Source organism: Ciconia boyciana, chromosome 9 (assembly GCF_034638445.1).
Source record: "Ciconia boyciana chromosome 9, ASM3463844v1, whole genome shotgun sequence".
NCBI lineage: Eukaryota > Metazoa > Chordata > Aves > Ciconiiformes > Ciconiidae > Ciconia > Ciconia boyciana.
The window spans coordinates 3353764-3414646 of record NC_132942.1 but is presented as its reverse complement, the minus strand read 5'-3'; the positions used below and the strand labels follow the sequence as shown (position 1 = coordinate 3414646).

Sequence of the window (60883 nt, the reverse complement as noted above, 5' to 3'; positions counted from 1 at the left end):
CAGACTGCCTTTAGAGCAGACCAAGATTTGATGTTACTCATATCTTCCAGTACCTGTCAGAGTTCAAACAGGAAACCTGGTTTTTCCTCTCATGTCAACAACTTTTTTTTTTTTCTTCTTTTTTTTTTTTTTCTGAACAGGCGTTCGGCAGCAGGCTCGCGCTCAAGCGGTGGAAGTCCTGTATTTCTTCAGGACAAACAAGTACTTGCTCTGGTACGTCATTGCTGACATTAACAAGAGCTGAATATGTGGTTTTCGGTGATCCTGTGGGTGCTTCTATAGAAACGGACATATTGGCTTTGAACAATCACACAAAAAAGGAATTCATTCATACAGGATATAGGTAACGCGCAGCCGAGGGCTTGCCGCAAATAGTGCTTTGCTTGGGAAAGGTCAGAAAAAAACTGGGTACTCTTTCTCCTGGTACCGCTGTATTTTGTGCTTACACAGTAACACTTTTCAAAGCTTCAACCTGTTTGTCATTTACATGATATCCTGCTTGCCAGTGCCCCAGTGATGTCATGTGAGAAGTTTTAAACAGAATAAATGTTCTTATTTACTGATGAGGAAGTTTCATCTGAGCATCTCAACTATTAATTAATTAACATGTCCCCAAAAAGTATGAAAAAAGCCTCATGTGCAGGTCAGAGATTTGGCTGGGGCCACTCATGTATGTTTTGGCATTGCTGGGAATAGAAATTGGAAATTACAGCTGACATACCTCTCCCTTAAGCGGTACTCATTACTTATCTTTCATAATGCTGATCGATAAATGTGGTCAAACCTGAAACTCTCAGCACTTTCCAGTCCAGGTTTGGAAATGCTTTAGTAACATTTAACTTCACCTCCCTATGAATGTGGGAAGTGGAAGCTTATAACGGAGAATAATTCTTGACAACGACTAATGTTTGTGACAGAAAACACTGACTATCAAGGAACGGGCTAGTTCTGAGGATCATTTTCCCCTGTTTGATTTATGCTTGACAGATGCAAAAACCATCTCAAATACAGCTGCTGCGTTAAGAAAAGAACACACAGGCATTTCCATGACTTTCATCTTGCTTTGTATTTATGTCATTATAAAACATGTTTTTGTGGCATGCATAACCAAGGGGCAGAACATCTGGTAAAGTCTCGTTACAGCAAAATGTCCATAAAGTTAAATATGATGGTTGTCATCATCTTTTTTTTTTTTTTTTTAACAACAACAAACAGCTGGATAATATTATGACTAGTAATAATACTTACTGTGAGCGATACACGCTGAAACGTTGGTCGTAGACTCAGAAGATGGAGAGGCAGAGCGAGCTCATGGAATTTCTTGGTCGTAACCTGGGGCAGACGAGCGTGCGACGCTGGGTACTTCTGAGCTGCCCTGCAGAACGCCAGGTAAAATGGCCCTTGTGAACCACCAGCCACCCTCGAAATCACACAGGCCATTCCAGTAATATCCTTCATTTGCTCTTTATTTCTACATTTCCAGTAGGGTTTCTGCCCAAATGATGAAGTTATTTTGATTCCATTGCATTTTTTTCCAGTAGCCATTTCAGGAGCCAAGCACTTTATTGAAAACCTGATGTATAATGGCTCCCAGAAAATGGCACTGTTGTGCTGTTCGTGTAATGTGGTGCCGGTGTTCAGCGTGCTCCCATTGATCAGCTGCAGACCTGAAAAGACCTTCACCTCTTGCTCCCTCCACCCATCTCTGCCTTAAATGCTTGCAGACAAGTGGCAAGAAGAAAGGAATTATTTGTATTCAGTAAAAGAAATCTTTCCTTTCTAATATTCTTTCTAACTCTTACTATTCCATGAAACTTAGTGAAAAAAAATATTCCAGGTATGGACTACATATAAGCTTGATTCAGAAAAGAAACACGTAGGTAGGGTACATGGCTAAAGTCAAGTACATGTTGTAACATCCTGCTGAATAAATAAGTACCTGTGGTTCAAATCAGCAGCTCGTATCAGAAATGAGTATTAAAGCATTTTCAAGCTCTTAATTATTTGCCTTTTGCTTTTCAAAATATCTGTATGTGTCCACTTGGTTGACGCCCCACGTTATCCATAGGATCTTCACCTACTGATGGCGATTCCCGGGGGCTGAGCCTGACTCTGAGGATGATGGTGCATGAACATGGGTTCTGCAGATGCGGCTGGCTGGGCTTCCCTCGCTGCAGGGTGACGTTCACAGGGTGGCAAGTGATGGGCTGGCCCTGGGAGCCGGCCAGCGTCATCTGGGTACTGATTAAATGGATCAGTTCTTGGTGCTCGCATTCCCCAAAGGCAACTAAATGCTCCAAGTGCACCGCCACGTTCAGAGGTATCTTCATGAAAGTGCTGCTGATCCCTGCTTCGTCAGGGGTGTGATAAGCTGCAATTAGGTAAATATAAGTAATTACAGTCAACTACTGTTTTAGGGCAAACTGAGCTTTACCCAGTAATTGTCGGTATTACTGTTACCAGTATGTATACAGGGGCATGTATTTTTATGGTTATAAAAAGTTACTAGTAATTGAATGACAGGTTATTGCTATGAGCCCGTCTATCAGGGAGAAAACAGATAATTTTTTCACTTCTTCATGGGTTCTGTTAGAAATAGGACAACTGATCACTCCATAAAATTGAGAAAACAAATGGGTTAACCTTGCTGGAGAGTAGCACGTGCATTAGGAGCATATGCTTATGTAACCCAGCATCCACAGCAGTGGTGATGAACATATGCATTCGGATTTATGGAGGGTTTAAAATTGATTGAACAGGCCTATGGAGAATGTAACATCATGCCCCAAAGAGCGGTGCAGCTTGCTGACCCCCTGTGATGTGCAGTGGGTGTGCTCCGAGCTTTGACCACCATCAAATTCAGCTCCCACCAGCACAGCCAAGCTCGGGGAATTCAGTTATTATAAAAACTGACTGTTTGTAACTACGCTTCATGCTTTTACCGGGGTCATTGCAAGTTTAAATTGCCAGGGCCCAGCCTAACAGCCTGCCTGGGTGGTGGTCCTACAGGTGAGTCCTGGGGGGTCTGGCACCGGTGGTTCTCCCAGCTACGCTTCCCCTTAGCACAGCCAGAGCCGCGGCAGCGTCAGCCGTACCCAGATGCTGCGTTTGTCGGAGAAGGAGCTAACCTGGTGCCACGAACTTGTTTATATTGGCTGTTAGATGGCAATTCTTTTGGACTCTGGGCTGGATTTTATCTGTCTGAAATGGCAAACTCTATACCAATATCCTTCCGTCTAGTAAAAAATGCCTGTAGTATTTTACAGAAGCAAAGAGACCAGCTGCTTGAATTAAATCAAGTGTTTTCCAGATTCTGCTCAAGAGCGATGGTGAAGCCTTTGCTTGATTTCTCAGACTCCACAGGGCGACGAAAGGCGATTTGCTGGGGACCCCTAAGCCCTCGAGGGAGCTCAGAGAGGGACCGGGGCTGGCGCACACGTGGCAGCACGTGGGTTCCCTCGGGAGGGAGTGCTGTTAAGCTCCTCTGTGGCTTCCACCTACGGTGACTCTGGTGCTATCTGCTCCCTTACACGTTTGGGTTTTTCATTTTGCAGGTGGCAGACCCCGGCTTTTGAGGTAACATGGGGTGCATGCACTCAAAGCAGCACGGGAAAGGACTCGCCTCTGCGATGCACTGGTGACTGCCTGCTTTACACTGGCTCAGCAGGGCAGAGAGGGATACAGGTGGGAAATCACAGCTGGGTCGGCTGCATTGGGATGTACTTTTGGGAGGCTGCAGAGCTGCTTCGGGTCTTCAAGGCCATAACCTCAGTCTAAGATGTCGGCATGGCATGTGGTGGGGGAGAAGATGGCTCTGCTTTCCTTTCCTGCTCCCACACGTTCATCTGTGAAGCTCCAGCCACACCTGGACAGGCTGTCTGCAATGTGCAAGGATTTCACTGGAGAAAAACGAGCATCCCTTGCTGCTGTGCCAAATCCTATTTTGGCTAATATCGACCACAGCAGTCACATGCCGCACAATCATCACTCAGGCCAGTGGCAGTCTGCTGAAAAACAAAGGGTTCCTTAATAGTCGAGATAGGAAGATAAGGCACTGCCGTGCTATTTAAAGCAGAGTATGCCTGAATAAAGTTACTCCAATTTTGGAGCAGGGTGTTTGCCTGGAAAGCCGGTATTTACATTCCACCCCAGGGACTGAAGCGTCCTTGCACACTTTCATGTATCTCCTTTCTTCGAAGTCATATGCCTTACCTACAGCTTCATTACTGCCTACAATTACAACGTACAGCTCCCATCAATCGTTTTGTAGCCTTTTTTGATAAAGCATGGTGGCACGGAGAGAGGCGTATACAAGCTAAGTCTGTACCTCATTACTCCACTCAAATAAAATGTTGTGCGCTTCGGGACAGCCCCGTGAGTTAGGAAAATGGTGTGTTTTACAGACGGGGAGTTGAGACAAAGAGCGGGTGAGCGCCTTGCCCGGGATCCCACGGGATGTTGGCAGCAGGGAGTTGTATTTCTGTCTAGTGCCCTAACCACTGAACCATCCTGTCTCCTGCTTTCGGGCGAGAGAGTCTGAAAAACGCCATTGATTAGAAAGTGCTGGCGAAGAAAGGTAGGAGCGACTAGACTGTACTGGGAGACATGCAAAAATAAACAGGAGACAATAAACAGTGTGATGTAAATTAGCTTTGTAAAACTTCTTTCTGCTTTAATAATCTAAGATGCTGTTTAGAACACACAGGCAAGGAGATGTCTGATTTTTAAAAAACAAGATATGATTTTAGCCAGGTAAAAATCCCTTTAATTAGTCTGAAATTTCTGCTTATGTTTTATAACAACATATTTCCATGTGCATGCCAGAAAGTTGGGGAAACATGGAAACCATTGACAGTTTTGCAGTGTTCACTGTGGGATACAGCAGATTATTTCAACGAAACCTAGATAAATTCTCTGCTTGTAGAAAACCTTTGTTTGGTGGTCCTTTTCCTTTGCTTTGTCATCTTCCACTGCACATCTGTTTTGGGATGGAATAAATGAACCCGTGCTTGAGGATCAGGTTGTTTATATGATGCAATATTTAAATGAATTTTGTTTTTCGTAAGTCTGGAAAAATAATTGTCATCTTCGTGGCACGGGTTGCAATAACGAAGACCTCCTGTTATCGCGGGCGAGCTTGGGCTGCTATGGAAAACAGTTTTCTCCAAAACAGGGATGCGTTTGCACTCAGTTGAACTGATGCGGGGACAAGGCTTCTCCTGAGGCTGCTCAGCACCAAGGTGGTCCTGAAGGGAATTTTGGAGTCTACCACGATGCAAGCGATGGGGATCATTCATTGGAAGAAAATCGTAAGACCTCTTCGTTCATGCACGTCCCTGGGAGATGCACGCAAATGGGCGATGGGGAGGTGCTGGGCCCTCTCCTGCCCTGCTGAAGGTGTGGGGCATGGAGCAGCTCTGCCCCTGCCGTGGGGCCGGGTTCGGGGCGAGCACGTACTGGGGAAGGGAACGATCTTTCGTATTTTCCATTTAACTAACCACAGGCAGTTTGTTTTTAAGCACATCGGTTATTGCGCTGTGGTAGGAATAGGCTGCATCGCCACATACCTCCCATCGCCACTTCCCCGTCTGACGCCTCGACACGCCGTGGGGCTCTGGGGCCGGGAGCTCAGCCCTGGCCGGGGAACCATCTTGTGCCTGGCTCGGTGCAGGGCTGGGCTGAGGAGCTGCAGATGCTGAGAGCGCCTGCTTGCTCTTCCTGAAACCCTCCCTTTAATCTTGAAAGACTGAAGGTATTTTCCCCAAATCTCTGGTTGCCTCCATGAGGTGGCTGCTTGGCCCCAAGCTTGGCTGATGCTCCTGGGGACACCAGCCCCCTTCTACCCCCAGCTTCTCCAAGAAGGGCGACGCAGCGCTGGCCCCGAGCACTAATTACCCATCTGTAAATTGGTATGATATTTTCCCCGTCAGGTTTTTAAAGCTGCTGTGAGGTTTGGCGGCGATAGTTGGCAAGCTTGGGTGCCACCTCTAGCAGTCGGACAATTCGTTGAGGTCTATGAGCTGCAGAAGCAGCGCAGTGAGAACGGGGGGTGATTTGGAGAACTCTGCCCAGGAAACCACGGTTTGGCATCCATGCCGCTCGCCCTGCCGCCCGACTCCCAGCCTGACGGCCCCGCGGCGTGCCCCGGGCTGGCACCAAATGGGGAACACAAAAGAAATGTTATAGCAGAGAAACACCCGCCTGCCCCCGCTGAGGCCCCGTGATGGGAGCACAATTTTCAAAAGCAATTTTCTTTTCTTTCTGAATTTCTTTGCTGCCTTTGTTTCCAAGGTGGGAGCGGGTGGTTGCGTACACGAGTGGACTTTTCGCCTCCGTTTTTCACAAAAATGCCTGTACAGCCAGGAAAAAAATGGAGCAACACTTTGAGGAGGGATTTGTTTTATTTGCACCTTCTAACACGACATTTTTTCCATAGCCACGCTGTCTGCTGCCGGGCCTGTGGTTCCACCAGAGGAAGCCCTAGCCGCCAAGGACACCCTTCGCCTCAGGGGTCCCTGGAGCACCCTCCATCCCTGCGCGGGGACCCATCCGTGTCAGATGTCCCCGCACCAGCTGCTCCCCTGGGAGAGCTCTGGGCCTCCCGGCTAAGACCAGGGAGGGAACCCCAGTGCTAAAGAGGGATATTGGCAGCGCCTGCTCTCAGGGGTTATATGGTTTTGGAAAAGGTGAAACCTTGACTTTCCAGTCACTTACTGGCCTGGGTAAGAGGAGAGCTGTGCAAATAAATGCAATGTATAATAAAAATGAAAACTGTCAGAATTGGGTATTTCACACTCGCTGTAAAACCGAAACCTGATTTTTTTTTTTTTTTTTTTGGGGGGGGGGTGGTGGTGAAAAAATTCACTGGCTTTTTTTTTTTCCATTTAGAAATGAGTTATTTTCAAATAAAGAGATGAGGCTTTGTTTAGAAATGAGTAAAATTTGTCCTATCTTTAAGCAAAGGGGATTTGCAATGGGAATATCTCGGTTTGCGCAGTGACATGCGTGTGCGTGTTCCTATGTGAGAACTCCGCTTGAGAAAACAGAAAACCGAAGCTGGGCAATGGTGTTTGCAGCATCACCCAAAAAGGGCTGGTGAAGATGCTCTGCAGGTACACAGCTGTTTGCAAAGTCAGAGGAGAAATCCTTTTCTTCCTACACACTCGTAAATTGTGTTTTTGTAAATGTTTTTTCTTTGGGAAATTGGGCAGCAGAAATACTCCGTCGCTACAGGAACGCCAGCCACGCGTCCTTGGCATCCCATTCTGCTATTAGTAAATGAGCGTGGTTTACATTAGTGGTCTGAATGATCTGATTTGCTCGTGATTTGCACTGACGTTAGGCTTGACAACGGCTCGCCTACATTTGCTCTCGTGTATGTGGCTGCAGAGCCCCGGCCTGCAGTGCCTGCACAGCCTGATCGATGGGGCTGCTGCTCTGGGAGGGAAGAGAATGTTTCTGCTGGCTTAAGGAGAAGCTAAACAAAGCCCAAAGTCAGATATTAATTACACGTTAATAGTCTTATTTTTGGGAATTACCCACAGGTTTTTTTAATCTTTCCATCTTTGAAAGAATATTATCTTTCCCATACTTCTGCAAATGTCGTCGCTGTTTCTGCAAGCTCTCTGTCTTTTCCAGACGTTCCCCTCTTTCCATCACGGCCGCGACTTTATTTCACAGAAGAAAAAAAAGTGAATTTGCTGTCTGCTCTGCCGTAATTATGGTGATCACTTTAGCTTTGCTCGGTGTTGCACTGCAGCAAGCTGAGAGCTAGCACAAGTCTAATAAACAGCAGGTCACAACATGCATATGGATTTTTTAAGAATCTGGGTATTGTAGGTTTTTTTCAAGTTGGGCTCCTTCTCATGTTTTAGCTGGTGTTTTGGATGAGAGCGCTACAGTAACAAGATAACCTGCCAAATGTAAGTGAGCCTTTAATTTTATTTGATCAGAGATGACAAAGATTATGAAATGCCAGGAAAAAGTTTCTCCTCTGTTACCCATTTATTGAAAAACTTGCGTTTTCTCGAATGCATCATTTAGGGGATTAATACAAAATGAAAGACAAATCCAGTATCTTACAATGTGTCACACTTGTAGAAGAAACAGGTAAGTGAACCTGCTCATTCTCACACAACTCTGACTTCAAGAAAGTGGCTAAGGAGCCTTTCGCAGGCATAAAACATCCCTTAACACAAGCGTTTGCACAGGAAGCAAACCAAGGTACCCAGTTACAATCCAGTTTCTGCTTACCGGCACTGGTGCTTATGGATGTTATGGATTATCTGTCACCACCCATTTTTACTGAATTCAGCATTATTTAATGCACTGCCAGAATGCTGCTGAAACGTTGCTTTGAATGTGCTGGCAACCAATAGCTTGAAACAGAAACGTGGGTTGCAAAAGCAGCACAAGGGCAGTATCCAGGCAGGTCAACAGCGACAGCTCTTAGACATGGGCTCCTCCCGTGCTGGGGACAAGGGGCAGAGCAGTTGAAGCTGCCCCACGGGAGGTTATCAGCTCCATTTGGGAATGACGGGAGAATCCCACAGCCCAGATTATGCTCGATCTCAGCATGCGGGTACCAGAGGTGCAGGGGAGCAGGCACAGGGAAATGAAGATAAATGGAGTTTATCTACTTCTGATGTGGGCCATCCAGAAACAGCTCATTTCAGACGTACACCAAGCAAGTGTATTCCCTCACTTTTCTATTTATCGCTAAACCACCGCCTCCTGGTGCTCTTGACCATAACACTGCCTAAATTAATTCTCATGCTTTACAAACAAGAAGTGCTAACTATTTCCAAATGATGTTTTCAGTTCACAGTGGCCTTGTACTGGAAATGGGGTTCTCGCCTGGGTAGTTTAATTTCTGTGGGCACTGTCACCATCTAGTGGCATCTCGCTATTGGTTTGCAATAGGGGTTTGCCCCATGATCACTCATTTCTCCCACTTTTCAGTGCTGGCTTTGTCAATTCTCAAGTTAAAAGCCTGCAGGTGTGATGGCAGCTTTATCCGGCAGATTTTCCCTCTGCCCCTGCTAGGGACCAGCTCTGCCTGGTTGAAGGAGGAGGATTTCCATGGTAAGGTGTCTTTGGAAGACTGGAGGGTTGTGTTTAAAGGTGTTGGAGCGCAGGAGGAAAAGCTTGTGGGAGAGTTTTCTGCTCTTGAACGCTCAGGCTATTGCAAAGTGGGAATGCAGAGAGTTATGACCAGCCAAAATAATCTCTGGCAATAACACAGTGGGGATGGGGGTGTGTGTGTTAATCATACAGCCACGATTATGTTATTTAGTGGTTTGCTTCAGTTCACGAAGGAAAGGTACAGTGAAGACACCCCCTGCTTACTGCTCAGGTCTCTGTGCCATCCCCTCCGGCGTGAAACATTCACGTCTCATGATCAAAGCCCAGCTCTCACTTTCCTGTCTAATGCTCAAAAATTTGAGATGAGCAATGCTGTGTGTTTATCCTGGATTTCTCCCCCCTTTGCCGTATCCTTGACAGCCCCTAGTTGGCTTTCTGCAATGTCCCAGGGGTGGGCGATGCGTTCCCGGCTGCTCCTGTGCAAGAGCCGGAGGGTGACACCGCTTGCCATGTGACGGTGCCTCGATTTTACAGGGGTCGTTTCCACACAGGAAAGCAAGCAATGGTGACCCATAAATCAAAGCAGTAATTTCCCCTTGCCAAGGCTGAGAAGGGACAATAAGCAGGACGAGGGCTGTGGCACTCTGCCTGGTATTGTGGGTTTCTCAGAAATGATTTTCAGCCCTATAAATCCCACTCGCTTTACATAATAATGCAACTTTTAGGCGTTTCTTCCCCATGTGCAGCTTTGGTTTGAATTTTCTTTGGTTGTGAGTCACTGGTGGCCCACAGCGCGTGCATTAACAAGGAATATGGCAATCGGCTCTGTTGCAAAAGCAAAGCCTCATCTGGTCGATCCAGCTCGCTCTGCTTTTCCCACAGACACTGTGCAAAGCCCCAGGGAACCCAGCTGCTTGCAAGGTGCTCTCTTGCTCGCATAAGAGAGGAAGGAGTCATAAAAGTAGCGAGGAAAAAGGCAAAATTGGACTCTCCAATATGGTCTGTGTAGCTGGCAGCCTCCGCTCCCGCAGGACCCCCCGCAGCCAGCCCTGCTCTGCACCGGCTCTGGCTGCGCACCCTTGGGTGCGTAGCTGGGTGTAGGAGAGACCTTCAGAAAATGGAAAGGCACAGGGGTTTAACTCCGTAACTTCTCCTACTGCCAGCCTCTGTGCATGCAGCCGAAGGACTGAAAGGTCTCAGCTCCGGGAAGGCAAAAGGCGATGTGGGCAGGTCACCTCCTCGGGGAGAGCCTCGTCCCCGCACGAAATGCCATCAGGGACCCGTGTGCTGCCCTGGTCCGGCTTAAAACAGCCTTGCAACCTCAAATAATGCCCCTGCTCGTGTCTCATCCATAACACTGAAAACTTCATGTGGTTTTTCAGTTTTCTATTTTTAAATTTAAAAGATACCTTCCCCTATCCATCTGCCTCGCCAGTTAGCAAGTGCCCTGTGAGCAGGGGAGAGAGCAAACAAGGAGCTATTCTAAGAAAAATGAAGGTAACCACATCTGAAAAAACAAGAGTATAACCCTCACAAAGAACACACAGAAAATGAAAATGACTGCTTTTAGACCAATTAAGCTAACTGTTGGGGGTTTTCTTGTGTTTTCTTGAATTTTCTTTATTTATAGTTATTCCTGGCCGGAGCTTGGAGCTAATGAAGCATAGTGAAATGGCGAACAGAGAACTTCCTTGAGATACCTACTAGCTCCTTCTATGATAATTTGATACAAACTACTGAAAGACTTGTATGAGTTCTGGTCAAAATTCGAATTAAGTTATAAGAGCTAAGCTATTACAAATTTAATGCTATATGGTATATGTGACTTACAGGACGGACAGCTGGAACCTGTGATTTATTTATTTAATTTTTTTATTAAATGTGATTATTGTCGCATACATCTCTCCGTGGAGCAGCCATACATTTCTGGCATTAGCATATTTTTAATGGTGGGGAGAAAAGGAAAGAAATTAATGAAATTGTTACTGAGGAAGGTGAACGATTCTGGAAAGATCTTTCATACGGGAGCGTCGAGTTTGTCTTGAGAATGGCCCAAAGCACGGAACGGCCGTTCTTTTCCCCAGGGTATATGTAGAGTTTCTCTTCAGCCAGAGTGGGATATATGCAAATAAAAGGAAATTTTTGGCCTCAGCTAACTTTACATTGTGCTGTCAACACTGAGGCTTTGCAGCGTGTTCGTGGAGTTACGACCCCGTGGAAATCGGTGGTAAAGCCCTCGGCTTCACCGGGGTCGCCTCCTGTCTCCCTTCCTCCCCCGGGAAAGGTGCCGTGCCTCAGCGCGGGGAGGGGACGGGACCTCTGCTCGGGCAGCGAGTGCACCTGGGCCTTGAAAATGGAGGAGGGCCTTTTTTATTACCTTGCCATGGTATTTGGGAGGAATGTGCATCTTAACAGCATTGATAGCACATTCCTATTTATTCACCTCAGCTTCAAAGGAAGACCTCACCGTTTGCTTTCCCTTTATTGACTTTATTGACTTTCAAAAAAGAAAGCGACTGTATTCAGGAAACCTACTTTTGGGGTATTGCCAACTGAAATATTTAGCAAGCTCAGGCCTGATTAAGAGGCAGCAAAGGGAGGTCAGTTTATCTACAGGCACGGTCCTCAGCACTGTGGGTATGGGGGCACGGAAGGGGAAATCATGCTCACCAAGCAGTCGAGGAGTATTAATCCTCAATCGCAGTTTTGTTCCTGTAAGGTCCAAATCTACCTACAGGTTGCCTTAAATACCTACATAGCTCCTAATCAGCTAAAATCAGATACCTACTGCTTGCACCGTTCCTCACCGAAAGCCAAGTGCCAACGAGGGTTGGTGGGGCTCTCCGGACCTGGCAGGAGAGGTTCCTTTAGTCTGCTCACACAGCAGAGGATGCTAAAAGCCAAAATGTAGTTAACATATTGGTATTTGACCAGGATGCTGTGGTCAACTCTTGTGACAGGTCATGAGGTCTCCACTGACCACAGGAACTTGGTTTTGCCTCTCATGGCAGGTATGGTAAACCTTCAGTTAATGTCTCTGTATAATGCGTCAGGCTTTGATCTCGCTCTGTAGCAATCCTTTATGCCCAGCATAATAAACCATGTCTAGTGCATGGGGAAAAATCCACTTACCTTTTCTGCTGACTTTGCCCAAAAGATGAATTGGACACCTACTCTGATACTTGCTTCCAAGTTTGTGATTCTTCTCGCTGGTGTGTTTTGAATTCATCTACAGAGAAACAATGACTTAAATTTCGCCTTCCCTCCCCATGAGAAAAGCAAAGCGAAGGGGGTATAATATTTTACACAGGTGTTCTCTAGAATCTGTTTTTATATCTTTTGTGAAAGGAAGTCTGGGGCTTTGGCTTGGTTTCAGCTGACATCTTATTACCGCAGAGCCGTGGTACATCTTCTGGAGAGCTGGAGCACAAAGGGCTCGGTTAGGACTTGCACAAATGGGTAATGGACTTAAATCCATTAAATGCAAGTTCTGACAGCGCGGGTCAAACTCGTATGTGTCAGTCTTTGGGTTCCTCCTTTCTCATTCTCCTAATTGGGCTTATTTTCTCTTTAAAAATAATTGGCAGAACTTTATGACGAGAAAACAAAAATAAGGTGACTGCTGCTGAGATCTGCGAAGGCAAAATGTTTTCATGTGCTTTGGAGTTCACGTAGCAAACTTTTCTGTCAAAAGATGCGCTGAGAGATGCATTTTGTCGTGGCCTGCTTTTGGCTGGCGGTTGGGAGTGCAGGGGGCTGCTTTCTGTGACTGGGTGACAGAAATCTGACTTTTAAGTTTGGATCATGTAAAACAATGCGTGTAGTGATGATCCCTGTGGATCAGTCAGCACCAAGCAAAAAAAAAAACCAACAAAAAAAACCCAAACAAACCAAACCACAAAGGGTGGAAAACCCAATCCACTCTCCCCACTGATCTCTGAAAACTCAAAAATAAGGAAAATCAGTGAAAACATCTTCCTTGTCGTATTTTAAAGAGCTTTCTTGCCACAGCTCTTGTGAAAGGAAAAAAAAAAAAAGACTCCATCATCCCCCAACACTGGAGACAGGATTTTCACACCAGCCAAATCCCTGCTCATCAATTAAGCTGCAGTCCAGCTTTTTGCCAAATGTTTGTTTAAAAATAATCTGCATGGACTTGATCTCTTTTAAAGATGACTTCCCAGCAATTTACTGGGAAATTAAAAAAGAGAGGAGGGAGGAAAGAAAGTGGGCTGCTCGGACTGCAGCAAGCCTGGATGGGATCACCACCTGGGCTGCTGCAAGACCGGGCACAGATTCGTGGCTCTTGGTCCTGCGCTGGGGCAGGGCTCGGGCATGTCCGTGCCGGACAGCCAAGCGTGGTAGCTGTCTCCTGGCTCTTGTTCTTGCTCCAAGGAAGGAGCAAGCTGTGCTGCAGCCATGTGTGGTCCAGCGCGTGGTCCAGCGTGCCCTGTGGCGTGGTGCCATGGCCAGCAGATGCGGGTCCCTGGCTTGCAGACCCGCTGCCTGCTCTCCTCTCTGTCTCCGGGAGGAGGCATTCACCATTAGGCAGGAGCCTAATTCAGGTCCTATCGATTTTCTGCAAGGTGTTCCTTATTCCACGCCGTCCACTAAATCAGTTCTGTGAATGATTTATTTCTGTGCGCTTCTGAGCAATTTATGGTTGTCTTTGGATTGTAAATCCACGTTGTTTCCCACTGGATGCATATGTTGCATGACGCGCTTCTTCTCCCTCTTTAGGAGTAGGTATTTCTAGGTTTCAGCATCTGGTATAAAGTTCAGTGTGATGAGCTGAAAATGTGCATTTCGCTCTTATCCTGAAATATGGGATTACAATTTGCTGTCTTGGTGACTATTCCCAGTTGTGAGCTTATACATTTAGGCTTGGCATTTCATGGGGACTTAATGGAGTGAGCTCCCCATGATGGAAATATTCCTCTTACGCATCCCTTCTAGAATGAGTCCAAGGGATAAGGCTGAGTAATTCCTTGAGGGTCTTCTAAAAACTCCAGCCAAAATATTTGGATTAAGCCAGCACAAATGGCTGTGAAACTGATGGAAGGGAATTAGGTTAGAGATGGAAATAGCAATTCACAGTTTGGAGGAAGAGGGGAAAGAGTCACCAGCTCTTCCACAGGCTGGTCTACGGGATGCATTGGACGTGCCTTAGCAATTAGTGTGGTGGTTTTTGTTTGGTTGTTTGTTTTTTTTTTTTCCAGAGTGAAATTTGCTGCTTTGCCAAAGTCCTGAGCAATACCCTTTTCTTTTCACAGTTTAAGGGGGATTTAAGTGAAGTGCAGACCTTGCACTGACTCTGTCCGACAGTGAGTTTCACTCCAGGTGAGCAGAAGGAATTGCTAGAGAGCCCTTACAGCTAAAGATTTATATCATGTGAAGAGAGGCATCCAGAGACTTTGGCCGCTCCTAACGTATAGTTCAAACCCCCGAGAGTCCCTCTGACATCCAAGTATTGGAGGGAATTGTAGGATTTAATATGACTACAAAGTTTCTGCTGGCTTTATAACCATCACATGAATAAAGATCATTCAGTCCTAGAGAATTCTACAGGATGCATCAGGAGAGAATATGAACAAAACTCCATGTTTTTGCAGCACTTTTTATATAAAAGCCTTGTAACGTTTTTATAGCTCTGCGCTGCTTTCATCCCCATTGCATGAGGGTTTCTTACAGCCAGCGTTCTGGCAGTGAGGAGCTGAATGGCTGCTGCATGGAGCTTATGGAGTTATTGCCCCTCTGTCTGCATCCTGTTGGAGTAGCCCATGAATCTCAGATCTCGGATGCTGGAGGCACTGCAATGGCTGCCGTCGCACAGGGCGATGAATTCCTACCCGAGAAAGAGGAGAAAAGCTTGTGGAATATTTTGTCAGGTCTAGATCCAACTTCAGACTGCAGTAGCTTTGATGATGGCTTGGCACTGCTCGTGCTCTGCACAGATATGTCAACTGCCAGATTTGTTTTTATCGTACGAGGAAACAAACTGTTTAATGAATGAAACCAGATGCGCAAGATTGTGCTGAAAGACCTAGGCGCTTTGTAAAGAACTCGGGCCAGAAGCCTTGGAAAAGGCACATAAAAACATTCACGGAATTTATTCTTGGCAATTAAAGGTAAATATGCATTATGCAGATATTCTTTTTACTGCACTATGCCCATACGATCTGTGTGGCGTAGGACTCCAGCACGGGCTAGCTGTTCCTCATCATCTCTGTAACTCATTGTGGGACACTGGCCGGGAATAGGGCTGGGGGTGGTTCCCTGGATGTCTTCTTCACCGAACAGAAAGATCCAGAAACACAAGTAGCTGTGAGAAGAGCAGATCTTCTGACGTTAGGTAGAGCAAATGCGAGTTAATTCTTGAACAGAACCAGGCCGATATGAAAGCTTGCGCAAACAGCTGGTTTCAGTTTGGACAATTCCCATTGACCCGAGTGGTTTCTCCAACAGGTCCCACATGGATTAGTCAGTATAGACTGCCTGTCATCCACCATGCACCCAGCATGTGTCGCAACATGTTATTCCATGAAACAAGCTAGTTAAAACTTCCTGAGAGCTACTGAAACGCTACTAAACTGAAAAATAAAATGCCGTGTTAAAAACGGATTGAATCAGAAGATATCTTGCAACTTTACTGTACAGCTCAAATCACTTCAAGCTTCTTTGATACTCATTTTATTAATACCAATCAGATGAGACCCTCGTAACTTGGGTGAGAGATTGTGCTGTGTTTGGTTTGGTTTTTGTTTTTTGGTTTTTTTGATACCTGAAGTTAATGATTAACTCTCCCCCAAGGGTCTTACTTTCACCTTAATGTAGCCAGTAGCTGCTCTTAGGATATGCTGTGGTGACGGACTTGACTGTTAGCCAAGGCGCGGTGCCACCAGCCCAGGGTAGCAAATAGGCAGCGATGACATCTGGGATGGAGGTCGGATGGGTGAACGTGGCTGATGCCATTCCCATGACACGTGGGGACCAGCACAATAAACAGGAGAGCCAGAATTTTCCAGGTGAATCTGAAATGAAATTAAATTATTTGTGTTTGCTTTAATATAGGGATGTCTGATATTATCTGTCTACAGCATTAGTCTGTGCTGCTGCCTTTGAAGCTAATAATTGGCATTAGGGTGGTGTGTTAGTTTCCATGTTAGGCATGATTTTGGAATGAATCTCAGTTATCCAGACAAATGGGCATTTTCATGGTATTACCCTCTACCACATGATGTTACATATTCCTCATCAGTGGCTGTGTTCAGGTTTGGGCATCACTGGGGTTTGGGGTTTTTCCTTAGCTAATTAAGAGCTGTGAGAAGGGCAAAAATATTTAGGGTGTTGGAGAAGAAAGGTTAAAACAGCAAAATATGGCAAGCTTAGCCAAGCGATGCTTAAGGTGGTCATGGCTTGTGATGCTGAAGGGGTTCAGCATTGGGGGTGCAGCGTGTGGAGCTGGAGTTAAGGGTGGGGAGAAGCAAGATGCAGATGAGGTATCAGGACGTGCCCTTGGAAATGAGATCTTTGAAGCTCAGGTTAGTCCCTTGCAAACTACATTGCTGCAGATCTCAGGGAGGTTTGGTAGAGAGCGATCCCAGTGGGAGAAAGGCAGGCTGGAGGAGCCCAGGAGCTCTTCACAGGCTTTGGTTCTTTGGTTTTGGGTGTAACCGTTGACTCCATTGCAATGGAGGTATGAGTTGGATCTGGTTTGTGCAATGGTTTGAGTTTTTTTGGATTACGAGTTCTTAGATGATGGCCACAAAGGAATGTTAATTAGGAAAGTAAGAAAGGTTCTGCTGGGAGACGGGCAAACCACGATAATTATTGGCAGTGAGAAAGTCAGCAAAGAGCAAGTAATCAGGGAATTTATAGAGGTCTTGTTGAGAATTACCTAAATGTAATTTTTAAGGATACCTGTGAAAGAATCTTTCATAAGGAAAATGACTTAAAATGACAGTAATGTCCACTCCTATGCTTTATCCAGTGTTCAGCTGTACCTACAAGCTTTAATGAACACACAGATGAGGATCGAACTAGCTGTGAGGCCACTGAACACGTAATCACCACAAATGCCAGGATCTCTGGAAGAACCCACCAGGGGATGCCGATTCTGCGCCTGTGTGTCTGTGGAAGCTCCCAGGCTCTGGCAAGGTGATCGAGATGCACAAGAAAGCATATCTGTCTTGCTGGGCAATAGATCCAAAGTCCTTTCACAAATGGGTCAAACTGCGCACTTCAAAAACAGTTCTGTAGGAGTCTGTATTTCCAAACGCATCTCTCGAAACTGAATATTGAAATATTAAAATAAAATGACCCTTTACATTTATTTTTTTTAGAAAATAGTGGGTAGCTTTGCTCTCCTCTCTGAGATCCTGAATATCAAGTAACCTGGCAAGGAGATCATCACCACTCCGGCATACCACCTCCCTTGCACTGTACTTTGGGTTTAAACTAACATGACCAACTTCACATGAAAATGCTCTTGGAGTAGCAAAGTGCTTGCTTGGCGAAATCCACCCTCCTACTTCTGTCTGCAAAAACAGAGCTGCACAAATTCTCCTTCTGTACAGAAGAGTAGGGTCCAAAAGTGTCACTCTCTGCTATTGATAAAGCTTTAACTTTTCTTCATACGGGGTCAGTTGATGGGGTAGGCCGAATCGCCACGTACACAGTTAAAGGCTGGTATGAATACAGGATACCTTTCCTGGACAGGGAACGACACCCACTGCTTGACCTAGAAGACATGCCTGGGCTGAGCAATATGCACACCTACGGTCTTCTCGTGGGAATAGTTCTTCCATCGTAAATAAGGGCACTTCATGGCTTTTGTGGTATCATGTGTTTCCATCTTGCGGAAGTATCTCGGTAGAAATATCTAAGAAGATCATACCCTTCTTGTTCCAAATACCCTCCCTTGGCCCTGGCTGAGCTTTGAGTAAGACTGTTTGAACGGTGGAAATGGGTTGCGCTTCTCAGGCGTATTCAGAAGATCAAATCTGATTTTCTTAGACTCTGTGACCTTGTTCTGCTCCCTGCTAAGGTTACCTCTCTGTGTATCAGCAAATGGGGCTGCTACCAAAGGCAGAGGAGATTTGCGTCTGTATTTGTGTCTGTATCAAGAACAAAAGCAGTATTTGCAACAGATGTCTTCCAAAGAGCATCCTGGCTCTGACACAGGCGCTGCCCAGCCTCGCGCTAACTGCTCAGGGCCAGGCTGCCACGGTATTTAAGTGTTGGTCACCTTTGAAAGGCCGGTCTTTAACCTCTTGATCTTGTGTTCATAATGAAATGGGAGGGGTAGCAGGAACTTGCACTTTCTGATGTGGATTTTACTAATTAGTCCAAGTGCTTCTATAACACATATGGATATTTAAGGCCACGCACACCATTAATGCAAACTGCTTACTTGTAACGGAGTAAACAGCATTGGATAGACCACAGTGCTAACACCAGCAGACTCCTGGCTTGGGAGACTGTAAAAGGTTGCTCGCTGTGCCCAATGCATGTGGGAAGTAGGTTTTGCAATGGTGAACTGCATATTTTACTGGTGTCCAACGGCTGACGAAAGCAGCAGCGGTAGGTGGTCACAACAGACGGCCTCTCGCGCTGCTGCTGCTCGGAGGGGTATCGGATACTCACGTCTATAACTCGGAGCTGCAAAGCCTTGCTCTTCCCTGGCTGTCATGTGCATGTTTGGGATGGAGGGGCGAAGGGGCAGCCCAGGAGGTGGTGGTGGTGGGGTTGGTGCTTGGTGCCACCCTTGGACATGACCCATGGAGCCCTGGCTTTGTCCAGGGCAGACACCTGACGAAACAGGGTTCTTCTCCCGTTGATGAACGCTGCAAAGATCAAAACGAAGCAAGTCCCTTTGTAGCGGCGGCTGGTCTTTCGCTCTGCACCTTTTCCTGTCTGAGACTGTCACACACACTGAGGAATTGAACCACTCGGCCCTTGTAAGTGCCCCGCTGGTAGGTGCTGCCTGTAGCAATAAGGTAAATGGCTTACCAGAAGTCATACTATGAGCTGGCAGCTCTCGACATTTATTACGAAGCGCATGACACATCAGAAAAGGGCAATGGGACCCACATCTTTTCGATGCAGAAAGCAGGTGATGCAGTGGCTATGTCCTAGCTGGTGAACGTGTGCTGAGCACCGCAAGCAGACCCTGGCAGTGACAGCCTCAGCACGAAACCCAGGGGAAGTTTTTCTTATAACAGCAATTATTTGCAACGGATTTGGGAGGTCTGGCTTCAGTTCAAGCCCACATACCCACAGCCAGGAGCACTCTGACTGATGCAAGATATAGATGCAGGCTGGCAAGAGATGAGGGGGATGAAAGATGGTAAAAAAGGAGCTCTCGTCTTCCTGTTAGACACGTATTTTGAGTCAGGTGAAGCAACTGTAGCCCGATACACAAGCACACTTCTGTAAAGACTGTGGTTGTGTCCAGCTCTGCTTAAGTATTTTGTGATCAAATCGAATGGAAACTGCTCATTAGCTCCTGAAAGCCTGCGAAGACCACGTACCATTTAAGTTTCAGTTAAAATCTCCAATCTGACTAAGGTAGTATAGCAGGGCCTCAGCAATTCATGAGCTAGCTTAAAGGGAGGAGGGGATTTGCTACATAAATAAGGTATGTGGTAGATGCCAGAGACTGAAAACATTGATCTGTGAGGCTTTTCTCCATATCACTAGAGATTGTATTACTGTTGAGCACAGAAAAACAGATAACTCCTTTAAGTAGTTAATTTGAATATACAGAAGCAAAAGGAAGAGTAGGAGGAAGATGTAGGTCAAGTGCTTCAGGAAGATGCCAGGTGAATGTTCAAAGAACCGCAAGATTGGTTTTTACCCGTGTCAGAAGTAGCTGCATGCACTTCAGCTGTTGGTATGGAATTCATTTTGCTCCCATTAGAGGAAAATAAATTAAAAAAGAAAAAAAAAAAAAGAGGGAAATACCCAAAAGAGGCACTCTGTGGTGCTGCTGTGCAATTCGGGGGCACCTTGCTACAGCTGGTTGGTGTCCCTGTCTAGGACCCCCCTCCTGTGCTGCCGTCAGCCGTCCTCCCGGGCCGTCTCCGTCACAGCCCGGCTCAACAAATTGTTGTTCCTGCTCATAAGAGCATAAATGGCTGAGGCCAGCAAAGTGTTGGAGGGAGAAATTGCTTTCGCTTCCTTTTTAGTATGGTGAAGGAGTAGGATTTTATGATTGATTTCCCTGATTTCAGAGGTGTTAGAGGATGTTTGTGAGTCTGTATGGGACTGGGGAAATTTGGGAGGGTGGGCAAAATCTGCCACTAAGTCACTTTTTTTCTGAGAGGCTGAACAAAAGGGTCTTTAAAACTTTCGGGACCGCCAGACTGACCCAGAAAAAAAATCTCAACTCTAATGGCAAGGGCATGGGCAAGCAGTGCTTCAGCTTTGCTGTTTGACCTCCTCCAGCCCCGCCGGCACCAGCTGCTTGCTTTGTCACAGAAGAGGGGTTTGCATCCAGTTTAATCATGCTTAGGCCATGCCTCTGCCACCCAGCTCCTGTGATTTGGGCTGGCAGGCTTAGCCTAAGGAAAGCTTCACCAACGCAACAACTTTATTTGGGGGCTGGAGAGACCTGACCTGATGTTTATAAGGAAACTCTGCACAGACACTGCTGCCTTTTATGCAGAAACCCACTGAACAGCCATCATTAAAATGAATTAATTTTGCTTAGTCTGACTTAAAAAAACCAAAAAACAAAACCCCAAAACCAAACAAACCAAAAAACCCCAACTCCTTGCCATGAAGCAAAAAGCATTTAGCCTCTTTGTTTTAATATGATACCGTTCCTGAAAACGGTTGCGAATGTGACTTTTGCACAAGCCTGTCATACGACGCAGCAGGCTGCAATAGCCACTTCCACGGTGTGTTCCTTGCCCACGTAAAAAGTACACAATTCTTCTTCTGAGAAGGGGAAAACCTTGCGTTATTTCTCCTGTGACCTACTTGGGTCTGAGAGGCTCCATGCAGAGCAAGGCTCTGCACCTTCGCTTTGACGCTCTGCTGGTTGTACGGCTTGTAGAGGTTTTGGGGTGTTTTGGGGAGGTTCTTGCCAGCCCTTCAGCTGCTTGGTCTCAGCCAAGGCTGTGCTCATGCCATGGTCTCTGGCTTAGAGACTGCTGAGTGCAGGCAGAGGTGGGAAGAGTCAGGGCAGGAGATGTAGTAGAGCCATGGCTCGAGGCTTCGAGCTGGACGGAAAGGATAGTGGGATGGGAGGAACAGGGTGACCTCCGAATCACTGAGCTGCTCCACAAGAGCTTGTTTAGGCCAAAGGAACTAAAAGAAAGGGAAAGGAAGACCTAAACTAGGTCAAACTTGGCTTCAAAGAAGAATCAAGTGTTAATGACTTGTGCGTGATCTGTGCTGGGAAAGTTCACAACCCATTTCCACTTCGGGGTTCAAACGGTAGCGTCTGTGCACTGCACATGTTCACGGCTGAGCTGCTGCTGCAGACGATCCGCGAGAGCCTGTGAACAGGGTACCTTCCAGGAAGGCTAGGGCATGAAGGCTGGTGTCGGTGCCCATCTCCAAAACCAGTCTCAGAAGGTGCCTTTTACACAGTAATATTAAGAAAAAAGAAAAGCTAATTTAGTCTTTCTTCTCCCTGGTTCCCCTGCACGCTGCAGACTCAAACAAGGAAGAGTTTGCAGCCTGGGAAATGCCATCCATGGCTTTGAAAGTGATGAATGTGAGTTTTACTCTTCGGGGAATTTCTAACTTGTCATCTCTGAATTATGAGGTTAAACTCAGAGCAGCTACAGGGATACCCATCAAATGTGGGCAGCTGGCATTTCAAATCTTACTGGTCCTAAAATGGGAATGAATTAATTTCTTTAACTCATGCCTCCATCTACTGAGAACTTGTTGAAGGAGAGCTATGACAATCGATCTCCCCAAGGGATGCAAGAAAGCTAAAACCAAGTGATGTTTTCTCCCCAGAGCGTAAGAAGCTGTTAATTGGCAGGATATATGGCGCTGGCTATAATTTTTGAAGGCTTTGCTAATTTTTTATGGCTGCTCTTAATCACATTCCTGCACTTTATAGTTCAAGTCTTCTTGCTGAAGTCCTGAAATTGATTTAAAAGGGGACAAGACCTAATACAATCTGGTGACATAAAAATATCAGCTGGTAATCACAAGTTCTGGGAGTCATTCTCGCTTCATCCCATTTCACACTCCAGTGGAGGTCTGGTTTTGTCCACTTTGAAGCATTTTCTATAACTCAGCAGTAAAGGCAGACTAAGATTTTGTCCCTACTGTGGTGGAAACCAGGGAGGGGACTGCTGGAGCTGCAGAAGGCAGCTCTGAACTCGGTGGAGGAAAAAGGGAACAGGCAACAGTTCCGCTGGAGCTAAATCGCTATAGAAAGGTGGCCTGTAGTTGAAGAGATTCAAGCAATACTTCACTCTACAGGCGGTGGGTGTTGGTGGATGTGGAGCCAGTCAGGCCGTGCCAGGTTGTAACGCATTCGATGTATTTAAAACCTTGCAGTGAACCCAGAGAGTGATGCTGAAGGCACCCTGCAGTGCAGCTGTTTGAGGAACACCAGCCACCGCTGGAAACGAGCAGCACGATTTCATGGGAGCGCACAAAATGAAAGAGAAACTATCTCTGAGTTTGGGAGCAGCCTGCCAAAACCTCCCCAAGCCTGAAGTTTTATGGGGACTGCAAGCTCTCCAGCAGGAGGTGAGTTTTTTGCAAGAGAAGACACCTGAGGCAGGAGAGAGCAAGGCTCCTGAAGCCCAAGCCAAGCAACGTCCCCTGTTGCTGCACCGAGTGGGCGACTGTCACAGCTGGAGTAACCTCCGATGGAAAGAGGAAAGGTGCGATCCCAGCCTGGGTGAAGAAACCCAGCCTGGGCCAAGAGGATGGAGACAGCCAGGCTTTTCAGAGAGGGGAGAAACACCATCGCGGCAGAGATGGAGGGACTATCAAAACATGAATGCAAATGGGGTATTTATGGCTTTCAGGTTGGCAAGTGATGAGCACCTTAATGTCTTGCCAGAAACAATGCTCTTAATGTTAAAAGAAAAGCTGCAGGCCATGAAAAGTGAGCAAGAAGAATTCAGGGCTTTCAGGGATAAACTTAAAGAAATATGAGAGTAGGTGTATAGGGAAATGAGAGATACAATCTTCGGTTGTTTCAGGGAAAAGGGCAATCTTTTGGGGGTTGAAAATGAGTCAAACTATTCATCTTATTACTGAAGAAGCAGGGGATTAAGTGGTTTAGGAAGAATCTGGGGGTGCCTTCCAGGTCCTATGGAAGGTCTCAGCAAACTGCAGAATTTGAAACAGCCGAGGGAAAAGTCAGGTCACATCCTCAAGAGCCAACCCCTCGAGGTGGCTGAGGACACGTGTGAGAGAGCTTTCCTCCTTAGGAGGCAAAAATTGAGTACGGCCTGCAGTGAAAGTCTCTGGGAATTAAAATGGTGATCCATTCTTCCCCTGTGTCTTGTGCTTTGAGAAGGTATTTCTTGGAATAGTAAGTGGGCTACAACAATCCTGTGTGAGATGTAATTGCCTCCACGAAGCATGACAATATCCTGCAATAAAGGAGGGTAAATGGGAGCGTGAAAGACAGGGCAGTTATAGGTAAATATGGAAACTTGTCACAGCTTTAATGAGTTTTTGGGATTAGAGGGGCCCTGGGCTGCAGCCCCGTCCCCGTGCCCTCGGCGCAGTGCGGCTGGCACTCTGGCACAGCTTTACCGTCCCGAGTGACAGAGCCTGGCCCGGCCACGGATTCGGGTCTGAGCAAACCTCTCGAGGTGGCAGCTGGATTCGCACCCCTCTAACATCCACCCCAACGTGCATCGGAGCCCGCTCTTCTGGGCAGTCGCTCTCTGCCCTGACCTTGGCTTGTTTTTTCTGCTGTTAGTTGCTCTGGAGCACGCCGCTCATCCCATTGATTTTTAATAAGCTCTTGAGGAAGCGCTTCTTCGCCAGCACTTAGCAACAAGTGCCGTGGCTCTCCATCCCTCGCTGCCGCCACGTGAAACGGTCTCGAGCCCATCCGCACAGCAGAGGCTGTTGGCTCTGCCGCGTCTCCCTGCCCATCTCCTCCCCAGCCCGGACGGGAAACTCTGCACAACTCGTTCTGCATCTGAGTGACAAATGCAGCAGTAAGCGTATTGGCACAAGACATTTTCATTTTTTTCTTTAATGGTTATTCCCACATCCTCCTTCAGTCTGTGCCCTTCGAACCCGCTTCCAGTAATTAAAATGGTAATCCCAGTGTCTGCTGTTCGTTTGCCGCCTTTGTTACTTTGCCCTTATAAATCCTACGCAACCTCAAGGCTTTGATCTGCGTGTATGCTCTTCCCCTGAATAACGGTCCCAAAACATCTTCGATTAACATATTTTTAAAAAACTTGGGTTTTCTTCGGATTTAAGCATTGGTGCCTTCCGTGCTATTTAGTTCTTAGTTCTTCTAGTTATAGAATAGTTGTATTATTTAGTTCTTAACTATTTAGTTATTCTAGTTTTGCCAGGCGTATTTTTTGTACGCTTGCACGAAGGAGTGTACGGATTTGAACGCTAAGCCTTGCTACTACATTTGGGAAATTTGGTTTTGGGTTTGGGAAATTTGGTTTTGGGGTTTCTTTTGGGTCTGGGTTCACATCACTCCTAAGCCCATGCACAGCGGGGCTGCACCAGCAGCCTGGGACTGTCAGGGCTGACTGTGCCGGGGACGTGCCATGTGCCCACCCAGCCTTGCCGGTGGCCATCCTCATGGCGACGGGCCCTCAAACCTCCCGAGTATTTTTGGTCCTGCTCGGAGAACTCCTGTTATATGAAATATCCGCATCACTAGATGGCACATGTGAGCTCTTCTTGTCTGACTAGCACAGGACAGCCAGGCAGTGAGGTTTCTTCTCTCAATGTTATTTTTTATACTTCTGTGGCTGCTTCTGCCAGCAGGATATGTATAACACATCCAAACCTGCCCTACAGCCCCATTAAATACCGTCCTGCTATCCAGCGTGGCTCTGCCACCTCGCTGTTCCTCCACTCTCCATCCCAGGGATGGACTAGGATAGAGCTGTTGCTCTGCCATCCTTCGCAAGCACTAAATATAAGCCCAAGAAATACCATATAATAAATAAAGCAAATGCTTTATCTTTATAAGGATTGTCTTTTAGCATATTTTATGAATTCTGTCTTGGTATAAATAATTGCTTTTTATCATATTTTATGAATTCTGTCTTTGTATAATAACTGCCTGCAAAAATATTGGGAATCAAAGTCTAAAAACGCAGAGGAACAGCGGTCCGAGGGTCTGTGCTGGCAGGGGACAGGGCAGTGGCCGTCCCACCGCGTGGCCCTGAGCAGCTGCTGCCCTTTCTCTGGGACGTCTGTCCCCCCGCTGTCACTACAGGGGTGACATGCATCTAAGTTATGGCCTGAAGTGGCCGAAACCACTTCAGTGGTCAAACGTGGTCAAAGTGGTCAAACGTGCTTCTAAACTAAACACTAGCCCCCGGGCTAGCGTGAACATCTGCTGCTTAACGGGACCTTTGTCAGGTCCACTAAGAGGAATTATTCTGTTTATTAGGTGCCTTGTTCAGGGCTTGGCGTGCCACGTGTTGAACTTGTGGAGGAATTTCCTTCACTAAAGCTTTCAATCAAAGTTTAAGACCAAAGATTAAAAAGAGGCTTTTGGACAGACAGAAATAAAACACTTGGATCAAAAGAGAGTAGAAATTGGTAGCAGTAATTATAATCAATGAAATAAGGAGGCTGATGTGTATGTGCAGGCGTGTGTACGGAGTCTGAGGGCAGTGTTTATTGTCAACTTCTGCCTTATTCTTTCATAATAATTTAACTCTATTTCCACACTGCGACCAATGTCTCTCAGAGCTGAGAGGAAAATTGCCTTTTCCTTCTCTAAGGTGGAGTAGATCAAAGAGCAGAATTTCTTCCAAAAGGGGAAACCCACATCCTTACAGGATGCTCTGCAAGCTCCTATTACTGTCCTGCTTGCTGGACTTAATCCAGGCTGGATGCAGAAAGGAAAACAAATCCCTGCCGAGCTCTCGAGGCCAGCATCCCCGGGAGACGGGCTGCTCCCAGCCTCAGCAGAAGTGCCAGACATCGGGTAATGCTTTGGCTTGTGTTGGGAAATAACGTCTGCTCCAAACCCCATTGGGATCCATGAAAAGGCTGCCCTGAGCTCAGCTTAATGCAGTGAAGCATCTGAACTATTTTCTCACCTGTGTCTGAGGAAGCAGGTGGAGGTTTTGCTCTGATCTTCCCTCCAACGTGGAAAGGGAAGCCCTCCTCACCTCTCCCACATGGACTTAATTTGCAAAATCTTTTGCGCCGTCATTTTGCGGCATTTGCACCCTGCACCTGCCTTCATTTTTGTATAAACGCCAAACCAGAAATTTTAAGGATTCTTGGCTGGAGTGGCTCACTGGCCCTCCCCGTAAGGCTCAGTGGGGTGACCCCAAGGCGACTAGCAACGCTCATCACCAGCTCTAGAAAATATTTCTTTGGGAATAAACCTTTTTTTTTTAGGTGTTTCTACACATGCAAAGCAGGCTGGAAAGGAGGGCTCCCAGCCAGCACTTTGCATGAGATCCTTGGCTGGAAAGTGTGAACTGTAACGACCATAAAGAGCCCCTTTCTGAGGAGCCTGGAGCAGATGTGGTGACAGACTTTCTCAGCAGCGCGGCACAGCCTGCTCCCCCGACAGCAGGATCTGTGCTCTCTGAGGAATACCCCTTCGCAGCTGAGCCATCTTCTTTCATCTTCCAGAAAAAAAACCAACCCTGTTTCCCAGAGCAGCCCCCCAGCTTCAATTGCAAACAGCCATTTGTCTTGTGCTAATGCAGTCCTCCCGGTCCTGCAAGGGATGGGATTACAAGTGCACTTGATACCCAGCTTTAATCTGATGCCAGGACTTGCTCAAAAGGCTGTGAAAGGTCTTTCCTCTTGCAGGCTCCTGACCATGTAATCCTTCCTCTTGAGTTTCTGATATTACATCCCTGCTATTCTTGCCAGTCAGTTGTTGGCCAGTCCTAATATTTTGAGTTTTTTGAAGAGGAAAACCCAAGTGTTGTGGAATTGAAACTAGAACTCTGGCTATTCCTGTGTAACGCCAAGGACAGGTCTAAACCCACAGTGAGGTGGGAAGGACCCACTGGCCACCTCTGGTCCTCTCCGTGGGTGCTTTGCTTCTCTGCAGTACTGTGTGGGAAGGAAACTAAAAAATGCAGCTCGTTGGCATGGGCTGTTCTTCCGTGAATCAGAGATGCCCCTTTCTGCCATGGGAAGAAGTAGCTCAAATGGAAAAGCTGTATATAAGATAATATCCACTCCAATTGGCACCCTGTATACACCCTTCTGTATGGGTGTACCTGTCTTACTTAGGACATCCAATAACTTAATGAATGCTATTGATTACACTAAATAGGTAAAATTATTCTGCTGTCCAACTCCGATGGTAGTTTCCACCATCTCCTTCAGTGCTAAAGAGTCATATCCACTGAGCAACAGCAGAAGCAATTTGTCACAACGCTTAGAGAAGATCTCGTTTATATACTCAGTTTTATCTGAAGGAATTTAAAGACCTGTAGTCTAAACCTACGTGTTCTATTTTATTCGGTACTGAAACTACAGCTGCATTTGAGGCTGGGGATGCGCACACATAAGCCAGCCACATTCAGATTTGATCTCATGCATTTGGTTTAACGGCACAGAATAAACACTGCAGCTGATGAACAGATGCTTTTAGTTTAGTTTTGTTTTTTTAAAAAACAGTGTTACATTTTGTCTGTATTTGCAGGAGTATTCAGTCAGGCAGCCGAAATATGACTTGAGTAAATAATCACTTAAATAGAGCTGAACCACTCGCATTTTTTTGGCAAATATCAATCCAATGTGAATATTTTGCTGCCAAGCCCCTGTTTGCTTCCAGCAGTCTTCTAGTGCTTAAACTTCATTTGTGAAGATGACAAAACCAAGCATCCTCTTAGCTCCAGCAGTCCTTGTTTGCCAGGGTGAATTTTTCTTGAACATTTTACATGGCTATGAAACCTGCTGCCGTGCCAATGACGGCAGTCAGTGGCGAGCCCCGGCGGGCTCTTCCTTCTCTGAGTCTCTCGTCCATCGCTGCAGCTCCCTGGCAAACATGCTGAGGATGAGCCACGATTGCACGTTTGATACCTAGCTAATCCGTTGTGCGAGGGCTGGTTTCTCTCGAACCAGTTTTCAATGTGAAATACCAGATATCTTCCTTTTCTGACCATGTCCTTGCCTGGGAACACCCGGCAGCGAAGCCTGAGCTGTGCTCGGTGGCTTTTGGTTGCATTTTGGGATGGTGTGTGCAGAATGACCCACTGCACACCCGACCCCCCTCCCGTGATCCAGCCCCACGGGGCCAGGCAGGCGTCATTGCAAGGTGCTTCGTGTCTCTGTGTTCCCTCTTCATTGCAAACACATTTCCCGGCGAGGCTGGAAATCTGACTCGTGCTCTGCTTTGCAAATAGGTTCAGTAGCCAGCGGCCAGAAAAATCTCTCACCTAGAGGCCAGCTTCTGCCATCCCCACTGCTTGTACCTTATTTGAGGAATAGTTTTCTTCCAATTCTATTCAGCAGTCTGGTCCTGGACAAGTAAAAGAAGTGTTATACTGTATTGCTAATAATCATGTTTGCAGCCCTGTAACCACTATGTGGAAGACTTATCTGCCAAATTAATACCAATGCTTCCTGAATTTAAATAGCCTACGAATAATGTTTTGCTTGGCATGTATTTATCACCTATTTATCTTACATACCATATCTTTGCTGCTTCTCTAATGCTGCTTTCAAGACAAGATAATCAGGTATATTTAGGAAGTACTGTGGCTTGTGAAAACTTTGGTTTTGATTTTTCTTTTTCCTGAGAAGTGCAGAGGGCTGTTGTATCATTCAACATCTGCAGAAGAAATGTATGCCAGGAGGGCATGGCTTCAGCTTCTTTCCTCTTTTCTTCTCTGAAGACCTCTTCGGTATCTGCAGTCACAGCTCCTTGCAATGATGCCACGCTCGATGCCTCTGTGTCACTCACCGCTTCCCCGTGGTTACTGATATCATCCATGCTCTGTCCTCAAAGAAACAACAACTCCAGCCAGCCTTGCCTGACATATTAAATTTCCAGCTCTCCCCAAACGATTCAAGTTGTAAAAGCCGTGACATGTGTTTTGACAGCCCGCACCCACGGCTGAGGGTGCGTATCACCTTCCCCTCTCCCCGGCCCGGGGAGGTGCACGTTTGCCTCCGCAGAGCGAAGATGAGGATACCGAGACCACGGGAGCTTGTGCTCCTGCAAACAGCTCTGTTTGAAGCAGACTACTGGTCCAGGACAGGCGCGAGAGAAAAGTGTTGCAGCCTTTGCAACTTTTGTTTGGAGTGAAAAGGAAAATATACAGTGACGGAGAGGCTCTTGGCTTTGATCATTGCTGGTTACGGGAAATAAAAACATAACCCAAAGGGAGTGAGCGAGGGGCGTAATAATGTCAGGTCAATCTCTTTGTTATTCTCCGAGATCAAAAGAAGCTGGGGGAGTTTAGCTTTTATTGCCTTCCCCTTTTGTTTTCTGCTTTTTGGCTTCCTTCCTTAAAAATCAATACAGCCCTCTCTGGGCTTGTAACAGCCCCGTGCCCCCACCCCTGCTAGCCCCAAGCCCGCTGCAGACTGTGTGGCACGGCGCTGGCGTAGCACACCAATCAGGGATGCCCATCGCTGGTCAGCCCGCTGCGTGCTACTTCAGTAGAAATACTAAAATAAGCCTTTCTTCTGTGCTTTGAACTGGGATTTATTCTCCCAGCGGAGCTCGCCCTGCCGCCTTGATGAAGGGCCCTTGAGTGCAGCCGGGAGAGAGCCTGAACAGGGCTCCATCGCGCCGGAGATGCGCTGATCCTCACAGCATCCATCCACAGAATTCAATTAATAACATCTTTTTCCTTTGTTACCAGCTCTGGTGGTTTTGTCAGCATCACAAAGGATTGAGCCTGATGCACTGGGGAAAACCAGGTTCTGGGCTGGTTTATCTTCCTAGGGCAGAATATAAACTTCTGTGGGTCCGTATCTTGATTACGGAGCTGAGTGGTGCCTGGAAACTCCAGGAGGGTGATGGGCTGGACAACTGGGAATGGGAACAACTAGCGACCTGTCTGACCTGAGCCATCCCTGCTGGTCATCCAGAATCCCCGTCACCGCACAGCCGCATTTTGAACCTGCTCGTCCCGCTCCCTGTGTTTACCCCAGGGTGCCTTCAGCCTGCCTGTCCTGGCTGCAGCTGGGCTGCTTTACGTGGTCACTGTCCTGGCTGCTTGTCCCAGAGGTCCTCAAGGAGGATCATCCCTGGAGGTATTTAAAAGCCGTTTGGATGAGGTGCTCAGGGACATGGTGTAGCGGTGGACTTGGCAGTGTTAGGTTTACGGTTGGACTCGATGATCTTAAAGGTCTTTTCCAACCTATACGATTCTGTGATTCTGTGATAACTTGCACAATTAGTTGGTCCATACTCTGTTTTGTGAAAATAACTGGTTAAAATCACTCATCTATTTTTAAGAGTTTTAAAGCGATTCAGATTGTCTTGAGAGAATGGGGAAGGAGGGAGCAGTGCCGTGCGTGGGTACGAGAGGGCTGAGCCCCCAGGGAGGAGCAGGGGTGGTGCTGAGGGTGCCCGGCACATCCCGGCTCAGCCGCAGCCGGAGCGGCGCGTGGGTTTGTGCTGGTGGTGCCTGCCCGCAGCTCCTGGGCTCCCGCCTGGCAGCAGTCCCACGGCTCGGGGTTAGGGGTACAGCCAGGCGGCCCTGCAACCCCCCTGCAAATGGTGGTTTGCTGATGCACACAGATACGTGGCTGTACCGATGGTGGCAAATAACCACTTATGCTCATTCTCAGAGACGAGAAGCAGCCCGTTTACACTGGTCAAGCTAGAAATTGTTTATTGTGATATACAGGTGCCCCAAGGAGCACTGGAGCTATGTAAGCAACCCCGATGCGGTGTTTTCTGCGGTGGAAACAACCTGTCCTCTGACGTGGGCACAGCAGGCAGTAAGGGCTTGCCTCCGAGCAACAAAACTTGGTTTGAGTTTATAAGCATAAGAGGCATGAAGATGTGTTTAGATAGTGTGATACCGAACAGCAAGGCGTCCTCGCTTATTTTATCCTTCCATCAGCGTGTTCTTGACTGATTATAAATGAATTCCTTGCAAGTTAACAAGCTGAAAACATTTTTGTTATTAAAGAGAGCCAAATCAAACTCTACCGAACAAATACATCTTGCATCTATGGCTAATCAGTTTTTCAGCTATTCAAACATGATATGTGATATGAATGAAGCTGCAGTTGAATTAGACCTAGCTGTTCATGCAAAATTCACAAGCTGCAAATGAGCAGCAGGACAATTTTTTCCTCACAGCTTCGTTTTAGGCAGCTAAATTCTTTTGGGAGGCAGAGGGAAAAAATGACAGTTTTGCATATTTTAGCTATATAAATGTGCTTAATGAAAATAGTATTTACTGATCCCATTTTATGAAGGAATTGAATCAGAAGCATACTTTGCAATGCAGAAGGGCTGATCCTCCCACCTCCTCGCCACTAACTGCTGTGCAAAACAAGCGTAAAGCTGTGCCCCATCAGAAGGAGCACAGGGCCGAGCGCGGTGGGGAGCCCAGCCCCATTACTAGAACCCGATGTTGTTGGTACCTGCAGCGAAACTCCACTGTGATTTATTCCCCGTTCATTCGGTATGAAATAGTATCAGAACCAGGCTCACGGCTATATCCATGAGTGATACAGGACAGAGCTTAAAAATAATCCTTTGGCTGACGCGCAGATTTATATAACAAAGGGTGGGTCAGCCAGATTTTCCAGCAAACTGGTGTTAAAAAAGCCTCTCTGAGTGCTCAAGACCTAAAGCTTGTGACGACAAGGAACATTTAGATGGACCTTGTATCTGAACTATTTGTGACATTATTATTTGTCAAATCTGTTATTATGGATTCCCTTTTATTCCATTTTCACCTGGTAAAATAAATTAAGAGGTAGCATTACCAAAAACCACAGGCTGCCAAAATAAAAGAGGGAACTGACATTTAGAGCATTTTGGTGATTTCTTACACTTTGAAGGAGTCTCTAAAATTTAAACCGAAGTCACAAGCACAGATTTTCTCCCTTGAGAACAGCGAGTGTAATCCTTCAGTTCATCTGGCACTCGCCAGGATAATCTACAGCGCATAGCCTGTATGAAAAATAGAGCCCAAGAGAGCAGCTGACACCGATGCCCAGCTCCATATGAGGAGATTTGCTGCCATCTTTTGGTAGATGCATGTTCCAGAAAGCCATGAAAAATTATCTCTGCACAGATACTAAGCGTCTTCTCCCTCTGCTCGTTCTTAGCCCACCTGCGGCATCGCCTCAGCCCCTGCTGCAGAGGCAGCCCATGAAAATTCCTCTCAACCGCTGGTACCCTCAAGGAGACCCTGAGCACCCCGAGCGTGCCTGTGGGGCTGGGAGGGATAAGTGGGGGGCACGGGGCCTGGGTGGTTTCTTCTTGGTCTTGCTGGTGAAGGGGAAAGGCTCAGGCAGAGACTGCGGGGATGAAAGCCCAGAAGGAGGAAGCTGAACACTGGGGGAAAACCAGAAAAGTCAAAAGCAGGGGAAATAGCATGTGTGCAAGATGGATTTTCACAGTAACGTGGTGAGGGCTTGGCTGCTGCCTTGTTACTGCTGCTGCAGGTGCCGGTCAAAGGTTTTCCTGTGCCCATAGCAGAGGGGACATCCCGTGAACCGTCCGGCCCCCACCTCCACCAGCACCCGCAGCAGGAAGGGGCAGGCAGCACACCAGCCTGCGGTTGCGGTCATGTCACACGCCGGCTGCGATGGATCTCTGCCGGCGTCCTGCCCCGACCGTGCTGCAAGTCCTCTGTACTATAAAAATCTCCTGAGCTAGAGAAAGGCTGTAGGGAACAGGCAGCAATCTCTGCACGCTTGCAGGTAATATAAGAGTTTTTTATGCCTGGAGGTACTAAAAGAATACATTTGAGATGGGGCGGCAGCGGGGATGATGCTAGGGGAGGGAGCAAGGTGGGGAGGCAGCGCTCTACAAATCACGCTTGTTGTTGCGCGATTTACCTTTGCAGCGGGCAAAGAGCTGGGGCTGCACTCGCTTTGGCAGGTTGAGGAAATGCTGCTTGGGCCAAAGGGATGATGGGGATGTCCCACTCCCCTTTGGTCCTGCTCCCCTCCGGGGTCTTGCCTCCGCACTGGCAGCCCCCTCTTTTCCCTCGCTCCTCCGACTCTTGGGTGATGGGGTTCAATGCACCCTAGCAGAAAGCCACCCAGCTGCTTTTGCTGGGCTAGGGTTTTTTCATGGGCCAGTGAGTGAAATCAGCCCAGGACAGGCTCCGACAAGCCCCAGAGTGTGGGGGAAGAGGGGAGGCACGGGCTGCTGCGAGCGGCAGAGCGGAGAGGCTGGGCAGAGCGGAGAGGCTGGCCGAAGCCAACACTTCACCCTGATTGAAACCCCATGCTCTGGTTGGGACACCAGTGCTCGTAGGGTTTCCTTGGCAGCCGGATCAACAAAATGGCTGCGGTTAGAAGTAACTCTGCAAATTTGAAAGAGACCTCGTTTCAGTTATATGTTTCTGTTCAACATAAAGCCCTTTGCAAGGTTTATTTAGTTTGATTCAAAGGTCACAAACGCCGTGTGTGCGTGTGCTCCAGTCGTGTTTCTGAGCAGGATGTCGCTGACCTCCGCTCCCGGGGTGTGCTGGGGCACGCACCAGTCTCCTGCTGTGGGTCCAGCCCTGCGACGGCCGTGGGAGCGGTGCCTTTCTGGAGAGATGCTGCTGGGAAAGCAAAGGCATGAGCCAGGCGAGAGCACGAGTGGGGAAACCGGCTCTCGCCATCTGTTCCCACTGTGCAAGGGAGAAAGAGTAGGAAATAATTCATTGTAAAAAAACCCAACAAAGTAAATAAGAGTGCACATGGGTGGGATGTGCACTCTTAGCGACGATTTCTTTTTCTAACAAAAATCTCCCCTGGATGCTGGGGCCAGAAGGGTGACTATCAAGACCACCAAGAGTTTCCTGGGTGGGATGATTCTCCCGTTTATCTTGTGGCTGATGCTCTGAGCTCTCCAGGAGCCTCCAACAGCGAAGGACTGGATTTATATCTCATCCTGAAAGCAGCACAGCTTCAGCCTCTGTTCCTCTCTGATAGCACAGCACTCCCCGCCTGACCTTCCGTCACCAGGACAATTTCATTCTGGACTCAGCCCCAGCTTCCCCGTAAGCCGTGAGGGCTGACTCATGTGTCTGAGGGGGAGTTATGAAAGATGTAAAGCTCCCTAATTCACTGGAGCATCTCCGTGCCCCGCGGCTGGTCCCTGCCTGAGGAGGCTCGCTGCCTCGCTGCCGCCCCGTCCCTCCAACAGCTCCCTTGGACGCTCACCGTCACACACGGCTTCCCCTGCTCCAAGGCTCTCCCGAACTCTCCCTTCCTCCTCTCCCGCCGCTCTTGGCCCAACCAGAATATCGGGAATGGGAATTCTAACTAGATGGGGAGTTAGAATGTAACTGTTTCTAGGTAATTCTAATTTAACTAATTCTAACTAGATGGGGAGTTAGAATTTAACTATTTCTAGGCAACACTAATTTAACTAATTCTAACTAGATGGGGAGTTAGAATGTAACTGTTTCTAGGTAATTCTAATTTAACTAATTCTAACTAGATGGGGAGTTAGAATTTAACTATTTCTAGGCAACACTAATTTAACTAATTCTAACTAGATGGGGAGTTAGAATTTAACCGTTTCTAGGCAACACTAATTTAACTAATTCTATCTAGATGGGGAGTTTCCACCAGGGCTGGGGGTCCCGCTGCCTAGGTGCCCCGGACCCGCAGGCTGCAGGTGCCCCGGGTCGCTCCGGGGCTGGAACCGGTACGTCTCGGCGATGCTGTGCCCCGGGGCCGGGGGGCTCCCGCTGCCTCTCGGGGAGCATCGCCCGGTGCCGGACCCGGAGCCGGTGCGGTTCGGGGTGCCGGTGCCGCCCGGGGAGCGGGCGCCCGGCGGCGAGGAGCGGGCGCCCGGCCGGAGCCCCGGCGCCTCCCGGGCAGCGGCTCCCGCCGCCCGCTGCGGCGGCAAGGCCCGCCCCGCCGCCCTCCCCTCCCCTCCTCCCTCCTCCCTCCCTCCTCCCTCCTCCTCCTCCTCCTCCTCCGTCCCCGCCCGCCGTCACGCAGCCGCCGCCGCAGAGGCCGGGAGGCGCCGGGCAGGGGCAGCCGCCGCCGGAGGAGGCCGAGGCGGGAGCGGGAGCGCGGCGCAGGCTGCTGCCGCCGCGGCGGGGCCAGGTAGGGCGGGGGCGGGCGCGGGAGGTCCCGGCCACGGTCCCCGGGCCGCCCTCGGAGCCGCGCGGGGCGGGGAGCCGGCGAGGCGGGTCACGGGTGGGAGCGGCGGGAATCCGCAGCGAGCCGGGAGGGTTCAGCCATCCGCGGCCCGTCGGACTGGGAATAACTGTTTTCTGACGTAATGCTGGCCGTTACGAAACGAGGGCCGTTTTCGAGGCGTGGGGTGCCCGTGGCATCGGAGGGCGGCGAGGCGGTGGCACGCGGGGACGCCTTGCCCACGCGTGGGGCGATGCCCTCGGCCGTGGCTGGGAGGCCGAGCGCGGGTCGGCCCGGGCGCTGGCCCCACGGCGGGGATTTGAAGGCCGGTTGGCCACGGAGGAGCGTGCAGGTTTCCTGACAAACACGGCCGCAGGTGGGGATCGTTCGTCAGCGTCCCGGGGAGCAAAGGTCGTGGGTGGCGGGTGGCCGCGCCTGCCCGGATTTGGCACCGCTTTAGCGCTGACGTCCCCGCCACCTCGCTCGTCCGAGCCCCTGGGATGTTTTTTTGCAGGTTGGCGAATTCATCCTGACGTGCATCACAAACCCAAACCCCACTCCAAGCAGCCAAACCGATTTTTGTTTCGTTTTATTCTGCTTATTCTCAAAACGTAGCGCTTTTCTTGGGGGGGAATAATGTCAGTTTAAACATCTCGAGGACTCGGTTTTCCCCTCCCAAACCAAGCGGGGAGCACTGTGCAGCCACAGCAGCAGCGGTGCAATTGCCTCCATTCTGCCTCGTCACAGCCCTGGCTGGGAACAACTCTTGCTGGAGGGTGATCGACTCATTCAGTCTTTGGGCATTTGTAAAAAAAAAAAAAAAAGTAACAAAATTTTCTGAAAACGAAGCGGAGCTGACTCATCCTTACTGACCGACGCAGGGTTGTGTCTCTGGGGAATATTTACAGCGATGCCGGCTGAAGCAGATCCCCATCTCGTTTCTCAGACGGTCTAGTGAGGATCAGAAGCGTGTTGCATTTTGTTTTGTTCGGTGCAGTGGATGGTTGAATAATCACCTGTCTCGTGGCATTTCATCTATGAAATTTTGCCAGAATTCCTTCAGAAAAGGGCTTTTGCACTACTGCAAAGACATTCCCGAATAATCCCTCCCCTCAGCCCTCTCCGTTGAAGGTTTACGCTGATCCACAGTCTGCACCTTTTCTTCCTGCCCACGTTTCAGGTGGTGTGGGGGGGTGTGACGGTGTGTGGGGCATCGCCGTCGGTTGCCATAGCACCAGGAGCGATGTCCCCAGCCCTGGCTCTCCGGGATGCAGTCAGGATGCACAGGCGAAGGCCCTCGTGTGTTTGGCGTCTGCTGCAGGTAGAGAAAAACCCATCCACCGGCTCCGTAGCCTGAGCTCCGGTGCGGTGGATGCTCCTCATCGGTGTGAGAGTAGCAAGCTGTCAAATTGTGCTGGAAGACAAAATGCCGTTTTAATTAGTCATCCCCATTGATCTGGCGCTGGGTGTTCCTGCAGCGGTGCCGGGAGCGAGGGACATGTCCCTTCTTGAGCGCTCTGCTGGGGCGTGCGCCAGCCTTGCCCCTGCGCCGTGCTGGTGGCACGGGGTGGGACAGCAGTGCTGCTCATCTCCTTCTCTGCAGATATTTGAAAGAAACAGATAGTTAGCCTGAATGTTTCATTTAACGTACAGGGTATGTGTTTTTTTGTTCTTCCCTTGCAGTTTTAGTAAGTACAGTAGCGACAGCAGGCTGCAATATCCCCCCAACTTTGTTTAATTGATACTTATATGTGATAGTTTAATAAGGGGTTGCCGTACAACGTTGTCGTTCTTAATTTATACCCATGCAATTAAGAGCAGGCTCTTTCTTTCTTTAATTCCATAAATACTAGTGTAGACTAAATCATAATATTGACATTTGCTTTTAAGGCGTTTATCTCCTCTATCGTCCTGTGTTTACTGGGCTACAGAGATACTGCATAAACCAATCTTTAAAACCTAAATCTGCTCCATCACGTATGTAGTTCAAAAGCAAAGCTGCGGTAGGAAGGCTGTGATCCTGCGAGTGTCAGAGGGACGCTGCATGGGTTTACTAATACCTGCATGAAAGAAATTGTGGACTCCCGAGTCTTAAATTTTGAGTCATAATGGTGCATGGATTATATGATGTCGGCACAGTAGCAAGTCGGGGCAAAAAGCGTTGTTAAGTGTTGTGTCCCATAATGCAGAGTATTTACAAATCACGGGCTTAACTGGCTTCTCAAAAGACTTGTGAATGTGCCGAACTTGATGTTTGACCTCAGTGGGACTACTCATGTGTTTACGGTTAAGCGTGTTTTCAAATCTCTGCACAATTAGGCTTCTGAACCTGATTCAAAGCAGACTGTAGTCATGACTTGGATGGGTTTGGGACCCGGATCATAAAACCCAAACTGTGGAGCCAGCACCATGCTCACCTGGCAGCCTGGGATGTCGGACGGTGGGACAGGGTTACCGGTGCTGTGCGGAGCTGGTGGCTCCGGCCAGCCTGCCCTGGCACGTGGAGAGAGCTGGGCCCTGTTCTGCCTGAGAGCAAAAGCACCGTCCTTCGTGGTCTGTTTATTGATACAACATACGTTGGTTGGGAAATGACACTGCACAGGCTGGGGGTCCAGAAAGGTGCTTAAAAGTTGCTTCATACCAAGGAATATTTTTTTCCTTTCAGGAAGGAGATAAATGAGAAGTAAATTAAGCAGGTTTTTTGGATCGTGAGGCAAGAGACCCTCGTGCGCTTTTTTTTCCTCATGCAGACAGACTGTACCTGGTCTCATAACCCGATGCTGCCTGTCCTTCCCGGCTCACACGCTGGTGGGACGCGTCCCCGGCAGCTCTTCTGTGCCAGTTCTGCAGTTATCATCTTCTCAGGGGTACCGCTTGTGGAGACGGGGAGCTGAAATGGTCAGAACTACTGTTACCACCAAGAAATGGTACACGAGTTCAAATTTATTAGGAAAAATGTCGCTAGATTAAGGTTAAATCCAACCTTTTTATTTTCTTAGCCTTGAATCTGATAGACTCCCATTGTCTCTTCGTGGGAATTTTATTCTTATCCTGGATTTTATTCTTATCTTAAATTTTTAGATTGCTCCTTCCCCTTATGTAAATATAAAGTTGATAAGTCTATGTAGGGAAACTTTAACTTAGCCACGTAAGAGAGTTATCAAGCAGAGATGAGTTTTCCTTTGGTTGCAGCCAGTCCTTACATTTGCCAAGGGCACCCCAGGGGTTTGCTGCCTGTTGGGCTGATTTGGATTTAATTGCCCAGAACTGCATTGTAGGGTGAAAACTTTGCCGTCTGTGATGCTGGAAAATATTCAAATTTGGCCTGCTGGAAGTGCTTTGTCTGTAATGAAATCTTCACTAGGGCTGGCTCTTGGGTCCTGCAGCTCCAAAGGAAGCTCCCTATTTTCTCCCTATGGCAGTTATAAACCGGGCGTTCATGGAGCAGCGCTCGGCGCCAACTCCTCGCTTCAGGTGTTCCTCAGTCATGACTTGTGCTGCAGTATTTCCTACTCAAGAAAATAAAAATATTCTCCTACTTGGAACACGTTATATGTATTCTACTTGGCCTGCTTTGTGCGGGAGTTGAGGTACGTGGTCACTCTGAGCTATTTGCACAGTTGGACAAGGATAAAAGCAATGAATTCATTTCAGCCCTAACCTAATCTGAGTTAATGTGCTGGGATCCCACTGGTGAAAAGCAAGGGCACTTGGCCACGGCCATTCCTTGATCCCTTAAGAGTTTGAATCCTTGTTAAGCATGCTTGTCTTACAAGTGCACTCGCACAGGATGTAATCAGTTTTGTTTTCCATCTGTTAAACAAGAGGCTTCTGATTAGCCAGTGCAAACAGAAATAATTATTTTTGTTCTTGCTGACAACAGCAAGGTTAACCACCACATACCTAGCTTGTAGTGTTTTCCACACTCAGCAATTTTAAACACCTTGCTCTGTGTGCATTACATGATTTGCCTTACAACCAGCAGGGATTTGGCTTTCGGTATTGTCCCTTAATTATAGTAATTGCCTAAGTGGAGATCTCGACATCTCCCACTGTCCTACAGCCGCAGCCCAGACTGCAGCAGTGGGAGCAGCCTGTCACAACTCATCCACCCGAGGAGCCTGGCCACATCCAGTGGCGATGATACACAGACGTCAGCGGGAGCAAAACTTGGCTTTGTGGGCTTGGATGAGGGAAAAACATAACCTACAAAATCCAAACCAAAAGCATACAGCATTCAGTTTTCAAGAAAATATTTTTATTTTATGAAGTGACTCAAAGGGGCTGTTGATAAAATATATCTGGTAGATTCCAAAGTGCAGCTGGCAGAGCAGTGCATTATCTTCCAAAGTAATGCTTATTTGATTTTCAAGTGTACGGATTTTTAACATTTTTAATTTTTGATGATGCTAAATGGAAATACCCATCAGAGGGTTCTCATGAGACTGGGCTGCTCTGGCAGGGAAGAAACGTTTCCTGAACACATACAGCCCGTAGTGAACCCTCCCAGCCCTCTCCGGAGTCAGAGCTGCCTTAGCTCTCACTTCAAGGTATGATCTCCAAGCAGAGCATTGTACTCTGCTTCTAGTGACTTTGATAAGGAGCAGAGGAATTACTTAAAGAAATCTGTTAATACTTGGTTTGGGGTTTTGTGTGTGTGTGTGTGTGTGGTTTTTTTGTGGTTGGCTTTTTTTTCTTCCCTTTTGTTTTTTTTTAAAGGGTGTTTAAAGATGTGGTTCTGTGTTTCCAGAACCACATCTGATCAACTGTTAAAATGCTTTCTCCTGTAGAGAGTGGTGCTTATAAACATTAAATCCCAGCTTTCATGCTCGCACAACAAACAAGGAGAGACGTTTAGGTCTAATATAAGCAGCTAAAACTGCTTTGGAGTATGGATTTTATTTTTTTTAATAAATGTAACTGTTTAGCTGCTTACATATTTGGGGCTGCAACTTATTACTGAACTATACCTGGAAAGAGATGACAGGACTTCTTGATGCATCCAGGTAGTCTCCACAACTGAAGCTACATCGTATTATGCACCCTTGTATCCTACTTTATGTATGTTCTGAGAAGACTGTTTGCTTTTATTTAGCCAGCAGATCTGTTTTGTTCCCTCTAGGATAGAGATTCTGCATTTATGCAATAGCAGTATCCTGCTGTAACAGGCAACAACTTGTTGGATGGAGTGCTTGAGGCGTTGAGTGACTGCTGAAACTCCCTATCTGATATTCGTGGGGTGATGTGCTTGCCCAGAGAACTGCATCCAAGTCTACAGCCAGCAAGACTATTAAGAGCACCCCTCGTGTTCAGAGCTAGCTGTTTGGTTTGTGGTTTAAAGGAATCGTTTTCTGCTAACGTTGAATAGTCTGGAGGAAGGATTGGCAGGCAATTTTTTAACGCATTTGCACGCTTGTGTAATAAACTGCTTGTTACTTTGGCATAACCAAAAAGTTTGGGAATATGGAATTTTAGTGTAACATCTGGTATTGAGAGGGCCAGCTTTATAAGTATGCTTTATCTCCTTTGCTTTTTTAAAATTAAGTCTTGTCTATAAAGACAGAAGGTGTACACCATTTCACATTGTTTGACTTTGCTTCCCTAGAACAAATGACTGTACTTGGATAAGAAAGTAGATTTGGTTGGTTTGTTCCTCTCAGGATCACCTTTTCTCCTCCGTATACGACGAGACAGTTTTCTCAGTGGCTGAGAAAATGGCATGCATTCATATCTCTTGCAGGAGGCCACTGAACTAAGAATGGTCAGGGGCTGCTGAAGATGGGAAAGTGAGGAGCTACAAGGCCATGTGGGCATCCCTACCGAACAAACCATGATGGAGAAAGCTGCCCCCGCAGTGTCCCCGCCGTTGGGCCGCCGCCTGGCTCCAGGCTTTGCAGAGAGCTCTAGTCTGCTTGTGGCCGCTGAAGCGGGGTTGTGGCTACCCTCCTGACTGCCTGACTTCCCAGCGCAGCATCCCTTCAGTCTTAATTTCCCTCAGCAAGCTCATTTTTTTTCCCAGTTGAGGAACAGAAAAAACACTTAAAGGTCAATGTCTAAGGAGACACCTTAACCCATTAACAGCAGTAGCAAAGTCAGAGAAAACTGAAGCAGAAGAATGACCATTCGTCGATTTTTCTAACATAAATGTTATCCATTTGCTGCTCCGAATTGGGGGGAGAGATGGTCCTGATGCTAGGTGCTCGTCCTGGTTAGATTTCCTGAGTGGATGACTTGGGGCCCTAATGCTTTGCGTCGGAATGCATAGATCTGTTGCAAGAAGCAGGAGAAATGTTTCCAAGAAATGGTTTTAAAAAAATAAGTTGTTCGTTCGTGCAGTTGTAAGAGAACAACAGTTAACTCTTTGGAAAGGCATAGACAATTTCTTTTTTTTAATATATATTTGTTCTGCAACCTCTTTCTCATGTTTGGTGGCAAATGCGTGGTAATTGCTTCTGCTGGCTAATGAGCAAAATCAAATCACATTATTTGCTATAGCTGCTTTCTTCAGGCTGTATTTAATTGATAGGTGGTGGACAGAAAATAAAACTGGCTGAAATGGGCTAAGTTTCTTGTTGCATAAATGAATTAAGTAAGTTTCTGAACACTGTAATTTCCCTTTTGTTTTGTTTGGGTTTTTTTTTTTTCAGAAAATGGCTGTTCCACCTGCTTATGCTGATTTGGGCAAATCCGCCAGAGACGTTTTCACCAAGGGATATGGTAAATAAAGCCAAAATAAGTTTGGTCTTTCGCTGTCTGCCTGATTCCTGAAACTGTTAGGATTTTATTACTTTTCCCTGATAAATATTCCAGTCATTTCCATTAGAATCCAGAGAATTTTCTATCATAGCTTCACATTGCCCTGGCAGTCTGGAAAGGGAGGGTAACTTACTTTGCTTTTGACAAAATTCCTCCTGTTCCCCATAGGACTGTTGTCTGTTTTGAAAGAAAATTGTGTGTTGCATTTTGACTGTTTCCTTCTATCATGAATAGGATCATTGATGTCAGTAGTTTGCTTATGAACAAAATGCTGCTCAGTATGAATAAAGACATTATTACCTCATTTGGTGCCAATTAAATTGCTGAGGTCAGTAGGATTAATCGGTCAAGTGCTATCTGAAGTGAGTACGAGCTGCATAATCTGCTTCATAAAAACACATGGTTTGATAAATGTACCCTTGGTTTATTTTTTTAATAGTTCACAGGTGATTTAGAAGGGAGTTTTAAGAAATAAATCAGAAATGCTTTTCAAATTAACATAGATATAATTCATATTTTTTACTCATCTTCTAGGTTTTGGGTTGATAAAACTTGATTTGAAAACAAAATCTGAAAATGGACTGGTGAGTTTGGAAACACATTGAAATCCAAACCATTGCAATGTTCTTGTGTTTACTGTATATTTCTTTTTAAAAGTAAATACGTAGCCCTTACTCTCCCCCTATCATTTTTCAGATATATTATAACCTTGCAAGTTACTTTGCATTTATAATTTTTGTTTAATATATGAGACTGTGCACAAATTAGAGTAGAAGATACAGTGAAGGGCTGCTTTGCAACCACGGTAATTGCTTACTCTGAAAATTACGTTGCTATTTGAGGCCATTGCCATGGCCTGTGCTCGGAGGAAGCGTCAGTGCCTCCCTCCTGCCTTGCTGGACTGAACGAGCAGAACTACGCTGGTTTCAAGTTATGAGAGGCTGCGCTCCCTCATGGTTTTCTTTCTGTAAAGGTTTTGATTTAGCTCTGTGCTCGCATGGGGCACAAACTCTTCTGGGGGTCCATTAACGAGCATTTCAGAATAATGTTTTGCCCAGGGCCGATAATCAGTTTTAAAAGAGAGCTTGCACACAGTTGTGATTCGCGACTTCTCCGTCTCCTGTGGTCAGAATTTCGGACAGTATCTTTTCTAAATGTGCTGCATTCTCTCTTTGTTAGCAGTCACTAAAGAAGTATAGGTGCAATGTAACTGTGTGTTGCAGCTAATATTTAGAACATCCCTGTGATGCATTTGCAGGCTTGCATGCTGATTCACAGATATACCTTGTACAGACTAGCACCTTATTCTGTGCTATGCTGCTGGTGAGGGTTATCCACGTTCCTGTCCCATATCCGTTCCCTTAGCATGCAATGCTTTTTCTCTCTGACACTGCATTTTTTTGTGGGGCAAAAGCGTGCTGATATTAATGACTAGCAAACATGTTCTTAAATCTTCTGAAAACTCTGCAGTATTGAATAATATGCCAAATTATAATGACTAATATGTTCTACAAGTATAAGTATTTGCCTATATGCAAACATATATATATTTGCAAATATATATATATAATTTTCTTTTTCCTTTTAGGAATTTACAAGCTCAGGGTCAGCAAACTCAGAAACGAGCAAAGTTAGTGGTAGTTTGGAAACAAAATACAAGTGGGTGGAATATGGATTGATGTTCACAGAAAAGTGGAACACCGACAACACACTAGGCACTGAGATTACTCTTGAAGATCAGGTAATTTTTGGCTCAAAAGATGCAATTTACAAATTAACTTATGACAATCTCTAATTATAAATCCAACCAGTGAATTTCTTTTCTGTTCAGCTTGCACATGGCCTGAAGCTGACCTTTGACTCCTCCTTCTCTCCTAACACTGGGTAAGAAGTGAGTAAGCTCAAGTGACAAAAAAAGGCATTTTTTATTTTAGTTTTCCAGAATCCTGTCTTGCTTCTTTACTTGTTCTGTCCTGAGATACCAAGACAGTTAATAATCAGCCTGTGTATCATGAAATCATGTACATCTGATTTGATTTAAATCTTAGTATTAACAATCCCTTTTTAATCCTAAGCTATAGCAAGCAAACTTTTAAATACAGCAACTTGAAAATTATAGTCAGAATTAGGGTGGGAAGAAAAGGTTTTGTTTGCACCCCTGTTGCTTATTTCTGGCCATGTCAGAGGATGAGCTACTGTCTGAATAAAGGCACTAAACAAGTCAGCTGTAATGCAGAGCTTAACAAGCTCCGGGAGCCAGTTGGCCACGGCTCTAATAGGTCGACGCAGTAATTGGGCTCTTCTCCCGAGCGGCATTTATCATCTGAATTCTTGCTGGCCACAGCGTGCCTTGGTGGTGGATGAGTATTTCTGACACGGCGATTGGATGCCACATTTTATGTGGGCCAGAGGGATTAAGCAGCAGCTGTAGGTCTAGATGTTAGTTTATTTTTTCCCCCTGATTATCTTTTTGCAAGCAGTGCTGCCAGTGAGTCAAAATATTTTGCACATTAGCTTCCCAGAGCAGCACGCTGCACTGCAGGCTACTGGGGTTATAGTCCCCATGGAGGTTTCACTCTGTCTTTTAGATTTAGTGTCCTGCATTGTCAACTGCTTCCAGTCCACTCCTAATTCTAGATTAACTAGATATTTTTGTATTTGTTAACCAGAATAATCTCTAGTGTTTGTTGATAATTATTTCTTAACTGGTAGGATTCTTAAAGAAATAAAAAAGAAAAAACCTTGTATGAGAATGACAAGTTACAGCTCTATAGCTATTTCTTAGGCACTTCACAGACACTATAGTATCTGAGTTATAACGATTGCCTTGTGGGAAGACTATTATAATTTGAATAAATGGAGTGAGATTCAGTCCTGGCGTGACCTGGTTTATGTTGACAGGGATGCATCATGTCTGAATGAGACCCCTTCTTCCCCTTCCTTACTACTTACTGGCTGTGATGGGTCTCTCAACAGGGAAAGTCATTTTTAGGAGTGCTCTGTGTTAGCTTGCCGCTGTCCCTGTTGACATTGGTGGGAGAGGTACCGCTGACTTTTACAGAAGTTGCAGACGAGCTAATGCTGAGTGCTTTTGGCACTCCTGCTCTTTATTTTCTGATTTTGCAAAACACAAGAAATTCCTGAGTCCGAGATAATAATAATAATAATAATAATAATAATAATAATGAAAAAGAGAGTGATCTCTATGTGGGTCTGATACAGTGTTGAAACAGTTCTTGGAGACTGTTTTTGCCAGCTGAAGTGAAAGGTTTATTTGATATTTCAAATTAGCCTGTCTTTTCCAGAAAGATTTCAGTAAAAGATTTGGTCAAAGACAGAAGACACTTATAAGGCAAAAAGAGAAGAAAAAAGTCTTAAATAAGAGTAGCTGAATGTATTAGATGTAACTCTGTTTGCCTTGTGAGGGTCTGCACGCTTGATGTAAACTGACCTAAGGACACATGAGAAAACACTGGTCTGGCCAACAGAATAAAAAGAAGCAAGTGACTCAGGAAAGTTAATTTCTGCGTTAACCTGGCAGCCTTTCTAATGGCTGTAACCATTAAACTTCATAAAGCATCCTAAGGAGAAAACAGGGTGTCAGAGCCGCTGAAGCAGCCTACGTCCTTAGCAGCAGAGACTTTCCCTCAGGAAGCTGGAGACAAAGTAGTGATTTCTCGATGTCCGTCACAGTAAATGAAATTACCCAGTTCACTAGGATTGTCTGAAAATGGTTTGTTTGGGACAGGCCAACTACTATTGACTTTCTGTGGCAAACCTGTCACCTGCTACAGTTTCCATTCCTTCCCTGCATCTACCAAACTTCCCAAACCATCAGATTAGTTGGAGGTGAGGTTTTGTTTTTGTCCCCTCCCGTCTGGCTTGTTGTGCTGCTGCTTTTCAGAACACAGCCCAGAAGTGCTCAGCGGGGCACCCCACCTCATTTTATTCCTTGATTGCACATGATTCACTGTAGCTGAATTAGGGTTTTGCAAATGTGAAAGGTAAGAAGGTGACATGCCACGTGGCTCTCCAGGTATGCATACTTTGTCTTCAAGAACTATTACACTGAGTTAAAGTAACTGATTTGATTGAATTGCTACCTACGAGCGTACCTTTTCAAAGATATGAGATTCTTTCTTTTCTCTTTAGGAAAAAGAGCGCTAAAGTTAAGACAGGGTACAAAAGGGAACACATCAACATTGGCTGCGACATGGATTTTGATATTGCTGGTCCTTCAATACGTGGAGCCCTGGTGGTTGGCTACGAGGGGTGGCTGGCAGGTTACCAAATGACTTTTGAGACAACGAAGTCTAGAGTAACCCAGAGCAACTTTGCTGTTGGCTATAAGACCGATGAATTCCAGCTTCATACTAATGTGTAAGTATTGGCAGATGGGCATTAAAAAGGCATTTGAAAGGATGTTGCTGCTTACTAGAACAATGAAAGGGACGGAGTTTCAGCAGTGGTGAAAGAGGGAATGGTGGGTTCGAAATTAGTTCTTCATTTAAGATGGCAAGCTGCATTTTTTTTAGCTGCATTAACTTTTCTTTGAATTATGTGGGTGAGGGAGTGCATGATGGAAGCAACTGGAACTCGTAAGCACCCAAGCATCCAGTGTCTATCTTTCTAACAGATAAGGATTATGAGAATGTATTAGCGGAATAATAAAACAAGTGGGTTATAAAAATATTCTTTGTGAAAGTTGAAATAAAAGCAGTGACTTCCTTTTGCACATGTCAAAATCAAACAAAATGGTGGTTTGATCTGTAGAGGAAGGAGTTAATCAGAGGATGAACAAGAATGGGCAAAAGGGAATGAATGTAAGAGATATGGACTGGGTTTGTTTTAGTACTGGAAGGGATATGGTGTAAAAGTTTGGTTTAGTATTATGACTCCTAATAATCTGTTTACACAAGCATTTGTCCTTTCTGAATGCATGAACAGTGGGAAACCAGGGCCAAATTCTGTGAAAACCTTAATTTCTCTGTCTCCCGTTCCTCTTAAAAAAGCAATTTATGCCTTTGGGGAAGACAGTTTTTTAAGATTAGGCAATCCCTAATCCATTCCCCCAGCCCCCCCTTTCCCATTCCCTTGGGTAATCGCATATTTTGCATGTAGCAGAGCTATTGCAGGCTGTTCCCATTTGGGGGCTGAACAACTGTTCTGCCTTCCTGGAGCTGCTTCTTTAAAGGCTTTCTGTTCTGTTTCATGCTGTTTTGCAGAGATCTGGTTTAGGAAGCTTGCACTGCCTTACAGAACAATTGAACCTTCACAGCCCAGACAGTAGGTTTGAAGGATTGCCAAAGCACAAAAATGTGGGCAGAAGACTTTCATCTAAACAATATGCGGGGTCCCCCTCCACTCAGTAGTCAGGAGTTATTCCTTCAAGCACAAGGACTTTCAACTTTGTTACACTGTAGCAGTTCAAAACATTGTATTATTGGCTTTTGCTAGAAAATGCGGTAATTATTATTACTCTTAATTAAAGCAACAGCAGAAACAAACAGCTTTATAACAGCAGCAGGGGCTCAGATCTTACTGTACTGTTTCTTGGATTCCTGAGGGTCTGTTTCTTAGGTTGCTGTTTATGTGGATGATAAATCATCTTCAGGAGGACGCCTAGTTTGTTTGTTTAATACTCATGCTCTACCATCTGACAGGCAAACCCATAAATGTGTGATACGAATAGAAATCATACTTATTAATCATATGAAATCATACTTATCGAAATCATACTTACATATTAATAGCTTAGTTAGGTATTTGACATGTTTTGGCTTTGAAACGTGTCAGAGTTTTTATATAATCCCAGAAACAGTTGTGTGTGGAACTCGGTTGTTGCACCCAGACAGTTCAGTGTTTCACAGGGATGCTGTGGCAGAGCTGATAATTTAATGAGGTGGGGCTTGAAGCATCGGCTTTGTTCCTGGCATTACACAGACCAGCTGGGGACTTTAGCAAGTTACTTTCCTTAATGGTGCCTTAATATATGAATTTTCATAGCGGGATAATGGTTTTTTTTATCTACATCTGAAAAGTGCTATTATTACTGTCAGAATTAAAAGGAGGTTTGACTTTATTATTATTATTATTATTTAATAATAAACAATAACTAAAGGGAGGTAGGGCTGGATAATTTCTAGTTTTAAATATGAATTTCCTCGTTTTTTAAGCATAGCTCAGACCGCCCCCCCCCCAATGTTGCAGGTCAAGACAGAGCTGTGTGGGAAGCTTGCACAAAATCTGCCTGTATAACCAGCTCTCCTCAGTCCTTTTTAATCCCTCCTTTTCTTGAGAGCCAAGCACATGCAGTTATAGGTGAGCTTCAGTTTTACCTGAAGTAAGTATTGTAGTGTTTTTCTGGAAGAATTGCTCTAACAATTTAAAAGGCTGCTGCTATTGCTTGAACTTTTAAATAGGCATATCACTACTGTTTGTGCCACTGTTATGAACTAAGGCACATCAGGCCAAAGGGGTAAAAGTGGAGAGATGCTAAATCTGCCCCGATTTTTAAGGTTTGGAATACTCTAATAATTGGAACCAGATTATTTCATAGTTTAGAAAGAATCATAAGTATTTTATTTGCAGAGGTCTTCTGTGGTTTAAAGCCCGTTCTGTGCAATATGTTTGTATCCTCTTTTAGGAAATAGAGCGAAAATGGAAATTCAGATGCTGACTGGTTTACAAGGAGCGCAAGGCTTTTAGAAGCCTTTTGCTCTTGTTTTTATGATCTGCATGCTCTAATGTTTTGCATTTTATTTACCACCCTTTATTCCCTCTGTAACGTTGGTGGCAGGAGTAATTGGAAGTTGTGCAGCTCGGTAGCAGTGGTGGAAGGCTGTCATCATTCAGCTGCTGGCCGGTGCTCTCTGCAAAGTAAAATTAGTTTCATTTCAGTAGAGCGGTATGCGTAGTACAGATGTACCATTAGGACATTTGCAAAAGCCGGTCGACTTGGACATTAAATTGGCATCTTCGCTTCTGATACAGTTCATCTGTGTCTGGTAAAAGCATGCTGACGAGGCAGCGTTAGGATGACTGCTCAGGCTCGGTGATTGGGGTACAGCCCTTTCAGGGCACTAGGGAGACGTATGCCTGGGAAAATAATTATTTCAGAGATATGCAGAGGAGAATAAATCTACTACAAAGACGCCCATCTAGAGAGAAGGGGAAATTGGAAGCTGTCATCATTAGTCTATTTTTGATAGTTTGTCATGGCTTTTTTTCAGTTTCCTAAGTTGTTTGTTGAAATATAGTAACCATCAATGAATTCAAGCATTTAAAAACTCATTACCAATCTGGCCTAATGTCTCTATCTTAGTTGTTACAGGGATATTAAATGAGGTGTCAGTGAATGTTCTGCAAATATAGATCTTACTGGAAAAAAAAGATGATTGTTTTGGGGTGCAGTTTAAAACTAGACTAATGCATTCCTTCCAGGAATGATGGAACGGAATTTGGAGGCTCCATTTACCAGAAGGTGAATGATAAACTGGAAACTGCCGTGAATCTTGCTTGGACAGCCGGTAATAGCAACACTCGCTTTGGAATAGCAGCCAAGTATCAGATTGACCCAGATGCCTCTTTTTCTGTGAGTGCTGTGCATGTACATTTATAAGCATTTGGAAATAGGCTCTTGTAACAGAAGCACGAAGCAACCTTTACAGCAGCGAAGTACGGTTTTGATGCGGTTCTGTGGTGTATAGTTGGCACATACATCTATTTGTCCTGGTTTTGGCAGCATGAGAGCACAACTATTGGATTTTCCTTAAAAGTGGCACAGAATGTTTTATCGTATTATTGGGCGCTGTTTTGAGATTTTGAGGCAAAATGAACTCTAATTTTTTTTTTTTTTTGTGATTTAAAAGATTAAATCCTTTACCTGCTTAAAAGGTGTTATTTAATTTTCAAGTAGGAAGGACTTGGAAGAAAGATACCAAATTATTTACATATAGTATTTTTTCCCTTTAAGGCTAAAGTGAACAACTCCAGTCTGATCGGATTAGGATACACTCAGACTTTAAAGCCAGGTAAGTCCATGCAGAAGGAATTCAGACATCAGTAAGTGATATTTTATGGTTGGACTTGATGATCTTAAAGGTCTTTTCCAACCTAAATGATTCTATGATTTTTAGGCTGGAAATATCAAAGAGGTATTTTGTGACAAAATGTGAATGGTTTTGTAACATTGCTATGCTGCTGGGCAAGCCAATGATGAACTTTTCCAGGGACTGCTCCGTTAATTTTGTATGTCTGATGGAAGCAGAATTATTACAGACCACCATCCACTGACCAGTCAGATACTCTTTTATGTTGATACAAAGTATATCTACAATTAGGTGTTTCACAGATAAGTAAATGGGTTTTTAGTACGTTCAGAGGCTTCCTATTACTGAGTTTATTTTGCTTGGAAACGTGACTTTCTCAAGGTCCCCTGGTCCAGGAAGAGGATAATCATACTGCTGTGAAATTGGTTTTAATGTAGTCTAATAAATCTGCTGCCAGAATACCAAGCAGATTGACATGAGATATTACAGTAGACAGGGCTTAGGCCTTTTCGTACCTAGATTTGAAAGTGGTTTAGAAAGGTGGGTATGTGTCAAGGTCCCAATTTTTCATAATACAGGACTCTAAAATTAGATTAATCAGTGGACCAGCAGCAGTGAACTGACTCAGAGCTTTAATTACTTGGAGTGATAAAAAGCAGAATCTATCACCATGGTTTATTATAACTTTCATAATTCAGGAAGATTTCATATCTGCAAATTGTTTTAAAATGCCCAGTCCTTACAAGGCTAACTGCCAAATTACGTTAACCTAGCTACCCAATAAATTAAAGCAGCAGCACAGACACTGCACTGACTGAACGTAAAGCTCATGCCAAGTTTTAACAGTTGTCTTTTCTCTCACTTTTCTCTGTTTCGCAGGTATCAAACTGACATTGTCAGCTTTGTTGGATGGCAAGAATGTCAACGCAGGTGGTCACAAGCTTGGTCTAGGACTGGAATTTGAAGCATAAGGAGTGATTCTACAATCGCTAATTTGAAAATACAGCATAGCTACCTTCAGAGTATAGTGTACCTTTCAATGTTTTATGTCTGGGATGCAAGTATTGCTAAGTATCAGTCCTGCTAGTCCTGGTTAGAGACAGCTAAGCTTTAAAAATGATGATGTTAAAGAAATGGAGACAAAAGCATAAAAAAAAAAAATCCTAATTCCAGGCTTTTTTTTTTTCTGAATGTTATTGCCCATCACATCTGTCAGCTGCCACATGATAGGAAGTAGGAAGGTGTTGATTACCTCTCCTAACATATTGACTGCACAAGGAATATGTTAATGTGGTATAAAAACTGAGACGTTAAGAATTGCAGACCACTATATCGTTCTGTTAATTCCGTCAGCAAAATGTTCCGACACTTAAGGTTTCAATTCACGATGGAATGTGCAAACTTGTCTGAAAAAGGGATTTTTAAAATCAGATTTTTTTTAGATAGGCATTTCACGAATGGTTTGTCTTTTTTGGGTTATCTTACACCTTCAGCTGTCTCCGGAATGCTTTAGGTTGTCCACCCTGTGTAAGTCCATTGCGGAGGAGGTTTGATGTGACTCAGCCAATACTACCTGTCCTGTGTTGTGGTTCCTTTCCCTTGCACTGACTGGAAAGCTTGTAAGACAGGGCCATAATCAGGGAAGAGTCTTTGTAACTGCAGTCACATAGTTGCATCACTAAATTTAAAATGGACTTTTGTTTTATTACCACTTTTTTTTAGCAACTAAATGGGTACATTTTTAGAGAGTCTTCCATTTTGTGTGGAACTAGACCCCAAAATGCTGTACTTGACACTACTAAAAATGGATAAAAAACCCAAACCCAACTTGAATAAAATATTGAAATGTCACCTTTTACTTCGTCTTTATATTAATTGTGAAAAGAATTTAATATTAATTCTTGGCTCCAGAAGGAGACTGGCAACATCATTGTGCGTATTTTGTACCACAGAAACAAAAAATATGTAGTCGATTTAAGTTCCAGACACGGCCATGTTCTTAGTGCTCGCTAAGCTCTGGCAACTGCACATATGCATGTGTTTAGCTCATGGAGAAAACAAAAGAATGTGCCTTGTTTATCTTTCTTTCCTTGCAGAATTTGCTAAGTTGAATTACCTGTCTATAAACAAATAGGTGCGAGCAATGAACAGTTATCAGTTGGGATAAACTTCAGTGGCTTTTCATTAAAACTTTGTATTTTTTCATATGTAACCAATCGACGTGGGTGGTGTGCAGATGGCAAGAGGCTGTGGGATAGGAGGACGTGCCCCGTGAGGCAATGGCCTTACGACATTGCAAGACCGTAGGTCTGCCTCAGCGACAGCCTGCAAATTGTGCAACACCAGCTACCTTCCCTCTTATCACAGGCTATATTCCTGAATATTTCCTGCTATGTCTTATCTCAAATATTTGACTTAACACTCATGGGGGAAGTAGTCCTCTTCTAGATTTCACCAATCCAAACAAATCACGTCCTACCAGCTCCCAGGAACTTGGCAGATGCTCAAAATTAATTTATGTTCCTGTATGCTGTGCATGGCTTGTGTTCTGTGTCCCCTTTGGGCTCCCTGTTCTTGGTTTTCTCACGCTTGAGGCATCTTGTGTTTTGGAATTTGTTCTCCCATGATCAGCTTCAAGGCTTCTCTCAGGGCTTGCATGACCTCACTAGGGCTGAGAACAGGAAAGCGTTTTTACGTAAATCTATCAAATTCTGCAAAAAGCGTTGGTGAGCACTACAGCGCAGAGCCCAGTCATGCATGTGGACGCCGGTGAACAGCATCCCAGGGCTGTGGCTTTGTGTGGAGTGCCCAACCCCTAACGTCAACCTCTGAAAGAAGGAAAACACCTATTTTCTGTCACGGGGCTGGACGCCCTTCCAGCTCGCTGGGCCCCGCCTGCTCATGCCGCTCTCCGCGCCCTGGCAGCCCCAGCAGCGGCCGCCCCGCGGCCGCAGCCCGGGGGCACGCCCGGGGAGCCCCGTTCCCCCGCCGCGCTCCCCTCAGCCTCTGCGCGGCTCTCTCCCGCCTCCCCGCCCAGGCGCATGCGCGGCCGCCTCGCCGACGGCGCACAGGGGGTCCGCCCTCCCGCGCAGGCGCCGCGCCTGCCCCCCGCCCGCGTGGCGCCGGGGGGCGGTGCCATCGCCACGTCGGTGGGGGGTGCCCGGGAAGATGGCGGCCGCCGGCAAGAGGGGCGTCCCGGCGGGCCGCGCTCTCTGCCTCCTGCTGCTCTGCGGCTGGGCCCTGGCGGCCCGCGGCCAGGAGGTCTCCGGTGAGCACGGCGGGGGGCGGGCCGGGCCCCGGCGGCTCGCTGGGGCGGGGGGTGCTGTGGGCGCTGCGCGGCCGCCCCTCCGGTCTTTCACCGGACTCGTCTTCAGCGCTTTCGGGCCTAAAGGTCTCTGCAGCCGCCGGCGGGGCCCGCCTGCCGCGCTCGCCGCCGGTAGGCCGCCCTGCCCGCGTCGGCTGTGCGCAGGGGCCGCCGGTGGAGCGCGCTTCGGGGCGGCCGGGCCCGGCTCCGGGAACCGGCCCCGGGAACCGGCTTCGGCCGGGTCTTCGCTTTCCGGGCGAGCTGGTCGCGGGCAGCGGCGGGAGGGAGCGCTGTGGGAGGAGGTGCGCAGTTAGAGCCCTGCTTCCTCGGCGGGCGGTCGTGAGGCGGCCTCGCCAGGTGTTCACCTTGTTTTATTGCTACGAAGATCAGTTTAGCTGATTATTTCACTCATCAGACTTAGTATTTTGTTCTAACTATTCTAGTTGGGTGCCTGTTTTTACCCCCCCCCCCGTAAATAAGCTTATGTTATGCTGCAGGTTGACTCCTGATTAAGTCCATTTTCTTTCTCCCACTTCCCTTCAACCTACAGACCAACCAAATGCTAATAAGAAATACATATTTCAAGGGCGGTGAGTTTCTGATTGTTTTAGATGAAGTATTCCTTGGGCAGCGAAGAGAAAGGGAATTATTGAAGGAAATGAAGGGAGCTGTTTTGTGCTGGCAATTCCTCTCTGGCTTGTCAGTCAGTATATCCGAACCAGCTCTATTTGTGTTGCCCCTCACCTGGTCTAATGAGTAGGCAGTAATGAAGGAAGAGGTTCAGGATGTGGGACAGAAACCTGTAGAAAACCAAGAGTTTTTAACTTCAAAAATCATGGAACAACTTGTTTTCTAAAAAATAAGTTTTCCTGGAGGTGAATTTTGACCCTGTCAGATGTTTTTATCAATGGTGTTTACTAAGAGGACTGTTGCTAGTTCTGTTACCATGATTGAACATTAATATCTTTCTGAAGCTGAGGCATTTCTGGAGTTCAGGCACTATGTCTAATATCATGTGACAGTGTTGTATAACTATAAACAGTGCAACCACTGTTTATAATGCCAAATAGTTTGGGGTAGATATCATAAATCAGTTGTGGTGTAGTTGCTAAACTGGCTACTCCTATTGAAACAAAAAATAACTTATTTTAGGAATAATAGGAAATTATTCTTTCTCACACTGAAGCTGCAGCATTAGCTGGTGGGAGTCCCTTGCATTTAAGCATATATCCTTCTAAACCTTTCATGTTAAAACAAGTTTAAGAATAATTTGAAGTGTAAGGATACATGCAGTGTAGTTCTATAGGAAAAATATACTTGTTTGTATTTCAAACAGTTTAGCTATTACTGTCTAATACTTTTTGTCTATTTGGTGAGGGTAGCAGTAAGGTCTACCTACCTCACTCATAACATGCCAACTAGCTATAAATATGAAACTGTCCTGCAGCTGCCTTTCCTCATATTTATCTCCACGTATGCAATTAGCTGGCTTGGCTCCTGCGGGGAGATAAGAATTCCCTAAACTTGTCTTGTACAAGAACTGAACAAGTTAATGTTGACACGATCATTCAGACTAGTAGTTTCTTCAACAACAATTAAGTGTGTTAAATGTAAAGTAGTTGGCTTTGAACTTTAGCAGAGAGGCACCATAATGTCTAGTTCATATGGGATTAGTTGAGTCTTCTCTGTTTTACAGTTGGTTAAAGAGTAATTCATACTGGAAAAGTGTACCATGTAAACAAGGAGTCTGTTGTAACTGATCCTCTGTAAATATACATGTTTCATGAATAACATGATTCAGTGTTCCCTGTATAATATTTTACTTATGAGTAATTTGACACAAGCAGTTGGTTGAATGCTTCGTTTCTAGTATCTGTAACTTTCCAGTGAACCAGGGAGCTCCTTGGGAGCGCTTAATGAAAGTATTGTTACTTTTTTAAAATAAAAATTTAAAAAATAGTTTGGCATGCCAAAATACAAGGCAAGTATGGTTCACTATTTAAATTATGATGTGTATGGAAAGTCTAAAATGTGTTCTTCATTTTTAAGGTGCCTCCTGATTTGAATCTGGAGGTCATGTGCTGTAAACATGAATAATTTGCTCTTTGCTATTTTTTTTAGGATTAAAAAACCATTGGCTATTTATAAACTCCCTCTGCATCTTTTTTTGCTTTCCTTTGGATAGAGAAGAGGGTGGTGTGCCCTGCATGTGATTTTAATGCTCACCTTGTTTTTTATATAGTTCTGTAAAGCCATCCTAGCATTGGAGAGATTATGAATTTGCCTAAGGGTGCACTGTTAGGTAGCGCTGTTGCTGACTTTCTTCATTATAATAATTTGCTGCCAACAAAAGGCTTTCCTACAGGAGCATATGTAGTCGGTGTCCTTTCTTCAGCTTTGTTTTTTAAGCTGTGGTTCAGTAGTTTCATTTGAGGTAACATAAGGTTGGAAATCTTTTTCTGTGTCTACAAATTCAATAAAAATAAATGCCTGGGAAGAGATACTAGGACCTTGTATCCTCACTGAAGGAGACATCACAGCGTGTTCTCATTTTTTGATGGCAAAATACACAATGGTGAAAGATTAAAAGCTTTTAACTGCAGGAAAAGCTTTACTGAGAACTTCTTCCTCTGTAGACCTCAGCAAATTCTGTGGGAGAAAGAGTTTGATGATTCAGAAAATACTAATCATGTATGATTCTACAAGGCATCATAAATCCACAGAGGGAGGGAGGACATGTCTCTGAAGTTCTAAGTCTGGAAAATACACATGCTAAATTTTTCAGGGACGCTTTGGCATACTAATGTAGAAAGCACGTGCTTCCAAGCTTTAATTCCTGTCCCACTCAAGACTTCTCTTTCGAAGTTCCCAAAGTACAGGAGTGTGTATTTCTGTATATGAATTCTAAAAAGTTTGCAGTGTGAAATATGCCCTGTTCGTCATGATTTCTTGTCTGTAAAGTAAATGCCTTGCAATAATTTTCATTTATAGCTGAAGTATCACAAGGGAAGTTAGTGCGTTGTGCTTAACATTGACTGTTTCTCATCCTTTTCTCAGAATCTGTGAAAGCGGATATGCTTCAAAAAAATATTTCTTCTAAAACTGAGAATGAAACACTAAACAGATCCCAAAATTTGACAGACAGCTTGCAGAGTATAACCCCAACAAAAAAAGAGGCAAGCCCAACAAAAAAAGAGGTGTTCCCAACAACAGCTAAAATGAGTTCGGTGACCGCAGTAAAACCATCTACAGGAAAAGGTGATTCTCCGCCGTATGTTCTCTCTCGTGCGGTGACTGCTAGTCCTGTATCTCAAATAGATGTTGATGCTTCTGAAGATACTAAAATCGAGGAAGAGGATCTCCTAACAGATTTGAAGGACACACTAAATAGTTCACCACCCATCATAAAAGAAACTATGGAGTCAGATGGGGGAGATGACTATGGTCCTTATGAAATGATATCGAATTCTAGATACAGCCCAGACCTTCTAGAGATGCCAGAAGATGATGACTCTGACACCATTAGTAATTACAATGAGGAGATCAAGACCCTTGATGAGAAGATAAAAGATGTTTCTGTCACAGGGTTGGAAGAAGAAGAAGACAGCCATTTCTTTTTTCATCTGGTTGTAGTTGCCTTCTTAGTAGCTGTTGTTTATGTCACCTATCACAATAAGAGGAAGGTAGGTATGCTGCGAAAGGTTGAGAGAAACAGCTTTAGTATTTACAATGAAGTTGCATTGCCTTGTACACTTTTTTAATAAGAGGAACTTAGCTTTTTGGAGAATGAAATCTTTGACCACTTAGTCTTTTTGTGATGCTAATATGCAGCTCATTACTGCCATTTTTATCTGCACAATGAAAATGAACTTGAATCAAACATTTTAGATTAGAAAATCAATTAATTGATGACATCAGTAATCCATCAGTTCAGTAATGGGCACTGGCAGTGTACAACATGGGTTCTATAAATGAGACCTGAGCCAAGTTGAGTGAAGGTGATTCATTAACTAATTTTGTTTCTGCATGGGATTATAAACAGCAAATTAAGGAAGGTTTAATCCCAAATGGCGTGGGAATGTTCTTGTTATAACTGTGATAATCCTTGTAATAAGTATTCACTTTAAGGTGGGCTTTGTATGATAGATCTTCTGAGGGTTTAACTACAAACTTTTAGGAAATGTTTAACATACTTTCCAGATTTAGAGAAGCCCAAAGTTAGTGTTTTCAGGTAACTGTTTCTTCAGTACAAACTAATTCTCTGTATCTCAGAAGTGTTAGTGTTATTAGTGATTAGTGTTATTTCAAAATACATTGCTAGCATAGAAAATTAACTCCAGCCCAGCCAGACCCAGTACAGACGCATGCACAAATTTGCAATTAAATCATAGGTTAGTTTTTAGATATGAGGAAAACTTAGTGTTTATCCTTGTAGAGAACACTGCTTTGCTTGAGGACTTGGGGGACTTGAAAAGAACACAGCTGAAAAACCCCAAAAACTTATGCTTTACAGTGCAACGGCATATCTGGAATGTGCATTGCTAAGTCTTTATAGGGGAAAATGTTGAAGACTGTGTTACATTTGACAATTTAACTTCGAGGGAAGTTCAAATAAGTGATAAAAAAAGCCTTGTCTTTGTTACATAAGTGAGATAATGCTTGTAGCATCATTGGGTAATTGAAAAGCTATCTGTTGATGTTGCTGTTTAGCACTTAAGAGTAATTTTGGCAACAGAAAATACATACCACTGTCTACGTACTTAAAGTACTAGTGTATTTCTGTGAGACAACAGTCAAATTGGTTTAGGCTCTCCTTTTTCTTTCCCTGTGCCCAGTTACACCGTCCCATTTCCCCGTTTGCCAGTATAGTTGCCCTGTCTAGTAAAGTGGATTTTTAGATGACGTCGGTAAGAAACAAGGCTAAATAGGGTGAAGATAATAGACATTTAAAAAACTGATCACTTGAGTGCTTTGATTTATCATATAGCCTCTTTAACTGCTCTGCTGATATTGCTGTAGGGGGCAGTGAGCTGTAATGCAGAAACAGTTTATCAAATGACACCATTGCTGCTTCTGTTGCCTTTGTTTCAGCACCAGTAATACAATTATTTTTAACGAGGGTGAAATGCCAGAATAGGTAAGATGAATAAACTAACAAATGTCACCATCTGGGGATAGTTTAATAGCCTGTATATGCAGTACTTCTGAAGCTGTACACATATCTTTACTGAAAGAGTTATGGGTTGAATGCCGTGTTTTTGCCAAACCACAACTGAAGTTACCAGAAAGTGATGGCATGGCCAGTGTGGAAATGGCTGACTACTAGTGCCGTGTTTAATAGCAACAGTAATCCCATTGCCAGGATCAAGGGGTAGAACTGTGATATCAACAGAACCGTGAAGCTGTCTATCAAACCCAAAACGTTTCTCCATAGCATTATGTAAATTGACTGCTTTTTCTTTCAGATCTTCTTATTGGTCCAGAGCCGAAGATGGAGGGACGGCCTGTGCTCTAGGACAGTAGAATATCATCGTTTAGATCAAAATGTTAATGAAGCGATGCCTTCCCTGAAAATAACTAATGACTACGTATTTTGAAAGCACTGTGATTTGAGTTTGCTGAACTTATCACTCTTTGCCTGCCTAGTCATGTAATGATATTCAGGTATTCTAAATATGCTGCTTGTACTGAAATGAGATGTACTCTCTTTGACCTGGATGTTTTTGAGATTAAATCTCATGCGAGATCAAGGGCATGATGCATCTGTTTGCTACTTCGGTCAGGTTTTATATCAACTATAAAGATACAGAGTTTAATAATTAGTGCTCTTTCCATTCATTAAGCATCATCCCTTCTGTCTGGAGCAGTCTTAATAGTGGTAATACAAAAAATAAGCATAAAATATTTTAGGTCTAATAAATTAATGACTTTGGCACCACTAAATCAAATTAATGATCTCTTTGCTAATCACTTGTATGGCTCATAAATCCCACTATATTGCAAACTTAAAATATAATTACTTTTTTCTGTGCTTAAATCCTGAGGCTGCAAATATATCATTTTGAGGTTTTTTTTTGGTTCTGTTTTCTTGTTGCATAACTTGATCCTATTTTAGGCAGAATAGCTAGCATGGCAATTTCATAATTTCTGTATGTGTTCAGGCAGTAAATAATTTAAAAATAATTATGTAGAAACCATTTTATTTGGGAAGTTATATACCATATATTTCTTCAAAATGTTTGAGATCTTTGTGAAGGTATGCAGCTTTTGACTGTCCAGTTTTTTTCTCTAATGGTATTTATGACTATTTCATTACCTTTGTAATTAATGAATGGAAAATAAGCCTTGTTGAATAATCTTACTAAAATATAGATAGTTGACAGGCTTTCGATACATTGAAGCTTTCTGTTGAATTTTAAGGCAGTTGGGAAACAATTATGTGGCTTGCTATATTATAAATGGGAGAGGCCTGAGAATGTAAGAATAATTTATTTTGTCATTATTCTGACCCAGGTAACAGGCAGATGAAAGTAATGGTGTGTGGGGCTGCCAGTCTGTGGACAGCGCACTCTAATTTTTGACAAACATTTACGCATTAGTGTAAATCATGTTACTGGTACAGTAGGTTTTTTTTACCTTGTCTTTTGTACTTCCATTATTTATGTTTTCATGAGTTGTAAAATATAAAATCTTAGTTTTCTGTACATTCTGTTTGTGATTTATTTTTCCAACTGATAAATATGTAAATAATGGTGGATCAGAACCCCATAATTAATGACTTGGTATTCAAGTAGTTATGTAACATTTTGGAAAAAATCAACTTTGCAGCTGTCGGCATGAGGAGTCTGAAGGCATGATACTATCTTACGAATGAAGTGCTAAAAGTTCTAAATCCTACTGTTAAATGCATTCTTTTCATAATCACAAGCAGTAAAGCACAAACAAAATAGCCCCAAACTCTTTTCTTGCAGTAATTTTTATCGTATTTGGACTTGTATCACTTAATATTTTGAATAAGGTTTTTAAAATAAATGACAATAATAAGCTTGTGCTTTTTATCTTAACTGTTTCACTGCTTTTATACAGTACCTTACGATAAAGAGCTTGCTTATGCTTGGGATTGGACAACCAGTTCAAAACCATCTTTTCTGTTACCAATTAAATTCACTCTCTGTAGGGGGTGTATGGAGTTTTGTTTTACGCATCTGTTAAATGGTATGTAGGGTAGATAGCAAGGCTTAAATGAAATGTTTTAAGCTGTAGGAATTAG

At 45.2% G+C, this 60883-nt stretch overlaps 2 protein-coding genes across 2 annotated transcripts; both read left to right on the top strand.

The window, feature by feature from the left end:
- The first annotated feature begins 35334 nt into the window (after window positions 1-35334).
- Window positions 35335-52410, top strand: VDAC1 (voltage dependent anion channel 1). The gene is made up of 9 exons (XM_072872629.1): window positions 35335-35469; window positions 42150-42219; window positions 42793-42842; window positions 43847-43999; window positions 44090-44142; window positions 46411-46638; window positions 49702-49852; window positions 50234-50291; window positions 51189-52410. Exons 2-9 carry the CDS (start codon window positions 42153-42155, stop codon window positions 51278-51280), a joined length of 852 nt encoding a protein of 283 aa, XP_072728730.1. The 5' UTR covers window positions 35335-35469; window positions 42150-42152; the 3' UTR covers window positions 51281-52410.
- Window positions 52411-53399: 989 nt separating this feature from the next.
- Window positions 53400-60662, top strand: C9H5orf15 (chromosome 9 C5orf15 homolog). Its single transcript, XM_072872769.1, has 3 exons — window positions 53400-53577; window positions 56671-57296; window positions 59079-60662. The coding sequence occupies exons 1-3, from the start codon at window positions 53478-53480 to the stop codon at window positions 59208-59210; spliced, it is 858 nt and encodes a 285-aa protein (XP_072728870.1). The 5' UTR covers window positions 53400-53477; the 3' UTR covers window positions 59211-60662.
- Window positions 60663-60883: the final 221 nt, after the last annotated feature.

Bases quoted from the DNA above. Each gene is read 5' to 3' on its own strand.
- VDAC1 (XM_072872629.1), top strand. From the start codon at position 42,153: ATGGCTGTTCCACCTGCTTATGCTGATTTGGGCAAATCCGCCAGAGAC. The intron at 42,843-43,846 runs GTGAGTTTGGAA...TTTTCCTTTTAG, and splicing joins CAAAATCTGAAAATGGACTG to GAATTTACAAGCTCAGGGTC. The intron at 50,292-51,188 runs GTAAGTCCATGC...TCTGTTTCGCAG, and splicing joins CACTCAGACTTTAAAGCCAG to GTATCAAACTGACATTGTCA.
- C9H5orf15 (XM_072872769.1), top strand. From the start codon at position 53,478: ATGGCGGCCGCCGGCAAGAGGGGCGTCCCGGCGGGCCGCGCTCTCTGC. The intron at 53,578-56,670 runs GTGAGCACGGCG...TCCTTTTCTCAG, and splicing joins CCGCGGCCAGGAGGTCTCCG to AATCTGTGAAAGCGGATATG. The intron at 57,297-59,078 runs GTAGGTATGCTG...TTTTTCTTTCAG, and splicing joins CCTATCACAATAAGAGGAAG to ATCTTCTTATTGGTCCAGAG.